This window comes from Somniosus microcephalus, chromosome 1 (genome assembly GCF_052327205.1).
Source record: "Somniosus microcephalus isolate GS21.2 chromosome 1, FLI_Smic_1.0, whole genome shotgun sequence".
Taxonomy (NCBI): domain Eukaryota; kingdom Metazoa; phylum Chordata; class Chondrichthyes; order Squaliformes; family Somniosidae; genus Somniosus; species Somniosus microcephalus.
In genome coordinates, this window is record NC_140987.1 from 136,640,289 (window position 1) to 136,712,377 (window position 72,089).

The following is a 72,089-nucleotide window of genomic DNA, read 5'->3' on the forward strand; positions in this document are numbered from 1 at the left end:
GCAACTCGCCACACCTGCGCTGCGCCCGCCCTCGGTAGTAGCGCCTCGGCTCACCGACTTAGCGCCTTATAATAGCGCAGCAGCAACCTCTTGGGGCAATGCAACTCAATTTCGGCGAAGGTGGAGCTAAGTTGCGCTGGTCGCTAAATTTAGCAAACACCCGGCTGTAGCGCCCCAAACGTGGTGATACTGAATTTCTAGGCCAATGTCTGCTAAAAAACCAGTAAAACCAATATTAAGAATTGAATGAAGAATCTTCGATAAGAATGGCATCAAACAAAAAACCATTGCTGTTATTGTTTTTATGATGGTTTTTGGAACACCTAAAGGTAGAGAAATAATTATGCATGCAATAGTTGAATTGATAGTAACATAGAAAGCATTCAAAACAGGTATCAATAAAGACAATTAGCTGACATCAGCAGAGAACATCAAAGAAGAAACCAAAGCCAAAAGGGTATAAAAATAAGACCTTTTTAACAGAACGTCAGAACATGCTGAACGAGCAGGGCGTTTCTCAACCTTCCAGAGGCATCTCTGTAAGTTTTTAACTTTGAGTCTCGGGAGTCCAAAGAGGTACTATTATTTGATTTTGGTGGATGTTCTGGATTTAGAAATAAGAAATAAGAAATGTAACGAAGTAAAGATTTGAGAATAAGGATCTCTGAGAAATAAGAAATGTAAGCTAATTGTATTTTGAATTGTTAATGTTGCGACTGATTCAACAGATGTTAACTGGATGTCAGTTCTTGAATAAAACTATATATTTAGAATTGTCTCAAAGAGTAATTCTGTATAGACTCGCGAACCCACAATTTCTGTACACTCTTTTTTAAGGAGTTGCAGAATTCTGGGGGGTATTCCGGACCCTTATAATATCCGGAAGGTTACAGTCCAGTTCAACTTATTAAAGGTACTATCTGGAGGACGGTAACATCTTTAGTCGTTCCTTTCCTTTGGGGAGAGATAGCCTGAACATTTAGACCTATTTAAGCGTCTTATGGAATTCAGCTATTTCTAACTTAAGTTGAGGGTGAATGTCTGGGGAATATGCCTGATCTGGGGTGGCCCAAAAGGGCTAGGACTGTAATGAACCCTTCAAGGCAAGACCATGGCTGCATACAGTAAGGGCTATTCAATTTTGGGAGGCACATCAGACAAGGCCATGGCGGTATATTTACTCAGACGCCGTCCTTTTTCTTGCAGGCCAAGCTATCTCATAACAGGAGACAGCAGCAATGGACGGGTGGAGGGCCACCTCAGCTGCAACCCCTCAGCAATCTTGAGGCGCGTGTCCACAGGATTGTGGCAAGCCAGGTGATCAGTTCCGTCGCCCCTGGAGAGATCAACCCCGTTTGGGACAGCAATGGTAAGGTCATCAGCTTTCTCTCCTCTCTCATTACGCTTGTCCCTCACAATACCAGCATTTTACACTTTCAATCCAACTTCTAAATTGCTCCACTCCTTCTTCCCTTACTGCCCCCCTGTCCTCACGCTAAAGCCACTCTTGTACCTCCCTGCTTTCAGATGGTGATTCACCAGCTGAGGAGATGAGCCCTCAAGCAGCCAGTGGGAGTGAAGCCGCAGGCAAGGAGGAAGAGGAAGCCGGAGATTCAGCGCCACCCTCTCCCGAGGAAGCCCATGCCCACACTGGGACCACGTCTTCCCTGAAGGGGAGCAGGGGGGAAGAGTCTGATGAGGGTGAAGCTCCGGGACCCAGCGGCCTGCAGCAATGCGACGTGGCTAGGGAAGCTCGGGGGCCTTCTCCCCAGTGGGAGAATAGGCCAGCGAGTCCTGCTGCACTGGTCGCAGAGGAGGATCGGCTCATCGCTGAAATGAACACCTAGGCGGTGGACATGCACATTCAGCTCATGGGTGCAGTGGGAAGAGTGCCTGAAAGCATTGATGTACTGGCAAGGAGTGTGGAGCACTATGCTGCAGCACAGGCGGATGCCACGTAAATGCTTTGTGCTGCAATTCAGTCACTGGCTACCGTGATCCAATCTCAGACTGATCTCATGCAATTTCAGATTGAGGCCACATAAACTGCTGCCATCGTCGCTGGTTCAGACACATTTCCCCGGGGCTCTCACAGTGCCACAGCAGGCCAGTAATCTGTGCTCCAGCAGATTGCTCTGGATGCTGAGGTGCTTCCCCGTGGGAATGCCTGTGTGTCGGTCGAGCAGGGAGGTGCTGTCCTCTCTCAAGATGACAGCATTCCTGCTGCCACCACTGTCACTTCTCCATTGCACTTGCCACCGCCTGTAGCCCGGACTGCTGCTGCCATGCAGAGTTGGTGCAGTCTGCAGCCGGGCCCTCCAGTCCCACAGCTGGTCGAGGCCGTCCTTCAAGGGCATCTGTAGTCTCAGGATCTGACATTCAGCAGCCTTCCACCAGCCTTGCTCCAGCCACTGGGGCCCCTATACAGAGGAGCAGTAGGGTGGGAAGGGGGGAAGTGCGCAAGGGAAGGAGATCACCCTGGAAGGGCAAAAAGTAGGATGTCTGACGAAATGTTGGGAAAGTTTTTATTAAAGGCCGAGGTTCGTGTAATAACTTTTGTTTAGTGTTTTGGCCATTATCTCCAGGTTGTGAGAACCAGTTATGTTAATTAATGATTTTTTGTGTTTGTTTCTATTAGTTTGTCATGAAGAAATGACACACAGAGTTTGTAAAATAAAAAATATTTTGTATTGAAAATGTACATGTTTGGCCTTTGGAATCATTGCTGCCTTGGCCGTCTATAGGGGTTGCGGGTTGCTTTCCATCATGTTGTTCTCCATGCCATGGAGATTTTCTAAGTGACTTGATACCACGTCCTTAACAATGGATTCCAGCATTTTCCCGATCACTGAATAGCGGTGTTACATTTGCGACCTTCCAATCCGCCGGGACCATTCCAGAATCTAGGGAATTTTGGAAGATCATAAGCCTATGCTTCCCTCTGTGCCTCTCTTGTCCTCATCCGAAGTGCTCATCAAGGCACTTGTTGTTGCCTCCTTACGAGCAGCAACCCCAAATGCCCCATCCTAATCTCTCACCAACCTTCCAACCCAGTGCGCCCGCTGGGGGCTAATCTTTCCAACCTCCTTTTAGCCTTCTCTGCTCCAAGGAGAACAACCCCAGCTTCCCTAGTTTACCCAGGTAACTGTAATCCCTCATCCCTGGAACCATTTAAGTAAATCTCTTCTGTACCCTCTCCAAGCCTTCACGCCCTTCCTAAAGTGTGGTGCCCAGAATTGGACACAATACTCCAGCTGGGGCTGAACTCATGTTTTATATAGGTTTAGCATAAATTCCTGGCTTTTGTACTCTCTGCCTCTATTTATAAAGCCCAGGATACCATGGGGGAGAAATTCAGTTGTTAGCGCCACCTGTTAGCGCCTTAAGAGGGCGATAACTGGGGCACGAAGCGGCTAGCGCCCGGGCGAGGCAAGACCTGCGCCTCTTGCGACATTGAGCGGACATTTAGCGGCGGCACAAAACCGCAATGCCCGCTCAGCTGCGCGCGCAGGTCCTGATGTCATTTCATGGTGCAACGCCCTTGGGGCGCCCCGAACCGGAACTTCAGTAGCGCCCCCCTCCTTTCCGCCTGGCGCTCCCAGCGACTGGTTGACTGGAACGGTTCCCAGTCGCTGTGGGGCTGGGGGGGCGCTATTTAAAGGAGGCCCTTCCTGGCTTCTTAGTGGCAGCCATTTTTGGACCACTCCTTCTGTGAGACAGAGAGAGATTTGCAGAGAGACAAAGGGAGAGAGCTTTCTGCATTGAGTCAGCACTCGCAGAGGTACTTCTGGCTTCGGCCCAGAACTTTGCAGTTGGTTTGATTATTCAGTGGCATAACCTTGAGTGGCCACATACTATGGGGGCTGCAATGGGTGGAAACGTTGGGTTTCTGCATTGCATTGAGAGAGCTCAGAGACGCCGAGAGAGAGTGCCAATCATGGCCAGACGGAGGAGGGCCAACAGGCGTTGGCACAGGAGGCCTTACCCTCCCAGGGTATTCCGCCAACATGTCTGAGGAGCAGTGTTTTCGGAGGCTTCGATTCAGCAGGGAGGTGGTCACTGAGCTCTGCCACCTGCTTCAGTCAGATCTGCAGCCTCAACTGAGGAGCAGGACGTCTCTGTCGGTGGCAGTTAGGTGACAGTGGCTCTCAACTTCTATGCCACCGGCTCCTTCCAATCCGCTACTGGGGACATTGCTGCATCCACCAAGTCACGAATGCCCTCTTTAAAAGGAGATGGCAGTACATTTCCTTCCCCATGACCCTGGGCAAGCAGCAAGAGCGCGCAATGGGATTTGCAAGAATAGCGGGCTTCCCCATGGTCCAGGGCGCCATTGACTGCATGCATGTGGCTTTGCGGGCGCCGCAAGAGAATGCCAAGGATTACCGCAACTGGAAGGGGTTCCATTCGTTGAACGTCCAGTTGGTGTGTGACCACAGACAGCTGATACTAGCTGTCAATGCCCGCTTTCCAGGCAGTAGCCACGACACCTTCATCCTGCGCCAGACTTCTGTGGCAGACCTTTTCGAAGCCCCGGCTCACCCAGGAGGCTGGCTTCTCGGGGACAAGGGCTATCCTCTGTGCACCTGGCTGATGACCCCACTCCGTGCGCCCAGCACCCCTGCTGAAGAACGATACAATGAGAGCCATCAGGTGACCAGGAACATCATTGAGCACACAATCGGCGTGCTAAAGCAACGGTTCTGCTGTCTGGACTATTCCGGGGGAGCCCTTCAGTACTCACCTGAGCGAGTCTCCCATTTCATTGTAGTGTGCTGTATGCTGCATAACCTGGCAATCCTCAGGACTCAGCCACTGCCACCAGGCGTTGGAGCACCAGCAGAGGAGGAGGAGGAGCACCAAGACGGGAGGGAGGCACAAAGTGCAAGGGCCGTCCGTCAGCAGCTTATTGCAAGTCGGTTCTAGGCCCCCTCTGAGAGAATGGCTTGTGCCATTGAAAGAACATGAATGGAACCGTTCCGCAACCCCTGAGCCGGTCAAGGCAACAAATAGTTCAAAGAGCAAACATGCACAATCTGAATAAAGACACTTCTTTATTTAGCAAACTGTGTGCCCTTCCCACATGACAAAGTAATAGAGAGAAACCCAAAAAAAAGCAGTCAGACACATAACTGGTTCTCACAACCTGGAGACAATGAACAAAAGTGTTAACAAAAAATGACCACGATCCTCGGCCTTCACTAAAAAAATTAACAGCATTTTGCCACACCTCAGGCCCTTTTTGCCCTTCGAGGGTGATCTGCTTCGCTTGTGAGATTGGCCCCTTCCCACCCTGCAGCTCCTCCGCAATGGGACCCCAGTGGCTGCAGCAAGGCTGGGGGAAGGCTGCTGAGTGTCAGATGGTGAGACGGCAGATGCCCTTGGGGGACGGCCTGGACCAACTCTGAGCCTGGAGGGCCCGGCTGCTGACTGCTCCAACTCTGCATGGGCGGCAGCAGTCTGTCCTATGGGTGGTGGCAGCTGCAGTGGAGAAGTGACAGTGTTGGCAGCAGGAATGCTGCCATCCTGACAGAGGACAGGCACTCCCTGGTCGGACGACACAGTGGCACTCCCACGGGGCAGCACTGCAGCATGTGGAGCAATCTGCTGAAGCACAGACTGCTGGCCTTCTGCGGCGCGGCGAGGGCCCCGGCGATTCGTGCCCGATGCAGCGAGGGTGGCAGCAGTCAGTGCTTGTGTGGCCTCAATCTGCGTCTGCATCAGACCAGCCACTGACTGCATTGCACCACTAAGCACTTGCGTGGAAGTCGCCTGTGCTACCTGTGCTGCACCTCAGTCCTGCAGACTCCTTGCCAATGCTGCACCAAAGTCCTGGACATTCCTTGCCAGTGACTCAATGGATTCGGGCATCCTTGCCACTGCAGCCATGAGCTCAGTGTGCCTCTGTTCCGCCTGGGTGCCCATTTCAGCAAGGAGTCGCACCTCTTCTGCGCTCACTGTAGCAGGACTGGAGGACAGACTCTCCCTCCGGGGAGAAGGCTGCCAAGCTTCCCTACCGCCCCCCTCCGCCCCGCGTTGCTGCAGCCCGCTGGGCCCCGGAGCTTCACCCTCCTCAGACCCTTCCCCCCTGCTCCCCTTCAGGGAAGACATGTCCCCATTATGACCATGGGCTGCCTCGGCTGAGAGTGGCACTGATGGTCCGGCTTCCTCTTCCTCCTCGCCTTCAGAATCACTCACAGTGGCAGTTTGAGGGCCCGCCTCCTCACCTGGCGAATCAGCATCTGAAAGCAGGGAGGTACAAGAGTTGCTTTAGCATGAGGACAGGGCGGCAGCGAGGGAGGCATGAGTGCTGCAATGCACTGTTTTGGTTCGATAGTGGCAAAGGATGCTGGTGTGAGGCACAAGTGGAAGGAGAGAGGTCAAAAAGGTGATGACCTTACCATTGCTGTCCAGAACGGGGTCGGCATCTCCAGTGGCGATGGGGCCAATCATCTGGCCTGCCATAATGCGCTGGACTCGCTGCTCCAGATCGCTGAGGTCTTTAAGGAGAGGCCGGCCTCCCCCGGTCTGTTGCTGCTGCCACCTGTTATGGGCCAGCTTGCCCTGCAAGAGAAAGGACGGGCTCTGAGTACAGTGTCAAGCCCTGATCTTGGCTGCACTGCCTCCCATGGTGGAAGAGCCCTTACAGTGTCAAGCCCTGATCTTGGCTGCACTGCCTCCCATGGTGGAATAGCCCTTACTGTGTGTAAAGTGCTGAATGTGCATGTGAGTTTCATGAAAGGCCCATAGGTGTTGGATGAGGGCTGGGCATTGGGGCTTTCAGGACCCTTTGGCCATAAAGTGAGGTGCACATGCAGGGATGAAGAGGATACTGAAAAGGGTACTCACCCTGATGACCCGAGTGAGGTCGTTGATCTTCTTCCTGCATTGTACAGGGATCCTAGGCACCATGCTGCTGGAGGTCACTCTGTGAGCCACCTCCCTCCAAGCTTTGTGGTAGTCGGTGGGCAGCAGCCTCCTGCCACTGTCCGGAAACAGGATATAGATCGCCTGCGCTCCACTGCGCCAACCAGAACCTGCAGGGCCCCCTCACTGAACCGCTGCGCTCGCTCCCTGGCCCTCTCCATGGTCCTAGGTGTTAGAATGTGGCAGCAGGTCTGTCCAGGCCGAGAATCAGGGCTCCGATGTGCAGGGTGTGGCTGCAATCCAAGATTGACCCTCCACTTTAAGAGCTGACCGGCGCCAGCATGTCTGTGTGCAATCGCTAACTGGCCACACCTGCGCTGCGCCCGCCCTCGGTGGTAGTGCCTCGCTTCTGTGGCTTAGCACCTTAGGACAGTCGTGCAGCGCCTGTTTTAGCGCTCCAAGCACCTCCTGGGGTGAAGCAGGTCAATTTAGCAGTAGCTGGCGATAATTTGCGCCGGGCGCTAAATTTCGCGCCCGCTCGAGTATAACGCCCCAAATGTGGCGATACTGAATTTCTAGGCCCATATGCTTTATTAATTGCATTTTTAACCTGTCCTGCCATCTTCAAAGATTTGTGTACAAGCACCCCCAGGTCTCTCTGTTCTTGCACCCCCTTTAAATGTGTACCATTTAATATGTATGGTCTCTCCTCATTCTTCCTGGCTGTCTGTTGTGATTCTCTGCATTTTTATGTCTTTTGATTTGTGTTTTGCTTTTTTTTCAATTAGTGAAATTAAGTAAGGGGAAAAGTTAATTATTTAAAGTAAGTTTAATTTTTTAGAGTAAGTAAAGCTGTTGGGGAGTTTAAACCGGAAGTAGAATCTGGGTATAAAAAGGGGCGGGCCTAGTGCGGCAGCGCGAGTGCAGTGGCGTTGAGTGGAGCGAGAGTTTGGTAAGTTGGAGAAAAGTCATTTAAGTGTATTTAATGAATTTAAGTGAGGGGAAAAGTTAAATATTTAAAGTAAGTTAAATTTTTTAGAGTAAGTAAAGCTGTTGGGGAGTTTAAACCAGAAGTAGAATCCGGGTATAAAAAGGGGCGGGCCTAGTGCGGCAGCGCGAGTGCAATGGCGTTGAGTGGAGCGAGTGTTTGGTAAGTGGGAGAAAAGTCATTTAAGTGTATTTAGTGAACTTAAGTGAGGGGAAAAGTTAATTATTTAAAGTAAGTTTAATTTTTTAGAGTAAGTAAAGCTGTTGGGGAGTTTAAACCGGAAGTAGAATCCGGGTATAAAAAGGGGCGGGCCTAGTGCAGCAGCGCGAGTGCGGTGGCGTTGAGTAGAGCGAGGATTTGGTAAGTGGGAGAAAAGTCATTTCAGTGTATTTCGTGAATTTAAGTGAGGGGAAAAGTTAATTATTTAAAGTAAGTTTAATTTTTTAGAGTAAGTAAAGCTGTTGGGGAGTTTAAACTGGAAGTAGAATCCGGGTATAAAAAGGGGCGGGCCTAGTGAGGCAGCGCGAGTGCGGTGGTGTTGAGTGGAGCGGGACACATCAGGGAGGGGGAGAAGTACCTGGACTCTATGTTTCATGAGGTAGTCACATCTATGAAATTAATTAATTCAGATGTAGTCCGTGGTCAGGGACAGGATGGTGTGACTATGAGTGAGGCAGGTACGGGGAACCAGGAGGTAGTGTTGAAGGAGCCGCAGCCTTTGCTCTTGCCAAACAGGTTCGAGGTTCTTACTCCCTGTGGGGGCGGGAGCGGGGACTGCAGGGAGGATGAGCAACCTGGCCACAGCACCGTGGAACAGGGGGCCATTCAAGTGGGTGGAGTAAAAAGAAATGTTGTAGTGGTAGGGGATAGTATCATTGGGGGGATAGATAGGGTTCTCTGCAGTCGAGAGCGGGAGTCCCGAATGCTGTGTTGCCTGCCCGGTGCCAGGGTTAAGGACATCTCTTGGAGTGGGAGGGGGAGGATCCAGTTGTCGTGGTCCATGTTGGTACAAACGACGTAGATAGGACAAGGAAGAAGGTTCTGTTAAAGGAGTATGAGCAGCTAGGAGTCAAATTAAAAAACAGAACCTCAAGGGTAATATTCTCTGGATTATTACCTGTGCCACGAGCAAATTTGGCTAGGATAAATAAAATTAGAGAGTTAAATGCGTGGCTCAAAGGCTGGTGTGGGAAAAATGGGTTTTGCTTCTTGGGACACTGGCACCAGTACTGGGACAGGAGGGAGCTGTTCCGTTGGGACGGACTTCACTTGGCTAGTGCTGGGACTAGAATCCTGGCAAATCATATAACTAGGGCTGTAGAGAGGGCTTTAAACTAATTAGTGGGGGGGAGGTTTCTAGAGAGCAAATAATAAAAATGACAACGGAAAAGGTCATAGACTTAGGTAGCAGTGGGGGAATTAAAAACCAGAGCGTGTCAGGAAGGGGCAGAAGGTATGGAGTAAAAGGTAAAGTAGTAAAAGGGGAAAAAGCAGGAACTAAGTGTCACAAAACATATTTGAAAGTTCTTTATCTGAATGCACATAGCATTCATAACAAAATGGACGAGTTAACGGCACAAATAACTACATATGGGTATGACCTTGTGGCCATTACAGAAACATGGCTGCAGGGTGACCATGACTGGGAATTAAACATACCAAGTTATTTTACAATCAGGAAGGACAGGCAGGAAGAAGGGGAGGTGGGGTGGCTATGTTAATAAAGGAAGGAATCACTGTAATACAGAGAAATGATATTGGGTCAAAGGATCAGGATAGTGAAACAGTTTGGGTGGAGATAAGAAATAATAAGGTGAAAAAAACACTAGTGGGCATAGTCTATAGGCCTCCGAACAGTTGCAACTCTGTTGGATGGAGTATTAATCAGGAAATAGTTGAGGCTTGTAATAAAGGAACAGCTATAATTATGGGGGATTTTAACTAACATATTAACTGGACAAATCAAATTGGGCAGGGCAGCCTTGAGGATGAGTTCATTGAGTGTATTAGGGATGGGTTTCTTGAGCAGTATGTAACTGAACCGACCAGGGGGCAAGCAACCTTAGATTTGGTCCTGTGTAATGAGACAGGATTAATTAAAAATGTCCCAGTAAAGGATCCCCTTGGAATGAGTGACCATAACATGGTTGAATTCCATATTCAATTAGAGGGTGAGAAGGTTGGATCTCAAACAAGCGTGCTGAGCTTGAATAAAGGAGACTATGAAGGTATGAGCGCGGAATTGAGTAGAGTGGACTGGGAAAATAGATTAAAGGGTAAGACGGTACATGATCAGTGGTGCACATTTAGGGAGTTATTTTACAACTTCCAAAAAAAATATATTCCACTGAGGAAAAAAGGGTGTAAAAGAAAAGATAGCCATCCGTGGCCAAGTAAAGTAATTAAGGAAAGTATCCGACTAAAAACAAGGGCATATAAGGTAGCCAAATCTAGTGGGAGGATAGAAGATTGGAAAGTCTTTAAAAGACAGCAAAAAATAACTAAAAGATTGATTAAGAAAGGGAAGATAGATTATGAAAGTAAATTAGCAAAAAATATAAAAACAGATAGCAAAAGTTTCTATAGTTATATGAAAAGAAAAATGGTGGCTAAAGTAAATGTTGGTCCCTTAGAGGATGAGACCGGGAAATTAATGGTGGGAAACATGGAGATGGCAAAAACGCTGAACAAATATTTTGTCTCAGTCTTTACGGTAGAGGACACTAAGAATATCCCAACACTGGACAAACAGGGGGCTCTAGGGGGGGGAGGAACTAAATATGATTAAAATCACTAAGGAAGTGGTACTCGGTAAAATAATGGGACTCAAGGCGGATAAATCCCCTGGACCTGATGGCTTACATCCCAGGGTCTTGAGGGAAGTGACGGTAGGGATTGTGGATGCATTGGTAATAATTTTCCAAAACTCCCTGGACTCAGCAAAGGTCCCGGCAGATTGGAAAACTGCTAATGTAACACCCTTATTTAAAAAGGGTATTAGGCAGAAGGCTGGAAACTATAGACCTGTTCGACTAACATCTGTGGTTGGTAAAATTTTAGAGTCCATTATTAAGGAGAAAGTAATGGGATATTTGGATAAACATAATTTAATAGGACAAAGTCAGCATGGTTTTATGAAGGGGAAGTCATGTTTGACAAATTTGCTGGAGTTCTTTGAGGAAGTAACATACAGGGTGGATAAAGGGGAACCAGTGGACGTAGTGTATTTAGACTTCCAAAAGGCATTTGACAAGGTGCCACACAAAAGATTATTGCTCAAGATAAAAAATCATGGGATTGGGGGTAATATTCTGGCATGGGTGGAGGATTGGCTATCTAACAGAAAGCAGAGAGTTGGGATAAATGGTTCATTCTCAGACTGGCAATCAGTAACTAGTGGTGTTCCACAGGGGTCAGTGCTGGGTCCCCAACTCTTTACAATCTATATTAACGATTTGGAGGAGGGGACCGAGTGTAACATATCAAAGTTTGCAGATGATACAAAGATGGGAGGGAAAGTAGTGAGTGAGGAGGACATAAAAAACCTGCAAAGGGACATAGACAGGCTAAGTAAGTGGGCAGAGATTTGGCAGATGGAATACAATACTGGAAAGTGTGAGGTTATGCACTTTGGCAGGAAAAATCATAGAGCAAGTTATTATCTTAATGGCAAGAAACTGGAAAGTACTGTAGTACAAAGGGATCTGGGGGTCCTGGTGCACAAAACTCAAAAAGTTAGTATGCAGGTGCAGCAAGTGATCAAGAAGGCCAATGGAATGTTGGCTTTTATTGCTAGGGGGTTAGAATATAAAAATAGGGAGGTATTGCTGCAGTTGTACAAGGTATTGGTGAGACCGCACCTGGAATATTGCATACAGTTTTGCTGTCCATACTTAAGAAAAGACATACTTGCTCTCGAGTCAGTACAAAGAAGGTTCACTCGGTTAATCCTGGGGATGAGGGGGTGGACATATGAGGAGAGGTTGAGTAGATTGGAACTCTACTCATTGGAGTTCAGAAGAATGAGAGGCGATCTTATTGAAACATATAAGATTGTGAAGGGGCTTGATCGGGTGGATGCGGTGAGGATGTTCCCAATGATGGGTGAAACTAGAACTAGGGGGCATAATCTAGAATAAGGGGCTGCTCTTTCAAAACTGAGATGAGGAGAAACTTCTTCACTCAGAGGGTAGTAGGTCTGTGGAATTTGCTGCCCCAGAAAGCTGTGGAAGCTACATCATTAAATAAATTGAAAACAGAAATAGACAGTTTCCTAGAAGTAAAGGGGATTAGGGGTTACGGGGAGCGAGCAGGAAATTGGACATGAGTCTAGGTTTGGAACGGTCATGGCCCTGTGGGTAGCGGAGCGGGCCCAGGGGCCATGTAACCTGGTCCTGCTCCTACTTCTTGTGTTCTAATTCTGTTAGATTTCAGGAGATGGTTCTATTCACAGGGATTAGTGGAGACATCGAGCAGGCTGCCAGCTAGGTGTCCTTCAAGAGCAAATTGGGCCTGTTCCTGGCTGGGGTGGAGATCATCTTTTACAGAAGGTAAGTACTGTAGGAAATACAGGGACAGAGTGATCTCCTGGACGAGTTTCGATCGCCTAGATGGGTTGGAGATGAATTTCCCAGATTCTTTCTCCCAAATTGGCCATTGGGTTTTTTATCTGGTTTTTCGCCTCTCCCGGGAGATCACATGGGTTCGGGTGGGATGGAGAGTGATAGTAGATTTGAGGTTAGGATCAGATCAGCCATGATCTTATTGAATGGTGGAGCAGGCTCGAGGGGCCGATTGGCCTACTCCTGCTCCTATTTCTTATTTTCTTATGTTCCTACCAAAATGTATCACCTCACACTTATCTGCGCTGAATTTCATCTGCCATGTGTCCGCCCATTCCACCAGTCTGTCTATGTCTTCTTGAAGTCTATTATTATACTTCCAAGTTTTGTGTCATCCGCAAATTTTGAAATTATGCTCTGTACCCCCAAGTCCAAGTCATGAACATATATCAAAAACAGCAGTCGTCCTAGTACTGAACCTTGGGGAACGCCACTGCATACCTCCCTCCAGTCTGAAAAAACAGCCTGAGGAGGGGGAACTGTTAAAACAGGTTTTTTTTTATTCGTTCATGAGATGTGGGCATCGCTGGCAAGGCTAGCATTTATTGCCCATCCCTAGTTGCCCTTGAGAAGGTGGTGGTGAGCCACCTTCTTGAACCACTGAAGTCTGTATGGTGAAGGTACTCCCACAGTGCTGTTAGGGAGGGAGTTCCAGGATTTTGACCCAGGGATGATGAAGGAACGACGATATACTTCCAAGTCATAATGGTGTGTGACTTGGAGGGGAACTTGGAGGTGGTGGTGTTCCCATGTGCCTGCTGTACTTGTCCTTCTAGGTGGAAGAGGTCATGGGTTTGGGAGGTGTTGCCGAAGAAGCCTTGGTGAGTTGCTACAGTGCATCTTGTAGATGGTACACACTGCAGCCACGGTATGCCGGTGGTGGAGGGAGTGAATGTTTAAGATGGTGGATGGGGTGCCAATCAAGCGGGCTGCTTTGTCTTGGATGGCGTTGAACTTCTTGAGTGTTGTTGGAGCTGCACTCATCCAGGCAAGTGGAGAGTATTCCATCACACTCCTGACTTGTGCCTTGTAGATGGTGGAAAGGCTTTTAAGAGTCAGGAGGTGAGACACTCGCTGCAGAATACCCAGTCTCTGACCTGCTCTTGTTGCCACAGTATTTATGGTGGCTGGTCCAGTTACGTTTCTGATCAATGGTGATCCCCAGAATATTGATGGCGGAGGATTCAGCGATGGTAATGCCATTGAATGTCAAAGGGTGTGTGGTTAGACGCTCGCTTGTTGGAGATAGTCATTGCCTGGCACTTGTGTGGCGCAAATTTTACCTGCCACTTATCAGCCCAAGCCTGAATGTCGTCCAGGTCTTGCTGCATGCAGGCATGGACTGCTTCATTATCTAAGGAGTTGCGAATGGCACTGAACACTGTGCAGTCATCAGCGATCATCCCTACTTCTGACCTTATGATGGAGGGAAGGTCATTGATGAAGCAGTTGAAGGTGGTTGGGCCTAGGATACTGCCCTGAGGAACTCCTGCAGTGATGTCCTGGGGCTGTGATGATTGACTTCCAACAACCACAACCATCTTTCTTTGTGCTAGGTATGACTCCAGCCTGTGGAGAGTCCCCCCCACCACCACCCCCCCCCCCCGATTCCCATTGACTTCAGTTTTACTAGGGCTCCTTGATGCCACACTCAGTCAAATGCTGCCTTGATGTCAAGGGCAGTCACTCTCACCTCACCTCTGGAATTCAGCTCTTTTGCCCATGTTTGGACCAAGGCTGTAATGAGGTCTGGAGCCGAGTGGTCCTGGCGGAACCCAAACTGGGCATCAGTGAGCAGGTTATTGGTGAGTAAGTGCCGCTTGATAGCACTGTCAATGTCACCTTCCATCACTTTGCTGATGATTGAGAGTAGATTGATGGGGCGGTAATTAGCCGGATTGGATTTGTCCTTTTCATGGGCAGGACATACCTGGTAGTTTTCCACATTGTCGGACAGATGCCATTGTTATCACTGTACTGGAACAGCTTGGCTAGAGCTCTGGCTAGTTCTGGAGTACACATCTTCAGCACGACAGCCAGGATGTTGTCGGGGCCCATAGCCTTTGCTGTATCCAGTGCGCTCAGCCGTTTCTTGATATCACATGGAGTGAATCGAATTGACTGAAGAATGGCTTCTGTGGTGGTGGGGACCTCAAGGGGAGGCCAATATGGATCATCCACTTGGCACTTCTGGCTGAAGATGGTTGCAAATGCGTCAGCCTTGTCTTTTGCACTCACGTGCTGGGCTCCACCATCACTGAGGATGGGGATATTCTTGGAGCCTCCTCCTCCCATTAGTTGTTTAATGGTCCACCACCATTCACAACTGGATGTGGCAGGACTGCAGAGCTTTCTGATCTGTTGATTGTGGGATCACTTAGCTCAGTCCATAGCATACTGCTTCCACTTTTTAGCATGCATGTAGTCCTGTGTTGCAGCTTCTGCAGGTTGGCACCGCATTTTTAGGTACGCCTGGTGCTGCTCCTGGCATGCTCTTCTACACTCCTTATTGAACCAGGGTTGGTCCCCTGGCTTGATGGTAATGGTAGAGTGAGGGATATGCCAGGCCATGAGGATACAGATTGTGGTGGAATACAATTCTGCTGCTGCTGATGGCCCATAGCGCCTCATGGATGCCCAGTTTTGAGCAGTTAGATCTGTTCTGAATCTGTCCCATTTAGCACGATGGTAGTGCCACACAACACGATGGAGAGTGTCCTCAGTGTGAAGATGGGACTTGATCTCCACAATGACTGTGCGATGGTCACTGCTACCAATGCGGCCATGGATAAATGCATCTGCGACAGGTAGATTGGTGAGGACGAGATCAAGAAGGTTTTTCCCTCATGTTGGTTCTCTCACCACCTGTCGCAGGCCCTGACTGGCAGCTGTCCTTGAGGACTCAGCCAGCTCGGTCAGTAGTGGTGCTACCGAGCCACTCTTAGTGATGGACATTGAAGTCCCCCACGCAGAGTACATTCTGTGCCCTTGCTACCCTCAGTGATTCTTCCAAGTAGTGTTCAACATGGAGGAGTACTGATTCATCAGCTGAGGGAGGGCGGTCAGTGGTAATCAGCAGGAGATTTCCTTGCCGATGCTTGCCCTGAAGCCATGAGACTTCATGGAGTTCGGAGTCAATGTTGAGGACTCCCAGGGCCACTCCTTCCTGACTGTATACCACTGTGCTGCCACCACTGGTGGGTCTGCCCTGCTGGTGGGACAGAACATACCAGGGATGGTGATGGAGGAGTTTGGGACATTGGCTGAAAGGTAAGATTCTGTGAGTATGACTATGTCTGTGGAACAGCTTTCCCAATTTTGGCACAAGTCCCCAGATGTTGGTGAGGAGGACTTTGCAGGGCCGTGTCCGTAGCCGGTACTGAGGTCGATCGTCCAGTTTTATTGGGCCGGATTTCCTGACTCCCACGGGTGCGTACGAGGTGTGTACGCACCCGTAGGGGCCTCGCAAGTGCCGGGTTTAGGCATGCGAAGCGCATGCGCTAAAACACGGCACTTCCGATCTGTCAAGAATTCTCTCGACAGATCATCCACCTGCGCAGGAGATGGGCCTCTGCGGGCAGAGAGTTCCGCTTTCTGCGCAACCTCCGCCCGCTGAAAACCTTTAAAAATCTTATGCTTGGTAAAAGCAGGTGTAAGGTCTGCTTTTACCAGCGTAAGACTTTTTAAAAAAATTTAAAACATTTTTTTCCCACTCATTTATAATTTAAAAATACTTTTAACAAAAGGTAAGTTTATTTTTAGCCCCGTAAAAAACTTTAATAATTTTTCAAAAAATTTAATTTTTGTTTAAAATATTTAATTTAATGTAATTTTAACTAATTTTAAATGCGTGATTTAAAAAAAATTATTTAATGTTTAACTGTTTTTTATGTGCTCCCCATTCATACTTTTGACAGATCCATGTGTCGAGACCTGTCAAAAGTGTGAAGGGGGATTCCCTTCTTTAATTGGTTCCCCATGGCCCACGTGATCCCAGGGATGCTTGCGAACTGCCTGCGCCTCTGGGATACCTGGGCCTCTGCGTATTTCATAGAGGAGAGGTCCAGGATCACAAGTCTCAGGACCTATGGAGCCAGCAGGTAAATTCGTAGATTTTTTCCGATCGGAGGCATCCACCCATAGGAAACCTCCGATCGGAAAATCTGTCCCATTCTTATTGTTTTTTGTAGTAGTTTTTTTACAACCGAGTTGCTTGCTCGGCCATTTCAGAGGGCAGTTAAAAGTCAACCACATTGCTGTGGGTCTGGAGTCACATTTAGACCAGACCAGGTAAGGATGGCAGATTTCCTTCCCTAAAAGGACATTAGTGAACCCAGGTGGGTTTTTATAACAATCCTATAGTTTCATGGTCACCATTACTGATACTAGATTTTTATTCCAGATTCATTTAATTAACTGAATTTAAATTCCACAGCTCTCATGGATTTGAACTCATGTCTCTGGATCATTAGTCCAGGCCTCTGGATTACTAGTCCAGTAACATAACCACTATGCTACCATTCCCAACAATTAAAACTGTTAAAATTACTCACAATTCCAGGATCATCCTTGAATGCAAAGAGTTCCCTGGCTTCTCTTCTCCACTACAAACTGTCTTCTTAAACCTCTCTCCCCTGCCTCCTCCATTCTCACCTCCAACAGCAAGTACGGGGAGCTCAAGGACTTCTTTGTCACCAGGATTAACACCATGGGCTTGATTTTACCAGCCCTGAAGAGGCGGGTTTGGAGGCGGGACTGCTGGGAAAGTCAAAAAGAATGGGAGTGGGTCCCGAACCCGCTCCCAACCCGCCTCCAACCAATCTTCCCGGGAGTCGGGTCCCCGATTTGCGCAGGGACCCAACTCAGAGTGGCAGGAAGAGGATAATAGCCACTTAACTGCCTGTTTACATGTAGTTAACCGCCAGTTAAGAGGCTTTTTCCAATTTTTCGACTTCTGCTGCGGGCTTTCCGATGTCGGGGAACCCCACCAGGGTACGTGAAGCATGCTCTGGGTCTGTTGTAATGTTTGTGTATAGATGACAGCTGCAGAAGTGGTGTGAAGAATGCAATGGGACACTGGTGAGTATCAGAGGTAAGGAAATGTTGGGAAAGTCATTTTTAACGTGTTTAGATTTTTCTGCAAGATTTGAAGTGTTTGTGTGGCCTCACCTCTGTAGTGTATGTACCTTTAAGGGGAGAACTACTTTTTACAGCTCCTGTATACTGTAGTACCGGCAGTGACCACACCTGTCTATAAACCCTGAGTAGGGATCTGTACACTTAGTTTTAGAGTAACCCTCATCCAGTAAACACCCGGCAAAGGGAGACCCGAGAATGTTTATTGGTGCGCTGGTAGGGGGCCGACAGTGCGAAATGCTGATAGACACAGGGGCCACGATATCTGTGACAAATTTACCTTGGCCGCGAACTAAGACGAGCTTTATCTCCGGCATAGGCGGAGTTAAAATTAAAGCATGGAAAAGTGAGACAATATTATTAGATTTAGGAAAGATCGCTATACTGACAAGTTTTTGGATCTGTGAAAATACTGAGGGAACCATTATGGGAATAGACATATTAAGGGAAGTGGGAGTTTTAATCGACCCCAAGCAGGACAAGCTGCTATGGTCCGATAACCATAAGGGAGAGAGGAATAAGTCCAGGGGACCCAAGATGGCGTGTGCCATCAGCGCTATCAGAGTGATAGACCCCAAGTGGGATGAAAAGGGGAGGTGGGAGGAATTGTGCCATCAATTCCCCGAAGTATGGGCCACACATAAGCAGGACTGCAGCTGGTTAAAATGAATCCCGTTAGAGTCCCCGGACCATCTCACCGACCCCATAAACAGTACCCACTCAAAGCGGAGGCACAGATAGCCGTGCGGGGTATTGTATTGGAATTAGTTAACATGGGGATCTTGCGAGAAACAGTATCCGACACCAACTCTCCTGTGTGGCCCGTAAAGAAACCTGACACTTCATATCGACTCACAATCGATTATACAGCCCTGAATAAAGTAACTCCCAAAGAATATCCAATTGTAGTAAGTCCAGCCACTATCTTTAACGGCTTAAAGCCCGAGCATAAAATATTCACTGTGCTAGACATCGCAAACGGATTCTGGTCTATTCCTCTGCATGAGGAATCACAAGAAAAGTTTGCTTTCACTGTAGACAACAAGCAGTATATGTGGACACGAGTTCCACAGGGATTCCATAATAGCCCCGTCATCTTTCACCGCCACATGGCCAAAGCTTTGGAAGACATAGATTTAGAGGAAGAAAACAGTACCCTCTTACAGTATGTAGATGACCTCCTAATCGCATCAGACACCCACAAGGGACATAAGGAGGCCCTAACAAAGGTTCTCTCAGCCCTGCGGGAGGCGGGTTTTAAGGCAAACCCAGCCAAAGCTCAGATAGGGAAATCAGAAGTCATGTACCTGGGGTATAGGGTCAGTATGGGAAAGAGGGCTATGCCAGAGGAAAGGAAAGAGGCAATCAGCCGAATGCCCAGACCCATAGACGTGAGAGGAGTACGGCAGATACTCGGTCTCTTTAACTTCAGCAGGAACTTTATAGAGGGCTTCTCGCGCATGGTAGCACCCCTGTATGAATTAACAAAGGGGGTAGGGCAGCAGAAGAACCCATTGAGTGGACGGCAATACAGGAAGAAGCATTCTCAAATCTTAAACGCGCCTTAACCGCTGCTCCCGCGCTAGGATTACCTGACCAGAGAAGACCGTATCACATATTCTGTCATAACCATGATGGACATTATAGCGCCGTAGTAGCTCAGGAGCACGGAGGAAGCATGAGAGCAGTAGCCTATTACTCCACCAGACGATCCCCCGTCGTGGCAGGTATGCCCCGCTGTGTGGCCGCTATAGACTGCGCCAAATGGGCAGTACAAATCAGTGAACTGATCATAATGGCCGGAGATATTGTGCTACACACCCAGCACACCCTGGTAGAACTACTTAGTAAGGGACGACTAAAGTCTGTCTCGACCGCTCGGCGAGCGGCCTGGGAGGCGGTACTCTTACCCAGGAACAAGTCAGTGCAGATAGTCAGGGACATGGGGCAGAACCCTGCCTCCATGATGATCCTGGAAGGGGAGGAATCCTCCACCAATGTATGAATGAGGAGGTGCCAGAGAATGACATAGATAGAATAAAGGAAATACCCCTGGCTGAGGCAGACTTAGAATTATACGTAGATGGATCCCAGAAGTATGTGCAGGGAAAGCCGAGGACAGGCTGGGTGGTGGTGGATGTGGATGGGACGGTGTTACAAGCAGGGACCCTCTCCGGGGATAAATCCGCTCAAGTAGCCGAACTGACCGCTCTGACGAAAGCCCTGAGGATGGCCGCGGGAAAAAGGGCCAATATATATACAGATAGCCGCTACGCTTTTGGGGTACTGCATGACTACATGGCCTCCTGGAGTCAGAGGGGATATGTCACTTCTGGGGGAACCCCCATCCAGCATTTAAACCTAGTAAAATCATTGGTGGCCACGCGCACCGTATCAATGCAGAACCGGATGGCCTTAGATTACTTATCAGCTAAGGAAGGAGGAACGTGTGCTCTAATAGGGCCATCATGCTGTACATACATCCCAGATAACTCAGAGGAGATTGAAAATCTCGCCAATCACATACAGGAAGCGGCCAGGAAAACTAGAGACTCCCCCACTTCCTCATATTTTGATAATTGGGGACCAGGATGGTCAGGGACTTTGGGCACCTCAGTGATACAAGGCATATTGATATTCCTCATGATTGTTATTACTATATGTTATATATTTTTACTGCTCCAGTGCCTCTGTACCAGGATGAGTAAGGCCGAAATTGGTGCGGTGAAAGAAGTCGAGCCTGAGGAGGGGCAGGTAGCGAAGTTAAGAATGGACAACTCCCCCGCCTCTCCAAGGCAACTGGTGTAAGATGTGATAGGAAGCCCTGAAATTAGGAGGGATTAATTGGGTATGGTAATTAAGGACCGGGCCGGCCAACCTAAGATAAAGGTGGCAGAAGGAGGGTGGTGAATGAGGATTGGTGTGTGATGACAGTCTCGAATTGGCACGTCACACACCCAATGCGGGAATGAGGGACAAGCTTGAGCAGAAAGCCTAAACCATTAATGCAGGGTCTAAGGGGCCCCGGGAATGGTTACACCGGAAGGAGTGCATAAAGGAAAGACCACCCTAAAGGAAAGCCCACCGTAAAGGAAAGACCACCATACCACGGGGGGGGGGGGGGCGCGGGGGAAGTCGGCCTCCAAATCGATAGGATATATACATGTATAACCTAGACTGGTAGAAGGCCAGGGAGTGCACGCTTTGGCAGACACCAGGCAGTGGAAATACATGTTGACCTGTTTTGGAACAGTTGTCCAAAAGGCCAAAAGGGGGGACTGAAGTAAGAGATTAAAATTGAGCGTAACAGGGCACGGTTAGTAGAACTCAAATGCGGCCGCAGAATGTGTAAAGATGAAATGTACTAATTATTTGTATGTTTAATTGCAGAAATGACCATACCAGTTTAGAGAGATGAAACTTACAAAAAGAGATACTGGCATGACCCTTTTCTGAAGAAACGAAACTTAGTAGGGACCAGAAAGGGAATGACTCGTTTCCCAGAAATCACATGACCTGGATGACTCATTTCCAAGAAATCAGAGGGTCTACATGCCCCTTCAGTAAAAGTGAAACTTATCCTATAGGTTATTTTGTATGAGTTAGACACACCTAGTTAGTGATTAATGTATAGACTTTTAAATCGATTGGACCTCTGAAGTAGGAGGTCTTGCAAAATGTGTATAACTGTGTGAATCTCAAGAGGTTCGGTGGAGTGTGAAGCTTTGTGTGGGGACGCAAGAGCACTATCTCCCCAGGCCTGAATAAACCGTTTTGACTTCAATTATTGGGTCTGTCTTTCTTACAACAAGCCGGTGTCGTCGACCTTGTATATCACTTGGTCCACACTTTGGGGGCTTACATCACTATGGCATTGGAGCGGTGCTGTCGCACAAATTCCCGGACGGCTTGGAGAGGCCAGTAGCCTTTGCGTCTCGGTCACTAACCTCAGCCGAGCGTAACTATGCCCAGATTGACAGGGAGGCCCTCAGCCTAGTGTGGGGAGTGAAAAAGTTCAACCACTATCTGCACGGGCAGAAGTTCACCTTGCTGACTGACCACCAACCACTTGTCTCCATCTTTAATCCAAAGAAGGGCGTTCCGGTGATGACTGCGCAACGGCTACAAAGGTGGTCCCTTTTTCTAGGGGTGCACCAATATGAAATCGAGTATAAGGGCATGAAGCAGCATGGAAACGCTGATGGGCTATCACGCCTGCCACTGCCTACTGCGGAGGAAGCACCAGCAGTGGACCCTGTCGAAATATTTTATTCGACTATAATTGAACGCTTGCCAGTAACTAACGCTGATATAGAGAAGGAGACCCGAAATGACCCGACACTGTCTTGGGTATATGACTTGACGGTGAAGGGATGGCCAACACATGCTGACTCACTGTTGCCAGCATTCTCAGCCAGAAGAGAACAGCTGTCAGTATGCCAGAGGGCCTTGATGTGTGGATCCCGAGTGGTAATTCCACCCAAGTTAAGGGAGAGAGTGCTCAATGAGCTTCACGAAGGCCATCTGGGAGGGGTGAAAATGAAAAGCCTTGCCAGGGCTTAGGTGTGGTGGCCGGGGATCGATCAGCAAATCGAGAACCTGACAAAGAGCTGCTCAGGATGCCAGAAGGTCCAAAATGCACCACCACATGCCCTTCTACACCCATGGGAGTGGCCCTCATCTCCATGGCAACGAGTGCAAATTGATTTTGCTGGTCCATTCATGGACTCAATGTTTTTAATAGCCGTGGATGCACACTCGAAATGGCCTGAGGTGATCAAAATGTCCTCCACCACCACGGAGAAAACTATTGCAGTCCTACGGACCATATTTGCCAGGAACGGCTTGCCAGAGCAGATTTGCTCTGATAACGGACCACAGTTTGTGTCCGAAGAGTTTTGAAGATTTATGAAAAGGAATGGGGTAAGGCATTACACATCCGCCCCGTATCATCCAGCCACAAATGGATTGGCCGAGAGATTCGTACAAACCTTTAAAAAAGCAGTAAGGGCCATGTGCGATGACGACATTCCACTGCAGCATAAGGTGGACAATTTCCTGTTAGCCTACAGAAACGCGACACATGCAGTCACCAACCAGACCCCGGCCATGATGTTCTTTAACCGAAGGTTGAGATCTCGTCTGGATTTGCTCAGACCAAATGTACGAAGAAATGTTGAGAATAAGCAATTCCAGCACATCAATGAGAAGCCGACAAGGAGCTTCAATGTAGGGCAACCAGTCTTGGCCCGCGACTACCGAACAGAGAAATGGCAACCAGGAACGATATGCACACGGCAGGGGCCACTAATGTACACAGTGGATGTTGGGGAGAACATTGTGAGACGCCATGTTGACCAGATCCTAGAGTCACAGGAACAAGTCAACCCCATGTCTCGCATACCTGGTGATGAACCCAACAAACAGGTAGCATCTACCCCAGAAACAGTAGCATCGGAAGCTGATGAACCAACCGACGACAGGGGGCCAGAATCGCCTCCGCACCAAGAGCAAGACACTCAGGAAAGGCGCTATCCAGAAAGGATCAGGAAGCCTCCCCAAAGACTGAATTTATAAATAGACTATTTTCAGTTAATGTTGCATGTTAAAAGTGTTAATTGTAATTAGTTGATATTTAATTGTTAAATGAATGTTATGGTACTGTTAATCTAAAAGGGGAGGAATTGTAGTGTATGTACCTTTAAGGGGAGAACTACTTTTTACAGCTCCTGTATACTGTAGTACCAGCAGTGACCACACCTGTATATAAACCCTGAGTAGGGATCTGTACAGTTAGTTTTAGAGTAACCCTCATCCAGTAAACACCTGTTGATTGTTCCCTGCAGTCTCTTGTCTAATTATTGAAGGACACACAACATCAAGATACACGGATCTAACATTCTCAATGGGAGAAGTGACAGATCGCTTCTGTCCCCTCACCTGCAGCTGCCATCTGTTCCATCCTAAGGAGAGAGTCATTGGAGAGCCTGGGTACAAGGGCTCACTTGTGTACAGTGATTGTCAGTGTTTGATAGCACCTCAATGCTGTCAAACATTGTCAAATCATCTGTCAAAAACGTATGATTCATGTGCCTTTAAGAAAAGCAGCAGATGAAGCAGTCCTCCAGTCCTCCGGCACCACACCTGAAGCCAGAGAGGATTGGAAAATGATGGTCAGGGCCTCTGCTAATTCCTCTTTTGCTTTGCTTAACAGCCTGGGATACATTTCATCCGAGCCTGGGGAATTATCCACTTTTAAAGCTGCTAAACCCCTTAATATTTCCTCTCTCACTATGTTTATTTCATCTAATATTTCACACTCCTCCTCCCTGATACAATGTCTGCTTCGCCCCTCTCCTTTGTGAAAACAGATGCAAAGTATTCATTAAGAACCCTACTGACATCTCCCACCTCCACACACAGATTATCCTCATGATCTCTAATCAGCCCTACCCTTTCTTTAGTTATCCTCTCACTCTTAATATATTTATAAAAACATCTTTAGGTTTTCCTTGATTTTACTTGCCAAAAATTTTTCATGCTCTCTCTTAGCTTTCCTAATATCCTTTTTAATTGCACCCCTGCACTTTCTGTACTAAAGATTCTGGAGTATTTCGCCCTCAGTATCTGTCATACGGCTCCCTTTTTTTCCTTTATCCTACCCTGTATGTCTCTAGACATCCGGGGGCTCTAGATTTGTTCATCCCACCTTTTTTCTTTAAGGGCACATATTTGGTCTGAACCCTCCGGATCTTCTCCTTGAATGCCTCCCACTGCTCTGACACTGATTTACCTTTAAGTAGCTGTTTCCAGTCCACTATGGCTAAATCCCCTCTGAGCTTAACAAAATTTGCTTTTCCCCAATTTAGAATTGTTATTCCTGGTCTATCCTTGTCCTTTTCCATAACTACCTTAAATCTAACAGAATTATGGTTACGAGCACCAAAATGCTCTCCCACTGATACGCCTTCTACTTGCCCAGCTTCATTCCCTAAATCTAAGTCCAGAATGGCCCCCTCCCTTGTTGGGCTTGCTACATACTGACTAAAAAAGCTATCCTGGATGCATTTTAGGAATTCCACACCCTCTATACCCTTCACACTAATTTCATCCCAGTTAATATTGGGGTAGTTGAAATCCCCTACTATTACTGCCCTATAGTTTTTGCACTTCTCAGAATTGTGTCTACATATTTGCTCTTCTATCTCCCTCTCACTGTTTGGGGGCCTGTAGTACACTCCCAGCAGTGTGATTGCCCCTTTTTTGTTTTTCAATTTGACCCATATGGCCTCGTTTGATGATCCCTCCAACATACTGTATGGGTAGAGCTGAGAAATACCAAGGGGCAGAAAACGTTAGTGGGAGTTGTATACAGACCCCCGAACAGTAATGCTGAAGTTGGGGATGGCATTAAACGGGAAATTAGAGATGCGTACAATAAGAGCACAGCAGTTATCATGGGTGACTTTAATCTACATATAGATTGGGCTAACCAAATTAGTAACAATACTGTGGAGGAGGAATTCCTTGAATGTATATGGGATGGTTTCCTGGACCAATATGTCGAGGCACCAACTAGAGATCAGGCCATCTTCGACTGGGTATTATGTAATGAGAAAGGATTAATTAGCAATCTTGTGTGAGGCCCCTTGGGGAGGAGCGATCATAATATGATAGAATTCTTCATTAAGATGGAGAGTGAAGTAGTTGACTCAGAGACTAGGGTCCTGAATTTAAATAAAGGAAACTACGATGGTATGAGGTGCGAGTAGGCTAGGATGGATTGGGGAACGTTACTTAAAGGGTTGATGGTGGATAAGCAATGGCAAACATTTAAAGATCGCATGGATGAACTACAGATGTTCATCCCTGTCTGGCATAAAAATAAAACAAAAAAGGTGACTCAACCGTGGCTAACAAGGGAAATTAGGGATAGCATAAGATCCAAGGAGAGGACATATAAATTGGCCAGAAAAAGAAGCAAACCTGAGGATTGGGAGCAGTTTAGGATTCAACAAAGGAGGACAAAGGGATTAATTAAGAGGGGGGAAATAGAGTATGAGAGTAAGCTTGCGTGGAACTTAAAAACTGACTGTAAAATCTTCTATAGATATGTGAAGAGAAAAAGATTGGTGAAGTCAAGCTTAAGGAAGTGGCTCTAGAAATAGTAGATGCATTGCTGGTCATCTTCCAAAATTCTTTAGACTCTGGAACAGTTCCCATGGATTGGAGGGTAGTTAATGTAACCCCACTATTTAAAAAAGGTGGTAGAGAGAAAATGGGGAATTATAGACTAGTAAGCCTGACATCGGTAGTGGGGAAAATGCTAGAGTCCATTATAAAAGATGTAATAACAGAGCACTTGGAAAACAGTGACAAAAGGTAAATCATGCTTGACTAATCTACTGGAATTTTTTGAGGATGTAACTGGTAGAATAGATAAGGGAGAACCAGTGGATGTGGTGTATTTGGACTTTCAGAAGGCTTTTGATAAGGTCCCACATAAGAGATTAGTGTGCAAAGTTAAAGCACATGGGATTGGGGGTAGGTATTGATTTGGATAGAGAACTGGTTGGCAGGCAGGAAGCAAAGAGTTGGAATAAACGGGTCTTTTTCTGAGTGGCAGGCAGTGACTAGTGGGGTACCGCAGGGATCGGTGCTAGGACCCCAGCTATGCACAATATATATTAATGATCTAGACGAGGGAACTAGATATAGCTCCAGATTTGCAGATGACACAAGGCTGGGTGGACGTGTGTGCTGTGAGGATGCCGAGAAACTCCAGTATGATTTGGACAGGTTGGGTGATTATACTGCATCTGTCATGCATCTGCCCAATGTGGATAAATGCGAGGTTATCCACTTTGGTGGCAAAAACAGGAAGGTAGATTATTATCTGAATGGCAATAGATTGGGAAAAAGGGAAGTGCAACGAGACCTGGGTGTCCTTGTGCACCAGTCACTGAAGGTAAGTATGCAGGTGCAGCAGGCGGTTAAGAAGGCAAATGGTATGTTGGCCTTCATAGCGAGAGGATTTGAGTACAGGAGCAAGTATGTCTTGCTGCAGTTGTACAGGGCCTTGGTGAGACCACACCTTGAGTATTGTATGCAGTTTTGCTCGCCTTATCTGAGGAAGGATGTTATTGCCATGGAGGGAGTGCAGCGAAGATTCACCAGACTGATACATGGGATGGCAGGAATGACGTATGAAGAGAGGTTGGGACGATTAGGCTTATATTCGCTAGAGTTTAGAAGAATGAGAGGGGATCTTATTGAAACTTATAAAATTCTAACAGGACTAGGCAGACTAGATGCAGGAAGGATGTTCCCGATGGCGGGGGAGTCCAGAACCAGGGGTCACAGTCTAAGGATAAGGGGTAGGCCATTTAGGACAGAGATGAGGAGGAATTTCTTCACCCAGAGAGTGGTGAACCTGTGGAATTCTCTACCACAGAAGGCAGTTGAGGCCAATTCATTAAATATACTCAAGAAGGAGTTAGATATATTTAAGGCTAAAGGGATCAAGGGATATGGGGAGAAAGCAGGGAAAGTGTACTGAATTTGAATGATCAGCCATGATCTCAATAAATGGCAGAGCAGGCTCGAGGGGCCGAATGGCCTACTCCTGCTCCTATCTTCTATGTTTCTATGTTTCTATCATCCCTCCTCACAGCTGTAATAGTTTCTTTAATCAATAATCCCTTTTTACCTCCCTCGCTATCCCATCTGAAAATCCTGTAACCAGGAATGTTGAGCTGCCATACCTGCCCCTCTTTCAGCCACATCTCTGTAATAGCTGTATCATAGTCCCAAGTATCTACCTGTGCCCTCAGCTCATCTGCCTTATTCGCTATACTCCTTGCATCTATATATATAAAGCGGCTCTTCTGTCTGTCTGTCTGCCTGGTCTCTATACGTTTGGAAGTTACAGAGCGTACCGACGCGCGCGTCGCCTCAAAAGAAAGCTTGCGATTCCGGACCGGTCATAGGCGTATTTACGTTTCGGCCGGACAAAAATCCCGCCCGCGGTATCCCAAAAACGTTCAGCGTTCCGCTCATTAGCATCTCATTAGCGACCGTGTGACGTCGAGGTCTTCCTACAGTTGAGTGTCGAGTGACTCGACGATTGACCAATCCTACGCTTCGGTGACCTGACCGGTCGACCAATCGGTGCGTGTGTGGGCGGGCCTTATCCTTCTGAACCGAGGTGAGTGGCCGCCATCTTGATTTTCCACGATTTTTTCCCCCACACTTTCTGTGTGTTAGGGAACTAAGGTAAATATTTCAATTATGTGTTAGGCAATTAATTAACAATTTGTCTGAGTTTTATATTGTGTTTAGCAACCCCTCCCCCCCTCCTCCTCCTCACCCTCGCGCAGGGGGGACTCGGGGCCTGAAGCTGAAAAAATTTCTCTCTCTCTCTCTCTCTTTCTTCCCTCTCTCTCTCTCCTTCTCCTCTTCCCTCTCTCTCCTTCTCCTCTTCCCTCTCTGTCTCTCTCTACTTCCCCCTCTCAGGTGTCGCGGACGGAGCGCGGGCGCGCCGCCCGAAGTTTCCCGCTCGCTAACGGCCTTGCCGGCTCCCGCGGGCCGCTCGCACTGACCGCGCATGCGCCGCCCGCACTCACCGCGCATGCGCCGCCCGCACTCACCGCGCATGCGCCGCATGCCCGCACGCAGCGGCCGTCCATCAGCCGCGCGATACGCGGGGGACCTCAGCAACGGCACCGGACCTCAGGCGCTAGGCAGGGGGAGGGGCCGGAGAGAGGGACAGAGGGGAGCGGGGGAGAGGGAGAGAGGGGAGGGGAGGGAGGGATAGGACAGGGAGAGGACATGACAGGGAGAGGGGGGACACACAGGGGCAGGGAGACCAAACGCCCCAAAATTGCCCTCGCGCCCCAAAATTGCCCTCGCAACGCGGGGCTCCCCAGCTAGTTGAAGTATATACCATATACCATTTAGTACAGACAAACCTCCTTGTTGACTACTATCTAGCCCTTGATTCCTCTGTCCTTCCAATTTACTTTCTACGTTTTTGATTTCCAATTCCAGTTTTTCTTCCCTCCCTCCTGACTCTATTCTTAGGTTCCCATCCCCCTGCCAAGCTAGTTTAAACCCTCCCCAACAGCACTAGCAAACCCTCCAGCGAGGATATTGATCCCATTCCCGTTGAGGTGCAACCCACCTGGTTTGTAGAGGTCCCACCTCCCCCAGAAATGGTTCCAATTCCTCAGGGATCTAAAGCCCTCCCTCCTGCACCATCTCTCCAGCCACGCATTCATCTGCTCTATCTTCCTATTTCTGTACTCACTAGCATGTGGCACTGGTAGTAATTCGGAGATTACTACCTTTGAGGTCCTGCTTTTTAACCTCTTTCCTAGCTCCCTAAACTCTGCCTGCAGGACCTCATCCCTCTTTCTACCTATGTCGTTGGTACCAATATGGACCATGACATCTGGCTATTCACCCTCCCCCCTCAGAATGCCCTGCAGCCATTCAGGGACATCCTTGACCCTGGAACCAGGGAGGCAACATACCATCCTGGAGTCATGTCTACGGCCGCAGAAACGCCTATCTGCTCCCCTAACTAGTGAATCCCCTATCACTATTGCTCTCCCTCCCCTCTTCCCCACCCCCTGTGCAGCTGAGCCTTCCATGGTGCTGTGGACTTGGCTCTGGCTGCACTCCCCAGCAGAACCATCGCCCTCACCAGTACTCAGCACCAAATACTGGTTGGTGAGCAAGATGGGCTCAGGGGACTCCTGCACTACCTATCTGGTCCTCCTCTTCTGTCTGGCGGTCACCCATTCCCTCTCCGCCTGCACATTCTTAAGCTGCGGGGTGACCACCTCCCGAAATGTGCTATCCATGTAACTCTCAGCCTCACGGATGCACAGCAGTGACTGCAGCCGCCGCTCAAGCTCGGTAACACGGTGCTCGAGCTGCTTTAGCTGGTGACACTTCCCGCACATGTGGTCGTCCAGACCACAGGAGGTGTCCAGGACTTCCCACATGGCACAGGGTGTGCATTCCACAGGTGTGAGCTGCCCTGCCATACCTCTAATTAACAGACTATTTACTAACCTAGCGGGAATAAACTTAAAACTTTAAGAAAGCCAAGTATAAACACTTACCAGATACTCACCAATCAGCTCCCACCCCTTGTGCCGACGTCACTTTTGACTTCCGACGTCACTCTTTGAAAATTCTGCCGGTGCTGAGTTGGTGCCGCCGCCTCGCCACTCCTCCCAGGTCCACACTGCTGCCAGCTCTGCTGCTGCTGTGGGGCCTACCTGCGCCTCGGGTTCATTTTATATCTCTGCCGCCGCCTCGCCGCTCCTCCCAGGTCCGCACTGCTGCCGCCTCTGCTGCTGTGGGGCCTACCTGCGCCTCGGGCTCACTTTATACCGCTGTTGCCACTGCCTTGCCGCTCCTCCCAGGTCCACACTGCCGCCGCCTCTGCTGCTGTGGGGCCTACCTACGCCTCGGGCTCACTTTATACCGCTGCCGCCTCGCCGCTCCTCCCAGGTCCGCACTGCCGCCGCCTCTGCTGCTGTGGGGCCTACCTACGCCTCGGGCTCACTTTATACCGCTGCCGCCTCGCCGCTCCTCCCAGGTCTGCACTGCCGCCGCCTCTGCTGCTGTGGGGCCTACCTACGCCTCGGGCTCACTTTATACCGCTGCCGCCTCGCCGCTCCTCCCAGGTCCGCACTGCTGCCGCCTCTGCTGCTGTGGGGCCTACCTGCGCCTCGGGCTCACTTTATACCGCTGTTGCCACTGCCTTGCCGCTCCTCCCAGGTCCACACTGCCACCGCCTCTGCTGCTGCTGTCCTCCGACATCGAGCTGGGTGGGACTGCACGCGCCTGGTTACATTCTTATATATCCAGTCATAGCCAGAGAATCACCTGCAATGGCTTATCTTCCTGCTCCCGGACCGTTACCTCTGGACTCTCCCATGAATTTGTCCTTGGGACCCTCCTATTTCTCATCTACAAGCTGCCCCTCGGTGACATCATCCGCAAACACAACATCAGATTCCACATGTACACTGACAACACCCAGCTCTATCGTATCACCACACTCGACCCCTCCACTGTCTCTAATTTGTCACACTGCTTGTCTGACGTCCAGTACTGGATGAGCAGAAATTTCCTCCAACTAAATATCAGGAAGACCAAAGCCATTGTCTTCGGGCCCTGCCACAAACTCCATTCCCTTGCCACCGATTCCTTCCCTCTGGCAAATTTCTGAGGCTTAACCAGGTCGTACGCAACCTTGGTGTCGTATTAGACCTCAAGATGAGCTTCTGACCACATATCCACTCCATCACCAAGACCGCCTACTTCCACCTCCATAACATCGCCTAACTCCGCCCTGCCTCAGCTCATCTACTGCTGAAACCCTCACCCATGCCTTTGTTACCTCAAGACTTGACTATTCCAGTGTTCTCTTGGCTGGCCTTCCATCTTCCACCCTACATAAACTGGAGCTCATTGAAAACTCTGCTACCCATATCCTAAATCGGTCTAAGTCTCGTTCACCCGTCACCCCTGTGCTCACTGACCTACATTGGCTCCTGGACTGGCAATGCCTCAATTTTTAAAATTCTCATCCTTCTTTTCTAATCCCTCCAGGGCCTCGCCCCTTCTAGCTCAGTAACCTCCTCCAGCCAATGTTCCCTTTAAATTTTTTGGGGGTGTGCAGCCCTGCCCATTCAAAATACCGCACACATGTGGCTTTTCCTTTTTAAAAGATGGTCACCCGGCTGCGGGGAGCTGCAGAGACAGGTGGGATTAAGGAAGAGAGATAAAAGAGACAGACAGAAAAAGTAAATTAAAAAAACATTTTAATATTAATGTTTTAAAATCTGCAACACTATTTTTCCTCTGAGGAAATGAAACTCCATGCTTGTAAAATTAATTTTTCAGGGCCAGAGATTGTTTAGCAGTAATTATCACTTATTATGCCATTAAAAACTCACTTACTCCTGAATGCACCTGCTCTATCTTTTCCAGCCATTTTTAGTGCTGAACTAGTGGGCAAGCCTGAAAGGTTGGTGGAGGAAGAAACAGTTAAAAAGCACTTGGATATGCACTTAAAATGCCTTAACCTACAAGGCTATGGACCAAGAGCTGGAAAGTTGGATTAGGCTGGATAGCTCTTTTTCAGCCGGCACGGACACGGGTCGAATTGCCTCCTTCTGTGCCGTAAACCTCTATGAATCTATTTTATAAGTACAGAAAGTTCATGCCATTGCAGCCATTTCAATGCTGAGTCTATTGGCGAGGACTGCAACAGGCACCTTGTGGAAGAGAAAAGTATCTCTGACAGCAACTTCTGGATTTCCACATTGAGCGAAGCGACGCATGTGCGTACTCCAGAAGTTGCTGTCAGAGTTGCTCCATTACAACGGTGACGGTAATAACCTTTGTTCTCGAATTCCAGGCCATTGAAATAACCTTGGGGATTTAATTGCGGTGAGAGATTAGTCTTCTGGGCAGCAGGCGGCACTGTGACGTTGGTCCTCCGGGCAGCAGGCGGCGCTGTGACGTTGATCCTCCGGGTAGCAGGCGGCGCTGTGATGTTGGTCCTCCGGGCAGCAGACGGCGCTGTGACACTGGTCCTCCGGGCAGCAGGCGGCGCTGTGAAGTTGATCCTCCGGGCAGCAGACGGCGCTGTGACGTTGATCCATAAAAACATAGAAGATAGGAGCAGGAGTAGGCCATTCAGCCCCTCGAGCCTGCTCCGCCATTCAATGAGATCATGGCTGATCATCCAAACTCAGTACCCTGTCCCTGCCTTCTCCCCATATCCCTTGATCCCTTTAGCCTTAAGAAATATATCTAACTCCTTCTTGAATATATTTAATGAATTGGCCTCAACTGCCTTCTGTGGTAGAGAATTCCACAGGTTCACCACTCTCTGGGTGAAGAAATTCCTCCTCATCTCAGTCCTAAATGGCTTACCCCTTATCTTTAGACTGTGACCCCTGGTTCTGGACTCCCCCGCCATCGGGAACATCCTTCCTGCATCCAGTCTGTCTAGTCCTGTCAGAATTTTATAAGTTTCAATGAGATCCCCGCTCATTCTTCTAAACTCCAGCGAGTATAAGCCCAATCGACCCAATCTCTCCTCGTATGTCATTCCTGCCATCCCAGGTATCAGTCTGGTGAATCTTCGCTGCACTCCCTCCAAGGCAAGAACATCCTTCCTCAGATAAGGCGACCAAAACTGCACACAGTACTCAAGGTGTGGTCTCACCAAGGCCCTGTACAACTGCATCAAGACATCCTTGTTCCTGTACTCAAACCCTCTCACTACAAAGGCCAACATACCATTTGCCTTCTTAACCGCCTGCTGCACCTGCATGCTTACCTTCAGCGACTGGTGCACAAGGACACCCAGGTCTTGTTGCACTTCCCCTTCTCCCAATCTATTGCCGTTCAGATAATAATCTACCTTCCTGCTTTTGCCACCAAAGTGGATAACCTCGCATTTATCCACATTATACTGCATCTGCCATGCATCTGCCCAATCACCCAACCTGTCCAAATCATACTGGAGTTTCTTGGCATCCTCCTCACAGCACACATGCCCACCCAGCTTTGTGTCATCTGCAAACTTGGAGATATTACATCTAGTTCCCTTGTCTAGATCATTAATATATATTGTGAATAGCTGGGGTCCTAGGACCGATCCCTGCAGTACCCCACTAGTCACTGCCTGCCACTCGGAAAAAGACCCGTTTATTCCAACTCTTTGCTTTCTGTCTGCCAACCAGTTCTCTATCCAAGTCAGTACCTTGCCCCCAATCCCATGTGCCTTAACTTTACATGCTAATCTCTTATGTGGGACCTTATCGAAAGCCTTCTGAAAGTCCAAATACACCACATTCACTGATTCTCCCTTAGCTATTCTACCAGTTACATCCTCAAAAAATTCCAGTAGATTAGTCAAGCACGATTTACCTTTTGTAAATCCATGTTGACTTTGTCCGATCCTGTCACTGTTTTCCAAGTGCGCTGCTATTACATCTTTTATAATGGACTCTAGCATTTTCCCCACTACTGTATCAGGCTTACCGGTCTATAATTCCCCGTTTTCTCTCTACCACCTTTTTTGAACAGTGGGGTAACATTAGCTGCCCTCCAATCCATGGGAACTGTTCCAGAGACTATAAAATTTTGGAAGATGACCAGCATGCATCTACTATTTCTAGGGCCACTTCCTTAAGTACCCTAGGATGTAGATTATCAGGCCCTGGGGATTTATCGGCCTTCAATCCCGTCAATTTCCCTAACACCATTTCTCTACAAATACTGATTTCATTCAGTTCCTCCCTCTCATTAGACCCTATGTTCCCCGACGTCTCTGGGAGGTTATTTGTATCCTCCTTTGTGAAGACAGAACCAAAGTATATATTTAATTGATCTGCCATTTTTTTGTTTCCCATTATAAATTCCCCTGATTCTGACTGCAAGGGATCTACGCTTGACTTCACTAATCTTTTTCTCTTCACATATCTATAAAAGCTTTTACAGTCAGTTTTTATGTTCCCTGCAAGCTTACTCTCATACTCTATTTTCCCCCTCATAATTCTTCTTCTTCTTAGGCAGTCCCTCGGAACCGAGGATGACTTACTTCCACATTAAAAATGAGTTTGCAGGTGACTAATGAGTCCAATGCGGGACCTACAGTCTCTGTCACAGGTGGGGCAGACGGTGGTTGAAGGGAGCGGGTGGGTGGGGTGCTTGGGTTGACGTGCGCTCCTTGCGCTGCCTGTGCTTGGCTTCCACTTGCTCCCGGCAAAGAGGCTCGAGGTGTTCGGCGCCTTCCCGGATGCTTCTCCTCCACTTTGTGTGGTCTTGGGCCAGGGATTCCCAGGTGTCGGTGGGGATGTTACACTTTTTCAAGGAGGCTTTGAGGGTGTCCTTGAAGCATTTCCTCTGCCCACCTGGGGCTCTCTTGCCGTGCCGGAGCTCCGAGTAGAGCGCTTGTTTTGGGAGTCTTGTATCGGGCATGCGGACAATGTGACCCGTCCATCAGAGCTGATTGAGCGTGGTCAGAGCTTCGATGCTGGGGATGTTGGCCTGAGCAAGAACACTGACGTTGGTGCGCCTATCCTGCCAATGGATTTGCAGGATCTTGCGGAGGCAGCATTGGTGGTACCTCTCCAGTGCTTTGAGGTGCCTGCTGTACATGGTCCATGAGGCATAATTAATCCTCCGGGCAGCAGATGGCGTTGTGACGTTGGTCCTCCGGGCAGCAGACGGCGCTATGACGTTTGTCCTCCGGACAGCAGACGGCGCTGTGACGTTGATCCTCCGGGCAGCAGACGGCGCTATGACGTTTGTCCTCCGGACAGCAGACGGCGCTGTGACGTTGATCCTCCGGGCAGCAGACGGCACTGTGATGTTGGTCCTCCGGGCAGCAGGCAGCGCTGCGGTGTGAGGACAAGGATTAGTCGGACTCAGTTTCAGTTTGTGTAAGAGGGAGGAGGGAACAAGGTTAGTGAGACACAGAAAAACCGGAAATCTTGTTTAAACGCCGGCTCCTGTGAGCGTAGCGCATTGAGAAATCTTGCGCCCATTTAGAAGAGTTCGTGAGCTTGAATACGTTGGATTGCAGTCAAGTGACTCGGTGACAGCAGGCCGGCGGGGTAGTCGGGCCGGGGTCAGGCAGCGTCAAACCCTTCTCTTTTCCGTGACCCTGGCTCTTTTTAATCGACGATCTATTGAGTTGGGGCCATGAGGAGTTTGCCGTTTTTCTGCCGCGGGGAGGTGGTGCGAGGATTTGGCCGAGGCAGCAAACAACTGGGGATCCCCACAGGTAAAGGCGGAGAGCGGCGATCAGCCGGGGCCGGGCCCTGAAACACCAGGGTCACTCGGCCGGTGACCGTCCGGCATTCGGGAATTGGGCCGGGGTTTTTTCAGTAATAAGGCGAGGTTCTTGTACATTTGGCCCTTCTTGCTGCCGTTGCACTGTGTTTAATGTAAAGCGGCCTCTTTAAACCCAGTTGCCGTCCTGTGACCGGTTGCTCCGGTTACCAGACCCCAATTTACGCCCCCCCTTCCTCTTTCCCGGAAATCCTCCCTCCTCATTGGCACAGGTTCTCTTCCCGATTGTTGCGTCACTGCCAGGCTCGCCGGTGAATGGTTGCCTCAGCTGCCAGTCACGAAATGCCGGCTTGCGTGCGCGTGCCGCCTTAGGTAGCCACGCAAGGGAGCGCAAACAAACCAGTGCAGGACTAATAGGCCCTGCTGAATAAAGCAAGATAGAGAGCACGCAGTTATATAGCGACTATCGCTGCACAGCCCAAGAGGCAGATTTGGAGTGTATTACCAAGCGCCTTGGGACCTTTTACTCTGTTAAAGACGCTACATAAATACAAGTTGTTGTTACTGTCGTAATGTGGGTGGGCAAACGGCAGCCAATTTGTGCACAGGTCCCAGAAAGAGCAATTGGATTTAAAAAACATAATTTTAATCAGATAAAGAACCAGATAATGTTAATGAGGGTGGTCAGAATGGAGAGGAGCCGAAAGGATGCATTAACACGTCCATTGAGTAAACATTGACGTCCTTTTGACTTGTTTCAACTGTCTTAAGCATTTTATTTGCTTTTGTTTTTTAATAAGTTTTAACACAAATTGTATGTTAATAGTTGCATAACGTGCAATGGTCTGCTTTCAAATATCTAGCAAAATTAGGTGTATTATTCCTCAATAGCCCTCAACTGTTTTCTGATGCTGAACTGAGCAGTTTTTTTTAATAAACCCTAATTTGGCTTGGTTGTAATTTACTAGATAAGAATGGAGTCAAGGACAGTGGCATTTAAAATACAGCTGGAGTCTAGGTTTGCTTAGATAGAAAGGGCAAGCTTTGAACTGTTCTAATTATCTGCCTTTTCTTATGTCTTTCATCTTTTATTATAAATTAGGGTGATATTTTAACAAGCTATAGCTGGAGCCAACTGTAATGAAGATCAGGCTGTGAAATTGGTTGATGTACTGAGTGTTTTGGAGCTCTTTGCTGTTGAGTGTGGAATCTTAAAGAAATTCCCCAGGGAAAGGTTATAAAAATCATAATTCTAAACCTTCTCTTGGTATCCGACTTGTTTTATGTAGATCCTTTAGCCCTGACTCAGACAGGATTATACTCGATCCCATTACTCAACTTGATTCTTGCTAGGTCACTGAGCAGTTCCTCTTGTAGTAGTGAAATTAGACATGCACTTTTGTATTTCTTCACATCTATATATTCTGAAACCGTTGGCTTATAGCATAGCAACAGAATGGAAGTCCATAACATTGTAACTCGTAACATCATCTATCTTCACCCCTGCATCAGCTCATCAGCTGCTGTAAATCTCATCCATGCCTTTGTTATCTCCAGACTCAACAATTCCAGTTGTCTCCTGACCGTCCTCTCATCTTCCACCATAAACTTGAGCTCATCCAAAACTCTGCTGCCTGTATCCTAACTCGCGCCAACACCCCTGTACTTGCTGACCTACACTGACTCCCAGTCCACCAACGTCTCGATTTAAAAAAATAAAATAATACTCATCCTAGTGTTAGAATCCCTCCATTCCTTCGCCCCTCCCTGTCTGTGTAACACTTTGAAAACTCTGCGTGCCTCTAACTCTGGCCTCTTGTGCATTCCCCGCTTCGTTCGCTCCACCATTGGTGGTTATACCTTCAGCTGTCGAGACCCTAAGCTGTGGGATTCCCTCCCAATCTCTCCACCTCGCTTTCTTAAAACCTACCTATTTGACCAAGCTTTTAGTCTGCTGTACTAATGTCTCCTCCTTTGGTTTGATGTCAATTTTTATCAATTACACTCCTATGAAGCAGCTTGGGATGTTTTATTCTGTTAAATGCACTCTATAAATGCATGTTCTAGTGTGGCTGCTTTTTTGCCACACTGAAGTAGATCTCTAATTTTTAGATTTGATTCTTAAGTGCCATGACAATTCATGACTTCTAACTTGGTACACAGAAATACTGGTAACAGATGGCCTCTGCCCGTATCTGTGTGTGTATTTTCTTGATGAAGGATGTTTTTTAAAAATTGTCTCTTGGGAGATTATGTAGACTCATAAATTTTATAAAACCAAGCACAATTAGTCCCATTTTCCCCTGCCCTTTCTCCTAACTCCTCCCTTTGTTCTTGATCATCTAAAATTTAAGACTTATATTTCTGACTCCCCAACCAGTTCCCTATTGGCCTTATTTTTACAGCTTTATCAACCTGTCCTCTCACTTTTAAAGATTTGTATATTTGAACTCCTAAGTCCCTCTGCTCCTCTACTACTTTAAAGTTTTACCATTTAGTGTATATTTCCTCCTCCCAAAATCTGTCACCATATGTTTTTAATATACATCCATCCAGTCTGAAAACATCCATTACCCGTGACTGTTTTCTATCTTGTAATATATCTATACTGCTATATTCCCTTAATTTTAATCCTATGTGCCTTATCAAATTCCTTTTGAAAATCTATATACATAACATCCGCTGCATTTCCTTTATCAATACATTGTTATTTTCTCAGGATGCTATTAAATTTGTCACACAATTGGCTTCTTGCAAATCTGTGCTTACTGTACTAAATGAACCCATGATCTTTCTAGGTGAGTATTAATTTTATTCTGTGTTATGGCTTGTAGAAGCTTGCCAATAATAGCCTAACTGGTTTATAGTTACCTAGTTAATCCCTTTTATGTATAGTTACTGGATTTATCCCTTTTTCCCCATTTTGAACAGAAATGTTACATTGGCAAAGCTCATCCTCTTGCACAACTTCCATATCCAAGGATTTATAAGATTCTGGTTACAGATACAATATGTCGTGACTCTTTTGATGTAAGATTTATAGCAGGCTGGTTTACAGAACTTAAACTTTGATATAAAGTTCTGAGCTGCTCCTGGTCCCTAGAATAAAATTACATTGCAATTTACTTAGATTATTTCAAAATAATTGTGATTTCACTCAGATGCTCCTGGGCTGGTCTCTGTTCAAACTAGACTGTTTCCCAATATAAATGTTGTAATCAGTGTGAACCGGAGCGTGAGTGTGATCATGCTGAAGACTTGTTCTCCAGAACTAGCTGCGCCTCTAGCCAAGCTGTTCCAGTAGAGCTACCACACTGGCATCTACCCGACAATGTGGTTAACTGCCCAGATATGTCCTGTCCACAAAAAACAGGACAAATCCAATCCGGCTAATTACCACCCCATCAGTCTACTCTCAATCATCAGCAAAGTGATGGAAGGTGTCATCGGCAGTGCTATCAAGTGGCACTTACTCAGCAATAACCTCGCTGATGCCCAGTTTCGGTTCTGCCAAGACCAGTCAGCTCCCCACCTCATTATAGCCTTGGTCCAAACATGGCCAAAGGAGCTGAATTGCAGAGGTGAGGCGATAGTGACTGCCCTTGACATCAAGGCAACATTTGACCGAGTGTGGCATCAAGGAGCCCTAGTAAAACTGAAGACAATGGGAATCGGGGGAGGGGGGGGGGGGGAAACTTGCTACTGGCTGGAGTCATACCTAACACAAAGGTAGATGGTTGTGGTGGTTGAAGGTCAATCATCACAGTCCCAGGACAGCGCTGCAGGAGTTCTTCAGGGCAGTGTCCTAGGCCCAACCATCTTCAGCTGCTTCATCAATGACCTTCCCTCCAACAGAAGGTCAGAAATGGGGATGTTTGCTGATGACTGCAGTGTTCAATGCCATTCGCAACTCCTCAGATAATGAATCAGTCCATGTCCGCATGCAACAAGGCCTGGACGACGTTCAGGCTTGGGCTGATGAGTGGCAGGTAACCTTCGCACCACACAAGTGCCAGGCAATGACTATCTCCAACAAGCAAGTGTCTAACCACCGCCGCTTGACATTCAACGGCATTACCATCACCGAATCCCCCACCAGCAACATCTTCGAGGTCACCATTGACCAGAAACTGGTGGCTGCAGTGTGTACCATCTACAAGATGCATTGCAACAACTTAACCAAGGCTTCTTCGGGAGCACCTCCCAAACCCGCGACCTCTTCCACCTAGAAGGACAAGGGCAGCAGGCGCATGGGAACACCACCACCTCCAAGTTCCCCTCCAAGTCACACACCATCCTGACCTGGAAGTATATCGCCGTTCCTTCATTGTTGCTGGGTCAAAATCCTGGAACTCCCTCCTGAACAGCACTGTGGGAGTACCTTCACCATACGGACTGCAGCGGTTCAAGAAGGCGGCTCACCACCACCTTCTCGAGGGCAATTAGAGATGGGCAATAAATGCTGGCCTTGCCAGCGACGTCCACATCCCATGAAAGAATTTTAGAAAAACAGTCCGTGCTATTCTTATCTCTGTCGCTGGGTTTGCCTGTTTCAATTTGGTGGGCACACTAATATAGGAAATGTCAGGAGTCCTTGCTGCTCCCTCATTTGATTTCTGCTGTCCGAGAACAAGGGAGTGCAGATTAGGTGCTAAAGAATTCAAAGTGGGAAAGCTGGGCTCATTCTAATCAAAGTGCATACATGTGCCACATACTATGAGCCTGGGTAGATTATGCAGGAGAAGGGGACCGACCAGGAGGAAAAATCTTGATTGAAGTTTTTCTTGCTGGTCCCTTTGGATTTCAATATATCAGGACTCCAGTTTATTTTTGGAAGATGATTTCAGTTAATTGTATTTCTTTTCATGAATCTATTAAGGTATTAGCCCAGTAGTGCCCTTGCCTCTTGAGTCAGAAGGTTCAAGCCCCATTCGTTACTTGGGTACATAATCTAGGCTAGCACCTTAGTGTACTGAGTAGGGCTACACTTTTGGAGGTGTTAAATCTGCCTTCTCGGGTGGGCATGAAATGTCCCATGGCACAATTCAAGAAAAGAAGGGGAGTTCCTCTGGTGTCCTGGTCAATATTTATCCTTCAACCAACATCACTAAAATAGATCATCGTCATTTATCTCATTACTGTTTGTGGGATCTTACTGTGTGTGCAAGTTGGCGGCCACTTTTGCCTACAATACAACAGTGACTGGACTTCAAATTACTTCCTTGGCTGTGAAGCACTTTGGGACATCTTGAGGTCCTGAAAGACGCTATAGAAATGCAAGTTTTTTCCTTTCTTATTACCATCAGCTTCATCTAACCTTGCACTTGTTGTCTGTGCTACTTCTCTGCTGCACCTTGTGTATTGCACTGAAAATGTCTATCACAGTTAATAAAAAGGTGTAAATAAACAAAGGAAGCCACTTGGAATATATAAAATCCCCCAGCAATTTAAATTATTTTAATTGGCACAGGAGCCAGATCCCCCTAATCCTGTTCTGACCTTACTCATTATAATTTTTTTTAAATAAAGCCAGGATTATGACATTCCTGAAGAGCCTTTAAACTCTGACATAACTCAGTATTTACTTAAGAGCAGTTGAACTTTGTGGCCGGAAAGGGGTAAAGCTTCAACTTCGTACCACATGCTATAATGTTCCTAGCCTTATAAAAACAGTATATTATCTAAACACAACCACTAGAGGTACAAATAATTTGTCATACACACAAATAATAACTCTGGCTGCTAAAAAGAACAGTTACAAAGACTCTTTTTTGTGTTGTATACATGGGTCCATAAAGCATAATCCAACCATTTCTGTTTTTCTTTTTAAAGAAATATTAAGATGGATGCATCATATGTGGAGACAATGGCCCAGATATTCCAATCCCTATGGGTGGGTACACGTGTACCCACCATAGGGATCGGAAATGCTGGTTTCAGGCATGCACAGCGCATGCGCTGAAAACCGGCATTTGCGATCTGTCAAGAATGCTCTTGACGGATCCTCTGGCTGCCCTGGAGAAGGGCCTCTGCGGGCGGATAGTTCCGCTTTCTGGAGAACCTCCGCCTGCAGAAAACACTTACAATTCTTACGCCTGATAAAAGCCGGCGTAAGGCCTGTTTTCACCAGGATAAGAGTTGGAAAAGTAAAAAAACAATTTTTGCTGATTTATCATTTAAAAAAAAATAAAGGTAAGTTTATTTTTAGCCCTGTGAAAAAAACTTTAATTTTTTTCAAAAAATTATATTTTTGTTTCAAATACTTAATTTATTGTAATTTCAAGTCTTTTTAAAAATATATTTAAAGTTTTACAGTACTATGTTTTTTCATTGATCACTATTCATATATCTGACAGGTCTTCCTGTCAAATGTATGAAGGGAGATTCCCTTCTGTGATTGGCTCCCCATGGCCCACGTGATCCCAGGGATGCTGCAAACTACATGCACCCCTGGGATACGTGGGCCCTGCGCACTTCAAGTTTGGTGAGGCCCAAGAGCGGAAGCGTGTGCGTCCCGGTAAGGGTAAGGGCGCAGATTTTTCCAGATCGCAGGCCTGCGATCAGAAAATACGGGCCAATACTTGAAAGATGTGTGACAGTTTAAAGTATTCAAAGAAGAATGATTCAAGTTTTAGAGTGAGTTGTAAAGAGAGGCTAAGGAAGTTAAATGTACTTGTTTTGCAAACAGGATTAGTTCTTCTTGTACTCTCCATGGAGTGGCTTTGTTCACATTTTACTAGGAAAAAGTCATGTTGGAGTGACCTCACTTTAAGACTTGCCTTTCATAATGCCATGTTGTTACTTTAGAAGTGTCACCATATGACCAGCCCCACTTATCTGCTTCATGGCACACAACACACGAGCAGGCCATTCGGCCCCTCGAGCCTGCTCTGCCATTTAATGAGATCATGGCTGATCATCTAAATTCAGTACCCTGTCCCTGCTTTCTCCCCATATCCCTTGATCCCTTTAGCCTTAAGAAATATATCTAACTCCTTCTTGAATATGTTTAATGAACTGTTCTCAACTGCCTTTTGTGGTAGAGAATTCCACAGGTTCACCACTCTCTGGGTGAAGAAATTCCTCCTCATCTCTGTCCTAAATGGCTTACCCCTTATCTTTAGACTGTGACCCCTGGTTCTGGACTCCCCTGCCATCGGGAACATCCTTCCTGCATCTAGTCTGTCTAGTCCTGTTAGAATTTTATAAGTTTCAATGAGATCCCCTCTCATGCTTCTAAACTCCAGTGAGTATAAGCCCAATCTCTCCTCATGTCATTCCTGCCATCCCAGGTATCAGTCTGGTGAATCTTCGCTCCACTCCCTCCATGGCAAGAACATCCTTCCTCAGATAAGGCGACCAAAACTGCACACAATACTCAAGGTGTGGTCTCACCAAGGCCCTGTACAACTGCAGCAAGACATCCTTGCTCCTGTACTCGAATCCTCTCGCTATGAAGGCCAACATACCATTTGCCTTCTTAACCGCCTGCTGCACCTGCATGCTTACCTTCAGCGACTGGTGCACAAGGACACTCAGGTCTCGTTGCACTTCCCCCTTCTCCCAATCTATTGCCATTCAGATAATCTGCCTTCCTGTTTTTGCCACCAAAGTGGATAACCTCGCATTTATCCACATTATACTGCATCTGCCCAATCACCCAACCTGTCCAAATCATACTGGAGTTTCTCAGCATCCTCCTCACAGCACACACGCCCACCCAGCTTTGTGTCATCTGCAAACTTGGAGATATTACATCTAGATCATTACTGTAATATATATTGTGAATAGCTGGGGTCCTAGCACCGATCCATGCGGTATCCCACTAGTCACTGCCTGCCACTCGGAAAAGACCCGTTTATTCCAACTCTTTGCTTCCTGTCTGCCAACCAGTTCTCTATCCAAGTCAGTACCTTACCCCCAATCCCATGTGCTTTAACTTTACATGCTAATCTCTTATGCGGGACCTTATCGAAAGCCTTCTGAAAGTCCAAATACACCACATCCACTGGTTCTCCCTTATCTATTCTACCAGTTACATCCTCAAAAAATTCCAGTAGATTAGTCAAGCACGGTTTACCTTTTGTAAATCCATGTTGACTTTGTCCAATCCTGTCACTGTTTTCCAAGTGCTCTGCTATTACATCTTTTATAATGGATGGACTCTAGCATTTTCCCCACTACCGATGTCAGGCTTACCGGTCTATAATTCCCTGTTTTCTCTCTACCACCTTTTTTGAATAGTGGGGTTACATTAGCTACATCAATTAATTTTCCCAGCAATGGGAGACTGTTGACTTGAACGAGTTGCTCCAAGATCATCGTGGTACTCTGATGATCTTGGGAACAGGAAATTCAGAATAAACTTCTTTACCCAGAGAGTGGTGAGAATGTAGAACTCTGTACCACAGGGATTGGTTGAAGTGAATACAGGAAACTTTGTGCTATCCGGCACCCACGGGTCCGAGCTGCTGCCGTTGCCTGAAAACTGCCGTACTCTCCAGAGTTAATGTTGAGAGATACGGAGATTCTTATCTCCGTATTTGACAACAAACACTGTTGCTTAGCAACAGCTTCTAAACACTTGGGTGTGGCCCTAAAGCTCTGTAGCTGAAGCTGTTGCTATAGCTACAGACCTTGCACAGCTTGACTTCAAACAAAGCAAAAAAAACAAACAAAAAGAATAAAAAACGGCTGCTGATTTTTGCCGGTGGCTCCAGATTGCCGGATAGCTCACCTCCGGATAGCACAAAGTTTCCTGTAGTATAGATACATTTAAGGGGCAGTTAGACAAGCATATGAGGGAGAAGGGAATAGAGGGTTATGCTGATAGATTTGGAGGAGGCTGGTTGGATCGAATGACCTGTTTCTGTGCTGTATATCCTCTGTAATCCCGTGAATCCTGCAGCACCTTTCTTCCTAAGTCTGCCAAGATATTTTTTTAGTTTCGTGAAATTCAATTTTTCATTTGAGTTTTTGGCAGGTTTGTTTAAGCTTTCAACAAATTTTGTGATTATTTAAATTTTTTGCTAAACCCTATTTCAAGTGCTGGAAGGTCTTTACAGTGACAGCCACAACTGGCACCTCCATTATCTTTCAACTAATTATGGCACCAACTCCTGTAATATTTGTGCTTTCCAGTCTATACCAGATGGGTCCAACTCCATAGATTTCCAAAAATGTTCCCACTTTGCTAATTGGTCTTGACCAGTTCTGCCCAGTCTACAGGCACTAATGGTGCATTGACAGTAACTCCACTTACTGAGCAGTGTTGAGCTCCATGTGCTGGTTAGTACCACCCAACACCCAGCACCAGTTGTCACCAGGTTATTATGTCGACTGCCAATGGGTCTTTGCTTTGAGGGTCACACCGATACTAACTAATGCTACAGCTTCATTAGAGTACTAAAATTAAGTATGATTTAAGACCTAGCTAAATCCCAGAGAAATACAACTGGTTTGTGAGATTTGTTGTCTAAACTTTGAGTTTAATAGTATTGATACAAATTTGACCTCAAGTTTGTAGTATAATCATAAAATTGCAATTCGGCTTTCCTAAGTTGTTGCTGATCAATGGCAAGTGGTGGTCTGATTACAGTCTTGTATTCAGGTTCAGTATATCATGATGCCTTAGAAAGTGATGTATGTTGCAATGTGCAAAAAATGAGTCACTTGTGAGTCTGAAACATTGGTATTACGTACATGCATGCATACTTATATGCAGTGCCATTCTGCATTTTAAAGGAAACAAAAGGGTTACTCTGATCAACTATTCCACACCGCAGATGGGAATAAGGTAATGATGTCTAATGCCAACTAGATATGCTTGACCTCTGAGGCGCATGTGTTATAACAGCAGTATAACATAAGATGGCTTTGCTATAAAAGCTCTTTGAACAGTGAAAATTTTGGGTTCATTGCTTGATGATTGGGCAGCATATGAATTAGTCTTGTCAAATGTATTTGTCTTCATTTTGCATCCTTCACGTACAGGTGGAGTTGCGCTAGATCTCAGTCAACATTCTGGGAAAATAACTGTTGAGCAAAGCGCCTAGTAACTGATTGTGTTCTGATGTGCTCCACTTGATGCTTTAAAGGATACAAAAAAAATGCGCTGGAGTCCAGCGCCACTGAGGCTTTCACCTCTTACATTTACAGTTTTTATGACTGACACAGTTCCTTCTGTTAAGGTTAATAATGCTGGACCTTCCTTATCGGTGCTTAGTGTATAGTCTGCAAGTGTTCAATGTTTTGTAGTGTATGACATGTATGTTAAACAAAACTTTACCTGTCCTTTGTTTAACTCCACAGCAAACTTTCCAGACAGTGTTGTGGACCACCTGCCAGGGGACATCACTACTGGTATATACTATGGCTGGGCCTGCGTTGGTCATGGAGATGTACATAAAATGGTCATGAGCATTGGTTGGAATCCATACTATAAAAATACAAAAAAATCTATGGTAATGTTTTTCTTTCTGGAAAAGTATTAGTTTAAAACATCTTTCAGTGACTTTGTTGAATGTTCATATTAGTTATAGCAGTAAAGTATAGATTTATATATCTGCTTGTTTTGTTTTTGTTTTCCCAATCTCAATTTTCTCCCTGAAGTGAGTGATTTATTCATTGGCCCATAATTGGCACATTTCCCAGTGCCTCATCAAGCAGTCATCCTTCATGTATGAGGCTAGGCAGTGACTGTCAGCAAGCTGTTTACTTTGGGAGGCATCAAAGCTGAGCTGAATATTCTCTCTCAAGATCTAGATATGTATTATATTCTCTGATGGGAGTCACCAGGTAGTGTTGGTGCTTGAGCTTATAAAACAATTTCAAACAGATTTCGGTATTGACCTTAATTGTATACTGGAATTTACTTAGGATTCCTGTCATATCTTCAATCTATTCAAATAGGCCAGGCTGACTTCTGCAACTAAAGTCACTAATATTTTGCAGATACTACAAAGTATAAGAGGCACATATAAACTTTTCATGAAAATGTCTATTTACCTTTTTCATAAGTTTCCTGACAAACTGAAAAAGATGTCCTTGAGTTCTCCGAGCCAAAAACCGATTTCACCTCCAGCACCTGTTTAGAATCTGTGTCCTGTTTGGTTTCCAGAGATTCTTTTTAGCAGCTAAAGCTGTCAGTTCACTTGAAAGACCTTCCAGACAACCCTTGATGAGATTAATTTCCACCGTACATTTAAAATTGGGTTAAGCTTTTCAAACTGCCATATTTAATTTGAGTGATTGGCAAATGTGCAAGTTACAAGATGCAATTAACTTTTTTTCAGAAGTAAACCTGAGGATTACCTGTATTCTAGCCTAGTGAACACCATCTGATAAAAAGGCATTGAAGGTGTACTATGAAAAGACTTGTGGCATAATGTACCCATATGTCTTAAAAGACACAGATTTAAAAGAAGCACATTGCTATAAAAGCATGTATATCAAAGTTGAGAATGAATAAGAAATTATCTAAAAGTAAAGAAGTAGGGGGGTACTTATTTCAGGAGCGTTATCTGCTGCAGTGGGGAAATTTCTGATGGGGATGCCTAGGGGATGTTGAACATCCTACTGTTTACAATGCTGACCAGTTTGTAAATTAGAAAGTTGAAGTTGAGATCAACTCGTGTGGTGTATAAACGTCCGCACAGACTAGTTGGGACGAATGGCTGTATATTCTTTGTAATCACTTGACACTATGCTTAACCTGTCCAATCATGCCTAACATGTCTATTCATTGCTGAGCAGCAATCAACAAAGTGAAAAAAAAATAAGATGCTGAAATATATAGCTGAAATAGTAAAAGTTGAAGGATGTTGTGCTAAAACTGTACTGCTTTGGTCAGACCATATCCTTGAGTACTATTGACAAACATTCACTACAAGCCCACTGACTCCCACAGCTACCTGGACTACATTTCCTCCCACCCAGCTTCCTGTAAGGACTCTATTCCATTCTCCCAGTTTCTCCATCTCCGCCGCATCTGCTCTGACGATGCCACCTTCCATGCTAGTGCTTCCGACATGTTCCTTTTTCCTCAACCGAGGATTCCCCTCTACTGTGGTTGACACGGCCCTTGGCCGTGTCCGCTCTATTTCCCGCACTTCCGCTCTCACTCCTTCCCCTCCCTCCCAGAACCGCAATAGGGTTCCCCTTGTCCTCACCTTTCACCCCACCAGCCTCCACATTCAACGGATCATCCTCTGCCATTTCCACCAGCTCCAGCGTGATCCCACCACCAAACACATCTTCCCCTCACCTCCACTTTCAGCATTCCGAAGGGACTGCGCCCTCTGCGACACCCTGGTCCACTCCTCTATCACCCCCAACAGCCCTTCTCCTTCGCCTAGCACCTTCCTGTGCAAGCGCAGGAGATGCAATATATGCCCTTTTACCTCCTCCCCACTGTCCAGGGCCCCAAACACTTCTTCCAGGTGAAACAGCGATTTACTTGTACTTGCAATTTAGTGTACTGTATTCGCTGCTCACGATGTGGTTTCCTCTACATTGGGGAGACCAAATGCAGATTGGGTGACTGCTTTGCGGGACACCTCTGTTCAGTCCGTAAGGGTGACCCCGAGCTTCCGGTCGCCTGTCACTTTAATTCTCCGCTCCACTCCCACTCGGACCTCACTGTCCTCGGCCTCCTACACGGTTCAATGAAGCTCAACATAAGCTCGAGGAACAGCACCTCCTCATCTTTCGATTAGGCACTTTACAGCCTTCTGGATTCAACATCAAGTCCAACAATTTCAGACCATAACCTCTGCCCCATCCTTTTTTTCCATTTATTTTTTTTTCTCTCTCGCATGGCAGCTGTCTTTCACTCTGCCAGTGCCATTTACACTTCATCCAGAGCCATCTTTTGTTTCTTAACTTGTCCCATTACCTTCTCCTTTTGCCTTGCACCATCTCTTAATGTCTCTTAATCTCTTCTGCCTTCCATCCTATCCTTTTGTTCTTTCCTCCCCTCCCCCCTTTCCCTGCCCCAACACTTGCTTAAAATCTGTTACATCCCCAGCTTTTTCCAGTTCTGACGAAGGGTCATCGACCTGAAACGTTAACTCTGTTTCTCTCTCCACAGATGCTGCCTGACCTGCTGAGTATTTTCTGTTTTTATTTCAGATTTCCAGCATCCGCAGTATTTTGCTTTTGTCCTTGAGTACTGTTCAGTTTTGATTGCTGAGGCACAGGGAGACATTTGATCCTTAGCAGCAGTACAGAAAAGTGCAGTGAGGCTGATCCTTACCCCAAGGAAAGACTAGGGAAACAAGAGTTCTTCAGTCTAGAAAGGAGAATTCTAAGAGAGGATTTTGTAGGGCCATACAAGTTAAATAGGGTAAACTGAGAGGGAGACAAGAAGACACATGCTAACATGGAATAGAATTCTGGGTCGATTAGTGCAGGCAAAAACCTTGGATGTTATTTAAGAAACATTGGATTCTGTAATGGTGGTAATGTAGGTTTTTTTTTTCAGGGTGGGTGAATTATGATGGTTGAAAAATGGGCTTCCTTAACCTTCTATTTTGTGATCTTGTGACCCAGACAAATAGTCACCCAAAGAATATTCATGTCACAATGTCAAAGATCATTCTCATTCAAGAAGACAATTAGCAATTCACAAACTGAGATAAATATAGATCAAAGGAAACCTTCTTATAACAGTCCAGCCAGTCTCTGATGACTGGTTTTTAAGACAGCATCAATCAAATGGATTTCAACAACAACAACACCTTGCATTTATATAGCATTTTAAAAGTAGAAAAACATCCCACGGTACTTCACAGATGACGAGACAAAGGAGGAGCTATTAGGAGGGATTGTCAAAAGCTTGGTCAAGAGGTGGGTTTTAAGGAGAACTTTAAAGGAGGAGAGCCAGAGGGAGGGAATTCAAGAGTGTGGAGCTTAGTTGTCTGAGGCATAGCTGCCAATGGTGGGAGAGAGGGGATGCAGAAGAGGCCAGAATCAGGAATGGAAAGAAGGGGTTGGGGAGGAAAGAACAAAAGGGAAGGTCTTGTGATAGGGTGGAGGGCAGAACTCATTAAATGACAAAAGGGATGATATTACAGGCAAAATGGGGTGGTAATGGGATACTCCTTGGTCCACTTTTCCATCACCACTCCCCTTCCCATGGCACCTCCCCATTAAAGTGCAGGAGATGCAATACCCAATGTTTCTGCTCATTTTTTTTCGGTGCATGGCCCATTCAAATTTCTGCGCATGTGGGTTTTTCCATTATAATGCCGTTGAGCAGCCTGCAAGGGACCTGCAGATTGCTGCGCAGCCACGCGGCTTAACAGGAACATCGGCAACACCTGCCCGTTTACCTCCTGCCCCCCCCCGGGTCCGGGGCCCCAAACACTCCCTCCTGGTGAAACGGTGATTTACTCGTCGTACTTTCAATTTAGTATACTGTATTCACTGCTCACGATGCAGTCTGCTCTACACTGGGGATACCAAATGAAGATTGGGTGATCACTTTGCAGAATTGTCTCCGTTCAGTCTGCTCGTGTGACCCTGAGCTTCCAGTTGCTTGTCACTTTAATTCTCCGTCCCACTTCCATTCTGACATCTCTGTCCTCGGTCTCCTACACTGTTCCAATGAAGCTCAACGCAAGCTGTAGAAGCAGCACCTCATCTTTCGATTAGGCACTTTACAACCTTCCGGACTCAACATTAATTTCAACAACTTCAGGTGCTGGTAATGGCTCTGTTGTTACCATTACCAGCTCCTCTAGACCCATTCTTTGTTTCTTTACTTGTCCCATTACCACCTCCTTTTGTCATTTAATCTCTCCTGCCCTCTACCCTATCACAGACCTTCCCTTTTGTTCTTTCCTCACCACCTCCTCCCGCTTCTTTCCCTGCCTCTGTACTTGCTTATAAACTGTTAAATCTCTAATCTCTTCCAGATCTGACGAAAGGTCATTGACCTGACACGTTAACTCTGTTTCTCTCTCCACAGATGCTGCCTGACTGAAAACTGCTGTTAAGCGAGGTGGTGGGTGTGGGTGTGGGGGGGGTGGGAGGGAGAAAATGAGGTGAAAGCTGTACCTTCTGTATTTTTCTGGCAAAATTTATAAAATAATGCTTAAGATGTTTAGTATTCAGTTATGGAATGTTGTAGCTTTTCAACTGCTGTTACATTAATGTTCTAGTCCTGACTCTCTCTTTCACCCTTTCAGGAAACACACATTATTCATACTTTCAAGGAAGATTTTTATGGGGAAATTCTCAGCATAGTTATTGTTGGATATATCCGAGCAGAGAAGTCTTTTGAATCATTAGGTAAGGTTTAAATGGAAAATTTACTTGCTAAAACCAGATTTGTTACTTTACATGCGTTTGTGTGCACTTCATGTCAACTTAATATTCTAAATTCCTATATCCACAATTATGATGGATACTGTTTATGTAAATTGGCCATGCTGAAATTGCACCCTCACGCCAGTGGTGGTGCTGTAGTATCCCCATTTTGCATCTTGCAACTCCTCAACCCGTACAGCAGCAAAATTCCTACGCTCTCCCTAAGTCTACTTCTCTGCTTCTCAAATTGCTGTTCGTTCTTCTATTGAAATACATTGAAGCATATGCAAATAAGGACAGAATTAGAATTTAAAATAGGGATTTGATTACATCTGCATGCCCTGGCCCAATTATCCTCTGCCCTCTGCTTCACCTGAAGACTACGACTGTGTGGTCTCGGTGCACGTTGTCAGATTTAGTGTCTCTCGTGTTTAGTTACAATGAGAGTTTAATGGGGACCATGATATGAGCATATCTGATTCGACCCCTAAATCGAGCTTGAGCTGGGGTGCCAAAGACTGGTGACAATTTGACCAAGTGCAAGCTGAAGAATGTGGAGAGTCTAGGCAAACACTTGAAGACTGCCTGATGCAATGTTCCCTGTCAACATCCTGTACTCCTGAAGAAATATTCAAGATAAATGACAACATTAGATCCTGGCTGTGTTTTGGAGTGACCAGCTATGGTGATGATCTGAAGACCATACTTGCTTTTGACTCTGTGCAATGCCGTGAGAGATTAACCAGTATATATTAAAAGTCTTGCAGCTGTGTGCATTACTTCCTGTCGCAATTTTGTCACGCCTGTATGAGACAAGGCCACGGTAGGGTAATGCTGGGTGCCTTACTTTTCAAGTCTACAAAATCTGGATACTTAGGAGACCTGCACTGCAAGGTAAGTATAACAGCGAATGGAACTGTTGCACCTCTTCTCGCCCTCTCCCAGCTTGCCTGGCCCTCTTCAGACCCTGACCTGAGTTGCCCTGCACCTACTGCCTCCCTTCACTGTACCCATGGCCTCCTGTTTCTGCTGTATAATCTTCATGGCTTTATGTGCATTTAGTTTTCAATTATTGAACTCACGTCCCCAACTCCGTTGAGTGATCTATATGACTTGAAGCACACTTACTTTTGAAATGACCGCCAATTGCTTCCAGTTGTCCTGAAACTTCGACAGCAAGACCGGGAGGCAGCAAGCCAGCAGTGGCTAAAGTCACCACGATTTACCAGTACAGTTAGGAGGCTTGGGTGTAGCACTTCGAGAGATGGGATCGAAATTAGGCCAGGTTCTGCCCTGCTGCTATATCTGCTGGCCTCCTCCTCGCTCTCCCATATCCCCCAAATCATTTCTACCATTGTGCAAAGCAAGCTTCAGCTGGTGTCTTTACCCAACTGTGTCTGTCACACACAATGTTCAAGATGGTGCTTCTGGCAGTCTTGCTTCCAGCTGTGTCTCCAACTGACTGACTTTCTCCCATTTCTGCCTCTGGCCCTGCTGCTCTCCCAAATTTTAAATCGACTACTTGTCTCCTTGCTATACGTTCCTCACCTCTGCCGTTACAAAATCCTACCTGCATCCCTCAGCAGAGCCCTTCCTTCCCATGTCACCCAAAAAAGACCTCCCACCAGGAAGAAAAAGAAAAGTTGGGAGTGGGGGGGGGAGAACCAAACATGAAAAGAAATCCAAAGATGTATGGAAGAGAACTTCAGACACAAACAGAAGAGCAGATAAGTAAGAGAGAGACTACATCCTCTAATTCCCCATGGCCAGCCCCACAGAAGATTAATCTAGTAATACATTAAACCTATCTGTAGTTATAATTTACCTCCCAGTTCTGTCGGAAAGACAGGTTGCACTGTTTTCCACAGTTCTACCTACCTCAAGCCTATTTAAAATTTACTTACTGGCGCTGTGCTTTTAATAAAAACATGGAAATTATTTAAACAGCTTAAAACACATTCTCCAGTTAAAGCTGGGATTGAGCTTTATAACCACCCAAGTAGGCTGGGGACGCCTCTGTTATTTGAAGTGCGAACAATTCTTGTACTGTAGTTGGCAATTACAATACAAGCTTAGTACATGCTTTAAATAAGAGGCTTTCCCAAGAAGCACGTCTCTGAATTTTCGGGAATGGAGGGAAATTGGTGAAGGCCTTCATTCATTTTCGCTCCCACCCCATCCCCAATTTCTTCCTGCTTTCTGACCCATAGGCCTATGCCTTTACCTTCTGCTTCCTGTTGTTGACCTCCCCATGACAGATACTCCCATTGCCATGTTCCTGAATGGAAACCTGCTTTAAGTCCCTTAAAGCACTTGTTTTACATTAGAGCACTGGATGAGTTTTTATTAAGATAGAAAAAGCACAGAAAACTTATACCTCACTAATTCCCTTCCCACTGTTTCAACTGTTTACAAAGAAAAATAGCTACGCCAGAGTGCAAAGTTTGGCAACATTGAGCGCTTTGACAGCAAGTGAGGAATGTTGTTTCATGCACATTTTCTTCCTCTGCCCCTCAGTCCTTGGGCAAAAAAATTTGACTCTGTAGTGCCCCATTTTTCGGTGCTGCGGGTACCATTTTGTGCTGAAAATGGCGATTGCATCGTGCACGCATACTTATGGTGCGTGCCACGCCAGACGCCATCTTGGTGAGGGCGGGCGTTGGGAATGTGCGATGGAAATATGCAGAGTGCGCAGATGCTAATTTGATGACAGTGCTGCCATTTTGGTCGTCAATGCTGGAGCTAACACCCTGTGCCCCCCTATCAGCAATATTTATATGGATCATCACCTACTTATAGGTTAGTTGCTGATTGATTTTCTACTGGCTCTGTGCAAGCTTGTGAAATTGTTTGGAGCTTTTTAGAGTTGTTTAAAGTTGATGAGGTACCAAGAAGTGGTGCTGCAAGTGGAGAAGGCCTTGCTTCTAACTTCAAGGGTTATGGTCAGACCACTTGCTCCCTGTCATGGGTGCTCTAGTTCTCATCCCCCTTGGCCTGCCGCAGGACAGGGATATGGAGCAGAGGCCGCGAAGAAGAGGACAAGCTGCTTGCAGAGGGAGGAGGGGGAGAAGGGCTCTCACCAGGAGGCCTTGCCCATCTAGGGTTTGCTGAGAGCAATTCTCTTACACTGCTCCTGGCTCAGGCTGAGGTGTGAGGTGTCTGCGCTTTGAGGGAGGTGCTCACAGAACTCTGCCACCGCTTGCAACCAGACCTGCAGCCTCTCACCAGGGCTAGGACAGTACTGCCAGTGGCTATGAAGGTGACCGTGGCCCTGAAAATCTTAGCGTTGGGATCCTTCCAGGCTGGAGCAGGCGACATCAGTAACATCTCGCAGTTCGTTGTCCATTGCTGCATAAGAGAGGTTCTTTATGCCAGGATTGTCTTTTCTCTGAACCGAGAGAAGCAGACGGCGTGTGTACATGGCTTTGCCAGGATAGCGGGCTTCCCCATTGTGCAGGGCACCATCGACTGGCTTTGTCGGAACCGCATCTAAATGTTGAGATGTACCGCAACCGCAAAGGCTTCCACTCGCTGAATGTGCAGTTTGTGTGCGACCATTCAATTCAATTCAATTCAATTCAATTTTATTTGTCATATATGCAGCAGACGTGTGTCCTGCACAATGAAATGTTGATTTTTACGAGTCCTCCCAACATTGGAATAAATATGGCATAACAATGATAAAAATACTAATAGAAATACTAATAGAAAGACAGTAATAATAAATAAAACAACAGTAATAAATTAATCGTTCATGAGTCTTATGGCCTGGGGGTAGAAGCTGTTTCGAAACCTGTTGGTACGAGACCGTATGCTTCGGTATCTCTTACCGGACAGGAGCAGGGCGAAGAGGTTGTGGCTGGGGTGATTCGCGTCTTTAATGATTCTCAGGGCCTTCCCCCGGCACACCTCGGGGTAGATATCCTGCACAGCAGGTAGTTTAATTCATGACCATGCTCAGCATATGATGGTGAATGCCCAGTATCCTGGCAGCAGTTATGTTGCTTTTATTCTGTGTCAGTCTGCTGTTCACTCAGTCTTTAAGCCACCAAGACAAGCCAGAGGCTGGCTACTGGGCAACAATGGTTATTCCTTGGCCACCTGGTTCATGACTCAGTTGTGCAATCCAACCACACGTGGCCAGCATGTGTACAGTGAGAGCCATGCTGCCACACGAAACATCATAGAGCAAACCATTGTGGTGCTGAAGCAATGGTTCCGCTGCCTGGATCACTCTGGAGGAACCCTGCGGTACTCACCAGAGCGCATCTTGTGATTTGTCATGGTCTGCTGCATGCTCCGCAACTTCGCCATCACGAGGGCACAGCCCTTTCCACCAGGCATACCGCGACCAGCTGAGGAGGAGGAAGCGGAAGGGTGGAGGCAACCCAGACAATCCTTTTCTGCCACGGCTGTCCATGATCGACTCATCCGACTGGTTCCAGTGAATGCAAACACAACTCTACTTTCACCAATAGTTCCACACCTTGCTATCCCTCTAATACGGACCGTCACAGCACCCTCTTGGCCACAATGCTGAAATGAAAGCCACCACAAAGCAAACATTCCAAATCAACTTTATACATCAATCCATCCATTATTACATTATAAAAGGCAACTAATCACCCTTGTGCATTCCCTTAGTGCCTGTCTTCTGTGTGCCTTTGCCTGTCTTGGTGTTCCTATGAAGTGCTACCCCCAGTGGCTGGACCATGGCTGGTGGAAGGCTGCTGACCTTCTGTGGGGGTGACTGGGCAGCTCTGGGCCTAAATGCATGATTACTTTTTTTTTTCTAACCTACCAGGAGCCTTTGGTGGGTGATGTTTTGGGATTCTGTAAGTTCCTTTATTATTTTCAAATAGAAAGAAATTTAACTGTAATTTGAATATACTGTAAGTAGGAGTGAACATTCAATGACATGCAAAACCTTCAACTGCATATGATCACTCAGATTTTTAATTGCAGAAAGGCATTGTTGCTCTGTACAATTTTATACCCGAGACACTATCTTGCTACTTTTTTGTTTTTAAATCTTGCTTTTTGTCCACCTTGTTTCAGATTCTCTGATTACAGCCATTTACAGTGACATTTCTGAGGCAAAGGAGAAGCTAGATCTGCCAGAACATCAGTGTATGAAGGATGACAACTTCTTCAGATCAGTTGAAAACAATATAATGAATGGCCATTGACCAAAGTAGAATCAGAGTTTGTGCACCTGTGGTTTCTTGTATTGTGTTTCATGTACCTTTTTTAGCAATTGTTTAGCTGGCATAAAATAACTCTAATTGTGCTGATCCCTGACCAGATTTTCCATATGTTCTATTTAGTACAGATTTAAGCTCATCCAGAAAATGATTCATCTTTACAAAATGCACATAGCCTGTTGCTTAAATTTTGCTAGCTATGCAGTTGCACCTTACTTGACTACGGAAATCTAGATGACTGTTGTGCGCTTTAATTTTGACAACCGCAAGTGATAAAAGAATGATATGAGGCTGGAAGTTACTGTGTAGCTGTAGTGGGTGACTGCTTAATGTGCCTTATGACGTCTATTAATTTAAATGAGCCATAAATTCTTTTTTAAATGGGTTATAATACCTCTCAATGTAGAAGACCAAGGAATGTCATATGAGCATGTTAAGAATTTGTTTACTAATATCCTTGAACAGCAATTTCCAGCCTATGGTTTCTGTTACTAACATCTGTTGTTCAGGCAGGAAGAACAAACCCTCTAAAAAGTTTCTGTTATTTGAGGGTTGTGTCATAAATGTTTTATCCCCAATCTGTGATACAAGCCTGTTTTTTCTCTCTTTTTTCTAAAGACTGAGATTCGCACAGGAATATGATTCCATATATGCTGGCAGCCTTCTGGTGCCTCACCCAAGTGGGTATTCTTCAGCTATGAATATTGGAATTTTTTTTCAACCTTGTAGCATACATTACAACTGAATTTGAACCTATCTACGCACCTGCATTCCCATCAGGTGTCACTGGATCGTGATTGGGAAAAATGTTGATAAATGCCTCCACTATTGCCACAGCTGAGATCAGCAAACTCAGCACAGTCTAGGGATTGAACCTAGGATATTCCTGAGCTATATGATGTATACCAACAATAACTAGATTCCTGTTCCTATAAATTATGGCATCCATACACTGATGGATTGTCTGGCACCAGGCCATGATCTGCTGGGGGAAAATATATAAAGGATGATCTCCCTTTTAAAACTCTTGGATATCTGAAGCATTGTATTGTAGCCCTGTGACCAGCTATTTTTCCAGAGTATGTAAGGATCTGAGCTAACCTGGAGTGTCAGTTTGCTTTTCCCAGCATAGGGTAAATCTTGCAAGCAAATATTACTCTCCAATAGCCCATTACAGGGCAGTTAGTACCAACTTTGTTTTCTTCAGTTTCTTTAGAGTTTTTTCCATCATCAAAAAGAACACTTGTAATATCTTTTTCATTTTATTCATCTTTTTAACTTCAGAATCACAGAATCACAGAAACCCCACAGTGCAGATAGAGGCCATTTTGGCCCATCGAGTCTGCACCGACACATATCCCACCCGATTCCTGTAACCCCTACACCAACACATATCCCACCCTATCCCCATAACCCCACGCATTTAATTCCCCTAACACTAAGGGTCAATTTATCATAGCCAATCAACCTAACCCGCACATTTTTGGACTGTGGGAGGAAACCGGAGCACCCGGAGAAAACCCACGCAAACACGGGGAGAATGTGCAAACTCCACACAGACAGTCACCCGAGGCCGGGTTCGAACCCGGGTCCCTGGCGCTGTGAGGCAACCGTGCTAACCACTATGCCACCGTGCTGCCATTTAAAAAAAAAACATGGCTGTTACTTTTGCTGGCTTCAAGCACTGCTCCAAGTTTACTGTAGCAGATGGCAACAATTGCTGTCTAAGCAATATGTGAATCCCTGTAATATCTATGTGTGGGCTTTTATGTCTGCTCCCGGTGGTACTGCATATTGGCAGCATATACATCCCAGCACTGTCTCCGATGTATAGTATTAGTAAAATCAGTCATTGTTGCTCCACTTATTGCATCAAACTCATATTTCTTGACCTCTGAAAGCTACCACTGTCCAGATCAGGCATCATCAAAGGAAAGCCATACCTTTTGGCACAGTGCTTGATGGGGTCATGTGCATCAGCACTTGGTGGGCTATGGTTTGTACAATTTTCTGTAATCTGAGATTGGTATTGAGACTTGTGTCTCAATCACCATCCTGTTTGACACGGGTTGAGATAAATCTGCTGAAATCTTTATACAATTAGTTGCCGCCTTTCCCCATGCACCATGAAGGAACATTCTATTACTGGTCGATACCAAGGCATTTCATGAGGAATAGCATCATTTCAGCCTTGGAGAATACCCAGAGGGCAGGCACCATCTGTAATAAAGGCTAGTGTTTTCCTGTCGCAAATGCCGTAGGAGTACATCAGTAGACCCACCTCTGCCCTACACTGTTCTTTGTAGGCTTTGAGCACTATAAATGCTAATTCCTGTCATTACCACAGGATAAGAGACATCTTCATTGGCTCTAGGTGCCCTTTTGGACTCCAACTGTGCTAAGGGTGGAGTTTGGAGTAGATTGGTAAGTGGCTCCCCAATTGCCTTTTATGGGTCCGTTTCACCACCAGCTATTTCTCTAGTGCCTTTTGGTGTTTTTTTTTCACCTCTTGGTGCTTGTGCGGCTGATCCTTAGCAACTGTGCAAAAGTTGGGTTGGTCATCAGAACATCTGTGATGTCATGTCAAAAAACATCTTAAAGGGGGAATTGTCTCTTGTGTATTTTTCCTCCAGCAGCCTGTGCCGACACCAGCCCACATCAATGTGTGCGGCATGGTCCTTAGTAGAACAAATGGCCTGTGCAAAGTAATTTCACTTTTTTTTATTTATAGTTCAGTAGGAAAGGGATTGTATAGAATATGGAAGATTGTAGGAGAGGCTAAGGGGCTTTAATGAAATCAGAATCTAAAAGTTAAACTGCCTATGCTCGCATCATTTATGATCTCTGTCGTACTCCTCTGTCTTTGTTGTGTTAACTATGCAAAAACAAAGTAATCCATTATACTTTTAATTAGAAAAAGTTAGAATATATTCCTACCCATTAGGAGAAAATATTGTAGTTAGGAAAAATAATGAACAGATTTTTAAAATAATTGAATGGGGACTACTTTTCATTGTGCTTTAAGCTATTTTAGAGATTTCTATGATTTTACTCAAAGCATAGGGGCCTGTAGTGGCAGGGCCAATTTTAATACATCCATAAAACACTGATATGAGTGGAAAAGGAATTTAATATTTTCAATATGAAGTGGCCCCCTTTTTTTTTTTGGCTCCTCCTGTCCACCCCACCATGTTTATCACAAGCAATTAAGATGCACATAACTTTCCTCTCCAATATACATTTCTCCATTGTAATTTCTACTTCTGGAAAAATAATATAAAGTGTTGGAGAAAAAAATGTTTTGCTTAAATGTTGCTATTTGTTTCCCTTGGATATGCATTGTGTGGAATGTTAAACAAATATGCTAATGTAAGAAGCCATAGTGAAAACCCTTATATATGTCATTTATTTAAAATTGAGACCAAATGGGGTGCATGTATTTTTCTGCTAATTTGCATAATTTCCTTTTGACTTCTTAAATGGAAATTTTAATATGGGGAACTTGACACATTTATGTTTTCTTACTGTACTGTTAAATCCTGGCTGCCATGATTATTTTAATTTCTAAATTTTATGTGGTTTACCCTTACAAAGTTTAAATTTTTAGAAAGTTGATTAATTTACAGCCTCTATGTAGACTTGTCCTGTGCAGAATAAAGATCAAACTTGATTTGTCTTCTGAAAATATGTTCAAAGAATTCCATCATTGAGTAACTGTCCACTTGGTTATGCAAAGACTGACTAGCATTGTGGGAAAGATTCATCCCGAGCTCCAATGACGTCAGTTGGATGTTCAGATTTTTCAAGTGGAAATGTTCTAACGATACGCTCTCAGACACCATTGGTAAAACTGCACGTTTATGTTTGCATTACTGTAAGTTGGCCCTCTTGCGGTGTTGTGGGACGGGTGACCAATCCACTGTCAAGTGGTGGGTAGGTCAGTAAATCCGTTCAAGTACATTTTTATGTTTAAACTGCCAGTGCTCGGAAATCCTGGCAGGTGAAAGGAGGCAAGAAGGGCCAGATCCATGAGGCCATGTCCCACACGCACCCCCATCCCCGATTCTTTTCCCTTCCCTCCCACCTCTGACTCTTCCCCGCATCCCCCCAGCCATCTCCCACTCCTGCCATACCCTACTCCCTCTTTCCCTCCTCCGCCCCTCACCCCGTTCTCTTCAAGGCCCCTTAATATCGACGCCCTTGTCACTGACTCCCTAACCAAAGACAGTCTTTGCCTTTTCACTCTACCTAAATCCTCAATTACAAAAAAATCCTGTATTAAAAGTCCACTTAAACATTCTCTACTACAGTGGAAATAGCCCCAGTATTCATGTCTCTCATAACTAGTTTTCTATTCTTGTACTGGCCGCACTAGACGTGCTCCTATCTAGTTATCCAGCAAGTTAAACACTTATTCAAAATAATTCCTCGTGAAGCCGTTTGCTGTTTGAAGCTTTACTTGAACAAATTTGTGAAACTGTAAACAAAGACAAAGTATGTTTTGTACATAAACTGAGTACTATACATTCGATAGTACATAAGATATAAACATATTTACAACAGTAGAATAGACTAATTGTATAACTAACTAACATTTGGACTAACTTCTGTAACTATTAAATATTAACCTTTTATAAACATATTATTGTCAAAATACTGCTCTGACAACGTTGCTATTATGCTAACAAACAAAGATACTCAGATATTGCGCCTGGCCTAACATATGAAATCAGATTACATTGGATTGAGGATGGAACCCCTCATGGCAGATTCTCCATTACTCAAGTCAGGTTCTTCCTGGAATTCCACTTCCTGGGATTCTACTTCCTGAGTCACACAGGAAGAAAGGTAGAGAGGTCAAATGACCTCACACAGGAAGGTAGAAAGGTCAAATGACCTTTGCTGCATACAAACTGCTGCTAACATAACCACCACCAGAGGTGCTATCTGCATATAAAATGGTCCATAATGTCCAGAACACTCCCCGTCTGGGGTCGTTAATGACTCCACATAGTCCGAACTCTACTTGTCACTGGAGTCCTCTGGCGACAAAAGAAGAACCACCTTGGAGACAGGGTGTCGATAGGATGCAGCTTCATTAGACTGCTGTGAGGGGGTAGGTTGCGTTCTGCTATGCACAGTTCCAATCTGGGTATGGTGCGGTCTGGCTGGGGCGCCAACTTGCCTCTATCAAAGACGAAGCCGATTTTGCTTTGTCCTTCTTGAGTGGTGACCTTCAGATAAGCCACACTTGCAATGGCCTTAGCGGATGCGTTTGCAAAGACACAAAGCTCTTTGAATTGGGCATTTAAGGGAGAGAAAGATGAATAGCAGCGAGGTATTTGGATCTCCTGTAAGTCTTGGAGTGAGTCTCCATCTGTCCCACTCTGCTTCCATCTCTTCAGGGAGAGGTGAATCCCACTCTTCGGCGCATGTGGAGAGTTCCCCGAGGAGCAGCCTGCCTTGTATGGTGACGGGCTAAGAAGCCGAGAGGGTCGTATAGGCTGTTGACTGTAGAGAGCACTCCTCTACATGTGAAGGGTTTCTTGGTGTCTAAGACTTTGAATGTGAACATGTCTGTTGCTATGTTCCACGACACCCCTAGGCTACGCTGTAGGGGGAGGTCATCAGTGAAGAGGTCTAGGTCCTTGACGTCCTTAGAACGATCTTCAGGGGGGAATGCCTCCATCACTGCTGGTCTGTTAGAGGCTATCTTGTGCAGCCTGAGGTTGGATAGTGCAAGTAGTTCCTGGGCTCGTCCAAGAGTACTGATGGCCTCTGCTTCGGTCGGGAATGACTTCAGTGCGTCGTCGACATAGAACTCTCGTTCGATGAACCCTCTCACATCACTGCCAAAGTCGTCATCTTCCTTGGCAGCCCTCCTCAGTCCGTATATGGTGACAGCAGGGGATGGGCTATTCCCAAAGACATGGACACGCATTCTGTAGTCCACAATGTCTCTATTGGGGTCATTGTCCCGATACCACAGGAAGTGGAGGAAGTCTCTGTGGTCTTCTCTCACCACGAAGCAATGAAACATGTGCTGGATATCGGCAGTGATGGCGATGGGCTCTTTCCTGAATCTCATGAGCACTCCCAAGAGGCTGTTGTTAATATCGGGCCCTGTGAGGAGTACGTCGTTGAGAGAGACTCCCTGATATGGTGCACTGGAGTCAAACACCATGCGGATCTGTTCCGGCTTTTTGGGGTGATTAACTCTGAAGGAAGGGAGGTACCAACACTCTTGGCCTTCCTGGAGTGGAGGAGCTATCTCTGCATGATCGTTGAGAAGCATTTTCGTGACAAATTCTAGGAAGTGTGCTTTCATCTTTTCAGATTCCTGGTGACATCCTGCAGGGTACACATTAACGAGGCATATCTTGGAGCGTGCTCTTGCGCTCACTCCTTCTCCCACACCTCGGTGCACCTGGATGTAATCTCCTGACCGGCAGCTCCCTCTCTCTCCCCGCTGGGCTCTGAAGCGGGAGGAGGCGACTCTGACTTCCAAGGAGCTGGGCCTGGGTGTAGTGCTGAAACATGCCGATCACTTTCACATTCAGTGCATTTTGCCTCTACCTTGCAGTTCTTGGCGAGATGGCTCGTGGACGAGCCGCACTTGAAACATATAGAGTTCTCTTTAAGATATTGTTTCCGATCTTCCAGGGACACCTCCCTGAAGCCTCTGCACTTCTTTAAAGGATGGGGCTTGTTGTGGATTGGGCATTGTTTGCTCATATCCTCAGGTTTCTTCTGAATCTTTGTGTGCTCAGTTGAGGACACTTGCATTGTGTTGACAGATATTGGTGTCTTTCCATGTCTGTCGAACTTGTCTCTTCTGGCAAGTGCTGGGTGGGCGGAGAAGAAGTTGAAGCTGGGGTCGTTCCAGGGTTTGGCTTCTTTATGGATGAATTTAACGAACGCAGAGAATGGTGGGAACGCCACGTTGTGCTTTAGCTTGAACTTTGATCCAAACGTTATCCACTTCTCCTGCAGGTTAAATGGAAGCTTCTCAATGATGGGACTTACCCCTCTGGAAGTGTCTAAGTACGATAGACCGGGTAGGTAGCCGTCCTGCTTTGCGGCTTCGAGTTCCGACAGCAGATCTCCAAGGTCGCAGAGCTTCTGGGGTTCCTTACTCGTCAACCTCGGAAAGTTCTCCAACCTGTCAAAGAGAGCCCTTTCAATGGCTTCGGGCGAGCCGTAGCTTTCTTCCAGCCTCGCCCAAGCCTTCTTCAACCCCTCTGGCAGCTGTCCCACATTGGCCGCTTTTATCCTGCAGGCCTGTCCGGCGGACTCTGGGCCGAGCCATTTGATAAGGAGGCCGAGCTCTTCTCCTGCCGACAGGTCTAAGCCCGATATGGCATCGTGGAAGCAGGACTTCCAAGCCCGATAATTCTCCGGCCTGTCATCAAACTTGATTAACCCTGAAGTCACCAACTGGGTGCGTGCGAGGTATTTGGCTAAGGTCGTAGGTGCTGGGACCTGTGCCAGGGTTGCCTTGGCTAGGGGCTCTGTTGGGGGTCTCAAGGAACCGAGAGGGGATTTGCCTCTGACTTTCTCTATTCGGCATCCTATTCCTCTGCACCATGTCTTCCGTTCTGCTGGGGGAGACTCTGCGGCTTGAGGCACGCCGTCTGCTTTGACCTTGGTTGGCAACTTGTGGCATGTTATACGAAGTGCTTGCAGCTGCAGAGATGTGCGGGCCTTCATCCCTTTCCCCTGTAAACTGTATGTTGGCATGGTCGCTCACGTAATCTATGGTGCGCTGTCGTGGACTCTGCCACGGAACGGGAATTAAAGGTTTGTAAGCTGTCTCGGGATCAGCTCCCTCCAAAATTGCCTCGAATACTTGTGTCTCGGCTAATGCAGCATCTATCTCTTTTTGTTGCTGCAGAGCGTCTAATGTGGCTTGGAGACGGGCCTGTTCAGCCTGGCGTTCAACTTGGTGACGGGCCTGTTCGGCTTGGAATTCAGCTTGGAGTCGGGCCTGTTCGGCTTGGAGTCGGGCCTGTTCGGCTTGGAGTCGGGCCTGTTCGGCTTGGAGTCGGGCTTGTTCGGCTTGGAGTCGGGCCTGTTCAGCTTGGGGTTCAGCTTGGAGACGGGCCTGTCTTACTTTTATTTCTATTTCACTGTTCGCATGTGCAGCTCTGGCTTGAGCTGCCACTAGCTTAGCCCGTGCTCTGGCGATAGTCACGCTTACTCTAGAACCACCTGATGACCGTGAACCAGCTTGCAATCTGACGTAACCGGAGCTTATAGGCCGATTGTCACCTTCTACAGTTTCGTCTGCCCGTTTAAGGTCTTCTCCTCGCTGCAAAGCATTTTCGTTATTATCTTCTGACATGTTGATGTGAGGTAGATGTGCTCTACGAGGTTAAGGCTTACACTGGCTTCCTCCTGCTCCGCTCTTCACAGCTAGCCATATTGCTATCTTTTCACTGTACTGGCCACGCTAGACGTGCTCCTATCTAGTTATCCAGCAAGTTAAACACTTATTCAAAATAATTCCTCGTGAAGCCGTTTGCTGTTTGAAGCTTTACTTGAACAAATTTGTGAAACTAAACAAAGACAAAGTATGTTTTATACATAAACTGAGTACTATACATTCGATAGTACATAAGATATAAACATATTTACAACAGTAGAATAGACTAGGTCGTGGATAGCATGTTTAGTGAGTTGGTCACACCGCAGGGAAGGGCTGCACAGGAAGACAGGAAATGGGTGACCACCAGGCGGAGCAATAGAAGCAGGCAGGTAGTGCAGGAGACCCCTGTGACCATTCCCCTCTCAAACAAGTATACCGCTTTGGATACTGTTGGGGGGGATGACTCACCAGGGGAAGGCAGCAGCAGCCAACTTGCTGGCACTGGGGGTGCTCCTGCTGCCCAGGAAGGGGGGAAAAAGAGTGGGAGAGCAATAGTGGTAGGGGATTCTATAGTAAGGGGAACAGATAGGCGTTTCTGTGGCCGTAGACGTGAATCCAGGATGGTTTGTTGCCTCCCTGGTGCCAGGGTCAAGGATATCACTGAGCGGCTGCAGGGCATTCTGGAGGGGGAGGGTGAACAGCCAGAGGTCGTGGTCCACATTGGTACCAACGACATAGGTAAAAAGAGGGATGAGGTCCTGCAGCAAGAATTTAAGGAGCTAGGTGAAGGATTAAAGAGCAGAACCTCAAAGGTTGTAATCTCTGGATTACTCCCCGTGCCACGTGCTAGTGGGTATAGGAATAGGAAGATAGAACAGATGAATGCGTGGCTAAAGGGATGGTGCAGGGGGGAGGGCTTTAGTTTCCTGGATCATTGGGTCTGCTTCTGGGAAAGGTGGGACTTGTACAAGTCGGACGGTTTACACCTGAACCAGAGGGGAACCAATATCCTTGCGGGGAGGTTTGCTAGCACTGCTGGGGGGGGTTTAAACTAACTTGGCAGGGGGATGGGGTACAGAGTGGAGCTATAGTAGGGGGTGATTTACAGCCAAATACAGAGGAAAAAACAAGTCAGCTGGGAAGGCAGAGCAAATATGTGAAGGCAAAAGGAAATATGGCAGGGCTGGAAGGCATTTATTTTAATGCAAGGAGTCTTGCAAATAAGGTGGATGAACTGAAGTTGTTGTTGAACACATGGGAGTACGATATTGTTGCTATCACGGAGACATGGTTGAGGGAGGGTCAGGACTGGCAGCTCAATATTCCGGGGTATAGAATCTTCAGGCGAGACAGAGGGGGGTGTAAAAGGGGAGGGGGTGTTGCAATATTAATTAAGGAGTCAATTACTGCTGTAAGGAGGGACGATATATTAGCGGGTTCCTCTAATGAGGCCATATGGGTAGAACTTAAAAACAAAAAGGGGGCAAGCACTTTGCTGGGAGTGTACTATAGGCCCCCAAAGAGTCAGGGGGAGATAGAGGAACAGATATGTAGGCAAATCTCAGAGAAGTGCGAAAATAATAGGGTAATAATAGTGGGGGATTTCAACTTCCCCAATATAAATTGGGATAGTCAGAGTGTGAAAGGCTTAGAGGGTGCAGAATTCTTAAAGTGCATCCAGGAGAGCTTTTTGAGCCAACATGTAGAAAGTCCTACAAGAGAGGGGGCGGTACTGGACCTAATTCTGGGGAATGTAGCCGGGCAAGTGGTGGAAGTATCAGTAGGAGAGCATTTTGGCGACAGTGACCATAATTCGGTGAGATTTAAGGTGGTCATGGAAAAAGACAAAGACGGCCCGGAAATAAGGGTTCTAAATTGGGGGAAGGCCGATTTTAATATGATAAGGCAGGATCTGGCCAAAGTGGACTGGGAGCAGCTACTTATAGGAAAATCCACATCAAAACAGTGGGAGACTTTCAGAAGGGAAATAGAGTGAGTACAGCGCCAACATGTTCCTGTAATGGTCAAGGGTGGGACCAACAAGCAAAGGGAACCTTGGATGACAAGGGATATACAAAAATGCATTAGAAATAAAAGGGGGGCTTTTGGCAGTTACAAAAGACTAAAGACGGAAGAAGCCCTAGAGGAGTATAAAAAGTGCAGGGGCATACTTAAAAAAGAAATTAGGAGGGCGAGGAGGGGCCATGAAATAACACTGGCGAGCAAAATAAAGGAAAATCCTAAGATGTTTTATAAGTATATTAAGGGCAAGAGGATAACCAGGGAAAGGGTAGGGCCCATTAGGGACCAAAGTGGCAATCTGTGTGTAGAGCCAGATGATGTAGGCGGGGTTTTAAATGAATTTTTTGCATCTGTGTTCACTATGGAGAAAGACGATGCAGACATAGAAATCGGGCAAGGGGACTGTGACATACTTGAACATATTAGCATCGAGAGGGAGGAGGTGCTAGCGGTTTTAGCAGGCCAAAAAGTGGATAAATCCCCAGGCCCGGACGAGATGTATCCCAGGCTGCTGTGGGAGGCAAAGGAGGAGATTGCAGGGGCTCTGACACAAATTTTCAGAACCTCTCTGGCCACAGGGGATGTACCAGAGGACTGGAGAACAGCTAATGTAGTACCATTATACAAGAAGGGTAGCAGGGATAAACCAGGGAATTACAGGCCAGTGAGCCTAACATCTGTGGTAGGGAAATTATTGGAAAAAATTCTGAGGGACAAAATTAGTCTCCACTTGGAGAGGCAAGGATTAATCGGGGATAGTCAGCATGGCTTTGTCAAGGGTAAATCATGTCTGACAAATCTGATTGAATTTTTCAAGGGGGTGACTAGGGGGGTGGATGAGGGAAATGCTGTGGATGTGGTTTACATGGACTTCAGTAAAGCCTTTGACAAAGTCCCGCATAGGAGACTGGTCAAGAAGGTAAGAGCCCATGGGATCCAGGGTGCCTTGGCGCGTTGGATCCTAAACTGGCTGAGTGGCAGGAGGCAGAGGGTGATGGTCGAAGGTTGCTTTTGTGACTGGAAGCCTGTGTCCAGTGGGGTACCTCAGGGATCGGTGCTGGGTCCCTTGTTGTTTGTGATCTACATAAATGATTTGGATGAGAATGTAAAAGGTATGATCAGCAAGTTCGCAGATGACACGAAAATTGGTGGGGTGGTCAATTGCGAGGAGGAAAGCCTTAGGCTACAGGACGATATAAACGGGTTGGTCAGATGGGCGGAAAAGTGGCAAATGGAATTTAACCCTGAAAAGTGCGAGGTGATGCATTTTGGACGGCCAAATAAGGCAAGGGAATACACAATGAGTGGTAGGACCCTAGGAAGTACGGAGGGTCAGAGGGACCTTGGTGTACATGTACATAGATCCCTGAAGGCAGCGGAACAGGTAGATAAGGTGGTTAAAAAGGCATATGGGATACTTGCCTTCATTAGCCGAGGCATAGAATATAAGAGCAGGGAGGTTATGATGGAGCTGTACAAAACGCTGGTGAGGCCACAGCTGGAGTACTGTGTGCAGTTCTGGTCGCCTCACTATAGGAAGGATGTGATTGCTTTGGAGAGGGTGCAGAGAAGATTCACCAGGATGTTACCTGGGATGGAGCGCCTCAGCTATGAAGAAAGACTAAACAGGCTGGGGTTGTTTTCCTTGGAGCAAAGAAGGCTGAGGGGGGACCTGATTGAGGTATACAAAATGATGAGGAGCATAGATAGGGTAGACAAAGAAGAACTTTTCCCCTTAGTAGGGGGGTCAATAACAAGGGGGCATAGATTCAGGGTAAGGGGCAGGAGATTTAGAGGGGATTTGAGGAGGAACTTTTTCACCCAGAGGGTGGTTGGAATGTGGAACTCAATGCCCAAAAGGGTGGTAGAGGCAGGATCCCTCACAACATTCAAGAAGCATTTGGATGAGCACTTGGAATGCCAATGCATACAAGGCTATGGACCAAATGCTGGAAAATGGGATTAGACTGGACAGGGATGGATGGGCGGCGCAGACACGATGGGCCGAAGGGCCTCGTTCTGTGCTGTAAAACTCTATGACTCTATGACTAATTGTATAACTAACACATTTGGACTAACTTCTGTAACTATTAAATATTAACCTTTTATAAATAATAATAATAATTCAACTTTATTGTCACTGTACAATGCACAAGTACATGAACAACGAAATGTGATCTTGCAAGCTCCCATGAGTCCAGTACAAATAACATTAAACGTAAATAGCACCGTCCTGGGAGAAGCAAAGCCGCTGCGTCTGTGCGTGCCGCCATTCCATTTCCACCATTCCTCCTGTCCGACAATCTTCAACCCAACGCCCGGGCTTGCTCACCAGCCGCCCCTCCCGGGGCTCCTTCCGTGAACTTCTCACCAACCGCCCTTCCTCGGGGCTCCTTCCGTGACCTTCTGCACCTGGTTTTCCCTGATGGTCACCCCTCCAGGTACTAACCAGGCCTGGCTCTAGCTTAGCTTCCAAGCCTTGCCAGTGACCCTGTCCCTAGTACTCTGACAATGTTGCTATTATGCTAACAAAGATACTCACAGATATTGCACCTGGCCTAACATATAAGATCAGATTACATTGGATTGAGGATGGAACCCCTCATGGCAGATTCTCCATTACTCAAGTCAGGTTCTTCCTGGAATTCCACTTCCTGGGATTCTACTTCCTGAGTCACACAGGAAGAAAGGTAGAGAGGTCAAATGACCTCTCACACAGGAAGAAAGGTAGAAAGGTCAAATGACCTTTGCTGCATACAAACTGCTGCTAACACATAACCACCACCAGAGGGTGCTACCTGCATATAAAATGGTCGTCCATAATGTCCAGAACAATTCTTGACATTATCCTATGTTGTATGGCTTTAATGTCCTTTTTATAATAGGGCACTGAAAACTGCACACAGTGCTGATGATTAAAGACATGTGATAACTGATCTTGCTCTTGCTTACCAAAGTTCACAACTCTGGTTAAACTTTTGTGTCCTATATTTCTTAAATGGAATTCTTACTGGGTATTTTTATACTGCAATTACTGTAATGTGCAGGCAGACAATAATTCAATTATTTAAGTTTATCTTTTAGCATAGTTTGCTCCCTCCACCTTAACTTGAAATGTGTCAAACATGGGGAAATCTGAATTTCTTTTCCATCTGATGAGCTGTGTTTTTTAACTCTGAATGAAGAAATGAGGTGTGAATTTTTGTTGTACTGAGAATGCTCGAGATATTAGGAAAATAATTTGGAAAAATTGTGTACTACATTTTTGAAAATAGAAGAGTGTGGTGGTACCACCGGTTGTCCCTTACATTGAGATACATAATTCCCTTTAACTTACCTTACTGTATGTATAACTTACCTGTTTGGGCCGTTGCCCCTTTAACCTACCTGATTGGGCCGTTGCCCCTTTAAGACGTGCGCTGACGTCACGTCACGTACCACGTGACGTATGTGCGGCGGCCGCCGGCCCGACTTGGCCTTCCAGGACGGCCGCCGGCACAGCCCGGCCTCGCGACTTCGGCCAGCCGATGGGAGCGACGCGATCTTCCGCTCCCGCGGCAAGCACCGGCTCAGCCTGTCCTCCAGCTCCCGCGCTCGCGACTTCGGCCTCAACGGCCAGCGACGCAACAACACGCATCATGTGATGCCCTAAGCGCGGGAAACGTGAACAACGTGATGACATCACAACACAAACGCGATGACGTCATCATGCTCTCCACAGGACTGCGAACTCAATCCTCGTGGCGTCCCCGCTGGGGAAAGACCTACACCACGATGCTCCTACAGTCAGCCATCTTACCTGCTACCTTACCTATTGTATTTAACCTGTTCCTGTAAATAAACAACTTATTTATAGTTCGTCGAAGTCAAACTCGATTATTTAGTGGCGATGCAAGCGAATCGCTACAAGAGACTGTTAAAGTGCTTAAAATATTCTGAGTTCACTGCAAGAGATGTTGCAAAAGAGGTCTAATTAATATAATTTAGATGAACAAAAAGAGCCATTCAAAGGTGATTATGCAGGTATGACTGATATACAGATCTTTACCTTTATTTTTTTGAACACACTAATAAATGGGGAGAGGGGAGAGAGAGTGGTTCACAGAAGCAATGGGGGGAATTTTCCCAGCCCTGGGGAGGTGGGACTGCCGGGAAAATGTCAGAAACTGGGAGCGGGTACTGACCCCGCTCCCAAACCGCCTCCGTGCCATCTTCCCGGGAAGCGGGTCCCCGACTCGCGCAAGGATCCGTCTCCTCGAGGCGGGAAGGGGATTAGAGCTAATTAACTGCTTGTTAACAGGTAGTTTTGAGGCTTATCCTCATTTTACCCCGGCAAGTGCGGGCTTCCCAACGGCTGCGAATCTCGCCAGGGTCAGTGAAGCGAGCAGTGGGTCTGCCGGGCTGAGAGGGATCGAAAAGTCCGCTGTGGAGGTGAGTGATGGGCGCAATTGTGGAGAGGTAAGTATGAGAGGTGAGTGTAAAGTGTTGGAAAAAGTTTCCTTATCTTTGCTTCTTCCTGCAGGTTTCAACCCTTGGGGATCCAGAAGTGCCTCATCTCAACAGAAGAGATGACAGAATGGCTGCCCCATTCTCAGATGCAGCAGCTATCTGATTTTTGCTGAGGGAAGAGGTTTTGGTGAGCCTTCAGTGCAAGGGCTCACCTTAGAACAGAGGTTGTGTCAGTGTTTGACAGCTTCTCAAAGCTGTCAAATGCTGACAATTCAACTGTCAAAAAATTTTCGACAGATGAAACGTCATACGCTGAAGTCCTCTGTCACCGGCTTTCCCTTAATTGGCTGGTAAGCTAGGTCAATCAAGGGAAAATAGCGTGGGTTGGCCAGATGTCATTGGGCGCGGGACTGAAACACGACAACCAGCAGTCCCACACCCAACGCGCCCCCATTGACAAAATCCAGCCCTATGTGTGCAATTAGATAAGTAGACTACTGATTTTCATTTCACAGTTTGCTATAGCTCACATTAATTAAAGACTTTGTGATGCTCAAAGCATAGAGCTTGTGACACAATAAGCAATGGTAGCAGCCTGTTCACCCTGGATATCATTGTGAAGTATTTTGAGCTGAAGCAGAAGTCAATTGGTATTGAATTCATTTTGGATAAATCCTTGCTTTGCTTTACTGGGGAAGAAACATCTAGGGACACTACTTGTTGCATAGAGTACTCTGCATTTTTATAAACAAATTAATACTCTTGCCTGAATTTTCTTTGATGTTTCAAAAGCTGGAAAAATTGCTTTCCTAGCCAGTAGCATGGTTTTCTAGTGTTAGGCGATTCTGGAGTGACCTTCAGGCTGGTTGGAAGTTGTAACCACCACTATTAGCAATGCTGACTCTCCGAGATCCTCATTCTAATTGATGTTATCAGAGTAGCCTATCAGTCCAGAGACCCTGATTGATGTTCTAGTTGTTAACAACAAATTGATGGTTTGAAAAAAAACGTTAGCTATTTTCTAAAGTAAGGGGTAGGACTTAGAACAAAATGTACTCTCCCTACTAGATTTTTTTTAACCATCTGATAATGGATATATATCTAAGCTAGTGAAATTTTATTTTATTGCCATATTAACCATGGATCTGATTTAATGTAAAAAAAATTGTTTCCAGAATTACTGATATAAGCTTTGTTACTGCTGGTGAGGTAACAATTAGCAATATTTTTTTTCCTAGAAAATTATATGCAAGCCCAGGTTTAATGTACTCCTGATTTAAGTACCC

At 46.5% G+C, this 72,089-nt stretch overlaps 1 protein-coding gene across 1 annotated transcript; it reads left to right on the top strand.

Moving 5' to 3' along the window:
- The first annotated feature begins 35,020 nt into the window (after positions 1 to 35,020).
- Positions 35,021 to 59,634, top strand: rfk (riboflavin kinase). The gene is made up of 4 exons (XM_085986063.1): positions 35,021 to 35,440; positions 45,760 to 45,911; positions 50,640 to 50,742; positions 55,819 to 59,634. The coding sequence occupies exons 1-4, from the start codon at positions 35,359 to 35,361 to the stop codon at positions 55,947 to 55,949; spliced, it is 468 nt and encodes a 155-aa protein (XP_085842189.1). The 5' UTR covers positions 35,021 to 35,358; the 3' UTR covers positions 55,950 to 59,634.
- Positions 59,635 to 72,089: the final 12,455 nt, after the last annotated feature.

Bases quoted from the DNA above. Each gene is read 5' to 3' on its own strand.
- rfk (XM_085986063.1), top strand. From the start codon at position 35,359: ATGAGGAGTTTGCCGTTTTTCTGCCGCGGGGAGGTGGTGCGAGGATTT. The intron at 35,441-45,759 runs GTAAAGGCGGAG...TTAACTCCACAG, and splicing joins ACAACTGGGGATCCCCACAG to CAAACTTTCCAGACAGTGTT. The intron at 45,912-50,639 runs GTAATGTTTTTC...TCACCCTTTCAG, and splicing joins AAAATACAAAAAAATCTATG to GAAACACACATTATTCATAC.